Source organism: Cynocephalus volans, chromosome 1 (assembly GCF_027409185.1).
Source record: "Cynocephalus volans isolate mCynVol1 chromosome 1, mCynVol1.pri, whole genome shotgun sequence".
NCBI classification, from domain to species: Eukaryota; Metazoa; Chordata; class Mammalia; order Dermoptera; family Cynocephalidae; genus Cynocephalus; species Cynocephalus volans.
Window position 1 is genome coordinate 119683621 of NC_084460.1, and position 71750 is coordinate 119755370.

At 46.6% G+C, this 71750-nt stretch overlaps 2 protein-coding genes across 2 annotated transcripts; one reads left to right on the forward strand and one right to left on the reverse strand.

The window, feature by feature from the left end:
• The first annotated feature begins 6320 nt into the window (after positions 1-6320).
• Positions 6321-32942, forward strand: MUC4 (mucin 4, cell surface associated). The gene is given in 26 exon segments (XM_063108323.1): positions 6321-7020; positions 8074-9594; positions 10804-10869; positions 11205-11357; positions 12695-12828; positions 13560-13724; positions 14496-14651; positions 15663-15793; positions 17877-17965; positions 19808-19987; positions 20152-20277; positions 21062-21181; positions 21534-21742; positions 22254-22344; positions 22766-22933; positions 23400-23501; positions 23834-24064; positions 25160-25297; positions 26566-26747; positions 27858-28017; positions 28962-29141; positions 29570-29643; positions 30766-30830; positions 30901-31136; positions 31951-32113; positions 32762-32942. Coding segments are annotated over 26 exon segments (5721 nt in total).
• A 10512-nt stretch (positions 32943-43454) lies between these two features.
• On the reverse strand, positions 43455-53437 carry MUC20 (mucin 20, cell surface associated). Its single transcript, XM_063108447.1, has 5 exons — positions 53362-53437; positions 50014-50072; positions 48762-49953; positions 45757-45848; positions 43455-43523 (listed from the first exon to the last, which is right to left on the reverse strand). Exons 1-5 carry the CDS (start codon positions 53435-53437, stop codon positions 43455-43457), a joined length of 1488 nt encoding a protein of 495 aa, XP_062964517.1.
• Between the last annotated feature and the right edge of the window lie 18313 nt (positions 53438-71750).

The following is a 71750-nucleotide window of genomic DNA, read 5'->3' on the forward strand; positions in this document are numbered from 1 at the left end:
ATAGTTTATATTCAGATTTTCTATTTTTCCTCAATTCATTTTTGTGAAGTTATGTTTTTAAGAAAATTGTCCAATTCCTCTAAGTTTTCACGTTTTCTGGCATCATCAGAGCATTGTCTCTCATAAATTTTTTTTTCTGAAGTTATGTCCCCTTTTTTCCTTCCTTCCTTCCTTCCTCCCTCCCTTCCTTCCTTCCCCTTGCTTCATTGATTCTATTTTTAATTAATTCTGTATTAAGTTCTATTCTATTGTTACTGTATCCTTCATTCTGCTTTCTTTTTCTTTTTTCTTCCTGCTCTTTCTAGTCCTTTTTCACTGGAGGTTCCAGCTTTATGCAGGGGAAACTCTGTTCACAGTGTCCTGATCTAATATTTTGTTTCCTTTCCCCTTTCACCCCTTAAAATCCAGAGCTTTAGATCTCAGAAATCAGCACATTCCCTGAGGGCATTGACTTACCATCTTAGTTTTCAAATTCTTCACTCCTGAGTGTTTCTGTTTCTTTCTTCTGATCTCAGCTCTACATTAGAAAACGTTTATTATACATTATCTGGCATTTGCAGGGTTTGTAGTTACAGGCTTATTTCTTCTGCCCTATTGCTGAAATGGAGCTGTATCACTTTTATAAACAAATGAAAATGTTTACTTAAAAAAATTGGACTGTGCTATTATGAAACTTTTGCTGACAATATTGATTCCAGCAGAGGTGATGGTGGCTCTGAAAAGACATTAATTGCTGAAATCAAGTTCAAAAAGTTTGGCACATGAATAGCTTTTGTCTGTTGACTGGAACCCTAATGATAGACCAATTGCTCTTGATTATGTGCTTAGGAAATTGAACTAAGGTTAACAATAATTATATAGAGAGTATTTTTAAGTTTAAACCTTATTTGGAGAAACCAAGTTTTACAGTTTTATCTAGGAGAGAGCAGGCTTAGAGTTCGGAGTCCTACAAACAAATCTACTTATTCTGAAAAAAAGAAGATTCTTTTCAAAGTCGAAGCAGAGACATTTGGACTAGGTCAGGGCCCAAGGACCTCCTAGCACAGCTCTGCAGTTCAGTCCGTGCCTGTGTCCACATCAGCCTAGAGGTGTATCACCAGTAAGTAGTTACTATTAATAGAGTACAGAAGCTTGCCAGTAAGCCACTACTTTTTTAATAAGTTAGAGCTGACTCAGAATTATTCACACTTATTTGAAAGTCTAAACTGCTCTCTTTAAAAAGGAGAGAAAGTGGTGGAATTACAGCTAACTCCAGGAATTGTACTTGAACCTAAATTCTTCCCCGAGAGTTCTCAGTGAACTTCATCCCTCCCACTAGCTGTGAGTACTGAGATTTTTTTTTAAAAGTTTAGAGAACGGGCCCGAGCCCGTGGCGCACCCGGGAGAGTGCGGCGCTGGGAGCGCAGCGACGCTCCCGCCGCGGGTTCGGATCCTATTTAGGAATGGCCGGTGCACTCACTGGCTGAGTGCCGGTCACGAAAAAGACAAAAAAAAAAAAGAAAGTTTAGAGAATAGCTAGAGAGCTAATGAAAACCAAAAAGAGTAAGTTTCTAAGAAAAAAAAGACTAGGTTTCTTGGTTTCTTGTTGCTTTAGAAGACTCAGAGACTTTTAAGATAAAGTTCAGGAATATGGTTTGTAACTAGCATAGGTGCAGTCAAGAATTTTGAACAAAATAGGTCGGTACTTAAAAACCTAAATAGATTGGTATTTCTGCCTGGGAAATAAATTGCAAAACAAAAACAAAAAAAAGCCAGTCATGAGCAATTAAATTAGCATCAAGTTAGGATGTGACCAGGGCTAGAGTATGTGCATTTACTTCTTAAGTTTCTGATAGATTGGGACAAGTGAGAAAATGGAAGAAAAAACAAGTAAAAATTTTATTTCCTTTAAAAAAAAATGCTATAATTCTGGTTGAAACAGTTAACACAGCTTATAGCAAGGGTATTGTCTCCTTCCCACCATGGAGTATAAAACATTTGCCATTCTAGCCTGACCTTGCTTCTTTTTCACAAGGAAGGCAGTGTGAGTCAGAAAAGTCTTGCTTGCAATATTCCTGGGATTTTTTTAAAAAACAATTTGAAGGAGCCCTGACCAGTCGCCTTCCTCTGTGGAAACACTGCACCTTCACCTCTTATTCTTTATCATAGAACTTTTCCTTTAAGCTTCCCTCCAGGAGCAGGTTTTATTGACTAGGCCTAATGCCAAGGCTCATTAGCCTGCTGCTGACTGGCACCCTGGGTGTGCAGTGTGGTGGAGCTGCATGTTTTCTTTCTGTACTGGTACTGTTTATTCTCCATAGTGAGGGAAATTGCTTCACCTGTTTGCACCTCTCAGGGCTGTTGTAAGGGAAGGAATATTTGGCAATGTTAGCAAGAAAGACTGGCCACTTCACATCACATCAAATATATTAACATTCAATTTTATTTCTAAAGTCCTTGAAAAAAATCAATGATATCTTTTCATTTGAAAAGGACATTCACATTACAGGATTTTTTTAAAAACGAGTTGATGTAATTGACACAGGGCCTCTTTGAGGCCCTGATTGTGTACGTCAGTGCCCTCAACCACCTGGAGCGGAATAGCCACTGAATAGTAACCTTATTAAGGCTCTGAGTGTTGTGGATTTGGCTAATCACAAAAAAATCTCCTTCTTTTGATTAATAACTTTAAAACTGCCTATTTCACCATGGAGAAAACAGCTCTGTTCAAAGAAAGAACACTGTCTTAGCCTTGATGTTCTATTTCTTAGGAGAATACCACTTCTGAAAAAAAGGAAAAGTGTTTTCAGCAAAGAACTAAACACTGCAAATTTGCTAAAACTGGGTTTATTGTTGTATCTCAATAACTGTATGGGAAAAAATTCCAGCATCAACATAACAGTTGAGTCAAAAAGAAGTTAGCTCTGTGGGTTTTTACTAAACATTTTACTTTTTAGATACTAAAGATAATTTTTGTGGAAAAATACCAATATAAGTTGCCCAATCTAATGTAAGATATAAAATGAAATCAGATTGTTATCAATGAACTTCTACTCTTGTGCCTTTCTCTTTATTAATGTGCCTAGACTTTTGTTAAGGCCATCTAGCAAAAGGGCCACATTATGACTTTCATGGCTCCTGGGCACTTTTGCTGTGTTGGACCCCTTTCTCTGTAAAATTAAAAAAAAAATTAAAACATATTTTATTGCTATGTTGGTCTAAAGCTTAATGCAATCGAGGCTGGATTCATTTTTTTGTTTTTCACTGGGTCAGTATGGGGAATCGAACCTTTGATCTTAGTGTTGTCAGCAACGTGCTCTAACCAAGTTAGCTAAGCAGCCAGCCCTGGATTCATTGATTATTAATGCTGACATTTTTCTTTTTATTGTAAAAGAAATTAATACGAGAACATTTTTGTGGGCCCCTCAAAGTACCCTGGGCCCCAAGCTAGTGGCCTCTGGGCCTCACCGCTTCATCGGCCCTGCTGGCAATATGGTGGTGGCACCTTGAGAAGCGGTTCCCGAAGGTTGGTCCTGAGCTCAGCCACGATCCTCCCCACGTGATTCTGAAAAAAGAACAGAATTCACTCTTACTCCCAGTTTTTTTTTTTAAAAGTGAAGCAGGAATGAAAAGTTAGGGATTATAAGTAGAGGGAGCCAGTAGTGGCAGGGATGCACCTGCAAGGACCGTTGACAGAGAAATCAAAATGAAGTCAAAATTATTATAAATCAGAGTACAAGGCAGGGAGCGCTCCTATCCCCTCCAAACCTCACATTATTCCAGAGAAGAGGAAGTGTCACTTAAACTTGAGTCCTCGTAAATTCTCTTTATTACCGTGTGCTCTCTCAGTTACTTTGTACTGAATAAACAAAGCTGTTTAAGCAAATGCCAGTCACACTGGTGTTCAGGCAGGTAGGGCATTCACGTGTGCAAGTCCACAGCATTTTCCCTCTCCCTGTTCTCCAAAGAAGGTCTTGCTGGGCCAGAGAGGTTCTTGGGCTTTTCAGATGGGTAATAGAAATGAGGGAGGAAAAGAGGATCACAAGGTTATCTCTGGGGTGTGAGGTTTTGTGGGATGGGCTGAGGAAGTGAGTTGAGAAGAAAACCTGACACAGCTAAGACACAGATTAAGGAGAAGAAAAGGGAGCTATGATAAAGAAAGAGGGCGACTTGGCTACTTGGCAGTGTTTGAAAAATATGTCTAGAGGACATGGAGTAATTTGAAAATTTTTGATAACATGATTTGTATGTGTATCTTAATGAAACACGGCTGTGACACGGAAGCACATAGATATTCGCTTTTAAGCTTTACATGCAGAGAGGAGGAGTGCACTTGATCTAGAATTCCATTCATATCCTTCCAAAATAATCTCTGATGGAGGCAAAATGTGGGCACATGTTATTTCTTACAGTATTATTTATCAGTAAATGCTTGCCTGTGTTGGCAGAATTCTTAGCTGTGGCTAAATGAATAAAGCCTTACAGCCCTAATTCTGTAGGTTAATGACATGCGGTGCAACATGAGCAAAGTAGTTGGGTCTTACAACCTTCAATTTCACTGAGTTAAACACTCAAATCTCATGACATCCCTGTATCTTATATTTGAAGGCAATGAGACAACCAAAGCAAATACGACCTCTGTAGGTTCTGGCACTGCCTCCTCAACAAATACCGTGCAGGTCTCCACCCACTCAGTGGGCATCTCAAGCACAGCCACTCCCGAGCATCCTACAACTGTTCAAACAACATCTTCTACCAACGACACCAAAATATCAAACCCTGTAAGTTCCACAGACTCCCCCAGCAGTGCCGTCGGCTCCACACTAACCACAGCAGAAGAATCTACCTCCCACGCATTGCTCACGACCACTGCTGCGACCTCTTCAGAAACCAGTCCTTCCCAACCAATGACGACCGACGCCCTCACTCACAAGCCTACCTCTGCAGCGTCCCCATCCAGCAATGCTGAACCAGCAACACTCCCGCTGTCTACACCCACCAGCTCTGTCACCACCCAGGGAAACCCAGGAGACGTCTCAGAAACTGTCAGTAGCACCACCACCTTTGACGTCTCTGCAACAGCAGGCCGAGCAACACAGTCCATGCCACTCTCTACCAGCACCTCCCCTCAAGAATCATCGGCTGATTCCCACACAGATGACACTCAAACCACACAGACCACCCAAGTATCCCCGACCACGAGCTCAGTCTCCCCCATGGCTGACACAATCAAGACAGTCACAACTGCAACTTCTTTATTCATACCGAGTCGTCACTCATCCTCAGAAAGTGTTCCTCAGCATGCATCCTCCACAGGTGAGGTGACAACCTTCACCCCAGCACCCTCCAGGGACAGTCACACAACCCAGGCTACAACCACAGAAGTGTGGGCAACACCAACCAACCCGGACACTTTACTGAGGACCTCAGGAGCCACAGAACTTTTCATAACAAGCACCATGCCTCAGGCCACCTCCAAAGCCTCAACATCGGGGGGCCCAGGAGGACAATCGACGTGGCCTCCTGCCAGCACCTCACCTGCCACAGCACCAGCCATTTCCCAAACCCGTCAGTCTCAAGGCACAGAAACCACTGGAGACCTGCACACCACCAAACTTGGCTCCTCAGTATCAGACACCACCCCAGCAGGCACAGCCACCAGCATCTCACCCAGAGCAAGTGGCAGAACAACTTCAGCAAGTGCTTCTCCAGAAACCTCCACCTTGGGTAAGATCACAAGCTTCTCACCAACTTTCTCCACTAACAGCCACACAACTCAGTCAACAACTGAATTGTTGTCCACTGCAGCCAGTCCTGACACTACTCCAGAAACTACGGGAAGAGTGTCTGTTACTGTCTCTAGCACCTTTTCTCCCACCATCTCTGATGAGACTACAGGGAGACCTCCAGGACTGTCAACCCAATCTTCTTCCAGCACCTCTCCTCGGGAAGTGTCAGCCATTTCCCTCATGGCTCAGACCCAAAGTACAGCAACCACCAGAGGACCTGAAACCATCAGTGTGGTCTCCCAGGCAACTGACACCTTGGCAACAGTCCCAGCCCCACCATCTTCATTCACACCACAGGGACACACATCTACACAAACAAAAGCCCACACTCTGTCACCTTCGGCTACCAGCACAAACCTTATTTCTACTCCAGTCAGTGACATCCATGGAAGCCAGACAACAATGGCAACCTTGTCACTTGGGACAAGTGACGGGCCAGCTACAGTTGGTTCCACCATCTTGAGTGAGATAGACTCTCACTCTCCTTCCACAACTTTGTTCACAAGTGGAGAAGCTCTGACAACAAGTGGAAGCTCAGTCATTCATGAGAGCATGACCACAGTGGACATGACCTCTGTAGGTTCTGGCAATGACCCCTTTACAAATACCGTGCAGGTCCTCATCTCCTCAGTGGGCATCTCAAGCACAGCCGCTCCTGAGCATCCTACAACTGTTCAAACAACATCTTCTACCAATGACACCAAAATATCAAACCCTGCAAGTTCCACAGACTCCCCCAGCAGTGCCGTCGGCTCCACACTAACCACAGCAGAAGAATCTACCTCCCACGCATTGCTCACGACCACTGCTGCGACCTCTTCAGAAACCAGTCCTTCCCAACCAATGACGACCGACGCCTTCACTCACAAGCCTACCTCTGCAGCGTCCCCATCCAGCAATGCTGAACCAGCAACACTCCCGCTGTCTACACCCACCAGCTCTGTCACCACCCAGGGAAACCCAGGAGACGTCTCAGAAACTGTCAGTAGCACCACCACCTTTGACGTCTCTGCAACAGCAGGCCGAGCAACACAGTCCATGCCACTCTCTACCAGCACCTCCCCTCAAGAATCATCGGCTGATTCCCACACAGATGACACTCAAACCACACAGACCACCCAAGTATCCCCGACCATGAGCTCAGTCTCCCCCATGGCTGACACAATCAAGACAGTCACAACTGCAACTTCTTTATTCATACCAAGACGTCACTCATCCTCAGTAAGTGTTCCTCAGCATGCATCCTCCACAGGTGAGGTGACAACCTTCACCCCAGCACCCTCCAGGGACAGTCACACAACCCAGGCTACAACCACAGAAGTGTGGGCAACACCAACCAGCCCAGACACCTTGCTGAGGACCTCAGGAGCCACAGAACTTTTCATAACAAGCACCATGCCTCAGGCCACCTCCAAAGCCTCAACATCGGGGAGCCCAGGAGGACAATCGACGTGGCCTCCTGCCAGCACCTCACCTGCCACAACACCAGCCATTTCCCAAACCCGTCAGTCTCAAGGCACAGAAACCACTGGAGACCTGCACACCACCAAACTTGGCTCCTCAGTATCAGACACCACCCCAGCAGGCACAGCCACCAGCATCTCACCCAGAGCAAGTGGCAGAACAACTTCAGCAAGTGCTTCTCCAGAAACATCCACCTTGGGTAAGATCACAAGCTTCTCACCAACTTTCTCCACTAACAGCCACACAACTCAGTCAACAACTGAATTGTTGTCCACTGCAGCCAGTCCTGACACTACTCCAGAAACTACGGGAAGAGTGTCTGTTACTGTCTCTAGCACCTTTTCTCCCACCATCTCTGATGAGACTACAGGGAGACCTCCAGGACTGTCAACCCAATCTTCTTCCAGCACCTCTCCTCGGGAAGTGTCAGCCATTTCCCACACAGCTCAGACCCAAAGTACAGCAACCACCAGAGGACCTGAAACCATCAGTGTGGTCTCCCAGGCGACTGACACCTTGGCAACTGTTCCATCCCCACCTCCTTCATTCACACCACAGGAACACACATCTACACAAACAAAAGCCCACACTCTGTCACCTTTGGCCACCAGCACAACCTTTATTTGTACTCCAGTCAGTGACATCCACGGGACCCGGACAACAATGGTAACCTTGTCACCTGGGACAAGTGACAGGCCAGCTACTGTTAGTTCCACCATCTTGAGTGAGATAGACTCTCGCTCTCTTTCCACAACTTTGTTCACAAGTGGAGAAGCTCTGACAACAAGTGGAAGCTCAGTCATTCATGAGAGCATGACCACAGTGGACATGACCTCTGTAGGTTCTGGCAATGACCCCTTTACAAATACCATGCAGGTCCTCATCTCCTCAGTGGGCATCTCAAGCACAGCCGCTCCTGAGCATCCTACAACTGTTCAAACAACATCTTCTACCAACGACACCAAAATATCAAACCCTGTAAGTTCCACAGACTCCCCCAGCAGTGCCGTCGGCTCCACACTAACCACAGCAGAAGAATCTACCTCCCACGCATTGCTCACGACCACTGCTGCGACCTCTTCAGAAACCAGTCCTTCCCAACCAATGACGACCGACGCCCTCACTCACAAGCCTACCTCTGCAGCGTCCCCATCCAGCAATGCTGAACCAGCAACACTCCCGCTGTCTACACCCACCAGCTCTGTCACCACCCAGGGAAACCCAGGAGATGTCTCAGAAACTGTCAGTAGCACCACCACCTTTGACGTCTCTGCAACAGCAGGCCGAGCAACACAGTCCATGCCACTCTCTACCAGCACCTCCCCTCAAGAATCATCGGCTGATTCCCACACAGATGACACACAAACCACACAGACCACCCAAGTATCCCCGACCACGAGCTCAGTCTCCCCCATGGCTGACACAATCAAGACAGTCACAACTGCAACTTCTTTATTCATACCGAGTCGTCACTCATCCTCAGAAAGTGTTCCTCAGCATGCATCCTCCACAGGTGAGGTGACAACCTTCACCCCAGCACCCTCCAGGGACAGTCACACAACCCAGGCTACAACCACAGAAGTGTGGGCAACACCAACCAACCCGGACACTTTACTGAGGACCTCAGGAGCCACAGAACTTTTCATAACAAGCACCATGCCTCAGGCCACCTCCAAAGCCTCAACATCGGGGGGCCCAGGAGGACAATCGACGTGGCCTCCTGCCAGCACCTCACCTGCCACAACACCAGCCATTTCCCAAACCCGTCAGTCTCAAGGCACAGAAACCACTGGAGACCTGCACACCACCAAACTTGGCTCCTCGGTGTCAGACACCACCCCAGCAGGCACAGCCACCAGCATCTCACCCAGAGCAAGTGGCAGAACAACTTCAGCAAGTGCTTCTCCAGAAACATCCACCTCGGGTAAGATCACAAGCTTCTCACCAACTTTCTCCACTAACAGCCACACAACTCAGTCAACAACTGAATTGTTGTCCACTGCAGCCAGTCCTGACACTACTCCAGAAACTACGGGAAGAGTGTCTGTTACTGTCTCTAGCACCTTTTCTCCCACCATCTCTGATGAGACTACAGGGAGACCTCCAGGACTGTCAACCCAATCTTCTTCCAGCACCTCTCCTCGGGAAGTGTCAGCCATTTCCCACACAGCTCAGACCCAAAGTACAGCAACCACCAGAGGACCTGAAACCATCAGTGTGGTCTCCCAGGCGACTGACACCTTGGCAACTGTTCCATCCCCACCTCCTTCATTCACACCACAGGAACACACATCTACACAAACAAAAGCCCACACTCTGTCACCTTCGGCTACCAGCATAAACCTTATTTCTACTCCAGTCAGTGACATCCATGGAAGCCAGACAACAATGGCAACCTTGTCACTTGGGACAAGTGACGGGCCAACTACAGTTGGTTCCACCATCTTGAGTGAGATAGACTCTCGCTCTCCTTCCACAACTTTGTTCACAAGTGGAGAAGCTCTGACAACAAGTGGAAGCTCAGTCATTCATGAGAGCATGACCACAGTGGACATGACCTCTGTAGGTTCTGGCACTGCCTCCTCAACAAATACCGTGCAGGTCTCCACCCCCTCAGTGGGCATCTCAAGCACAGCCACTCCCGAGCATCCTACAACTGTTCAAACAACATCTTCTACCAACGACACCAAAATATCAAACCCTGTAAGTTCCACAGACTCCCCCAGCAGTGCCGTCAGCTCCACACTAACCACAGCAGAAGAATCTACCTCCCACGCATTGCTCACGACCACTGCTGCGACCTCTTCAGAAACCAGTCCTTCCCAACCAATGACGACCGACGCCCTCACTCACAAGCCTACCTCTGCAGCGTCCCCATCCAGCAATGCTGAACCAGCAACACTCCCGCTGTCTACACCCACCAGCTCTGTCACCACCCAGGGAAACCCAGGAGACGTCTCAGAAACTGTCAGTAGCACCACCACCTTTGACGTCTCTGCAACAGCAGGCCGAGCAACACAGTCCATGCCACTCTCTACCAGCACCTCCCCTCAAGAATCATCGGCTGATTCCCACACAGATGACACACAAACCACACAGACCACCCAAGTATCCCCGACCACGAGCTCAGTCTCCCCCATGGCTGACACAATCAAGACAGTCACAACTGCAACTTCTTTATTCATACCGAGTCGTCACTCATCCTCAGAAAGTGTTCCTCAGCATGCATCCTCCACAGGTGAGGTGACAACCTTCACCCCAGCACCCTCCAGGGACAGTCACACAACCCAGGCTACAACCACAGAAGTGTGGGCAACACCAACCAGCCCGGACACCTTGCTGAGGACCTCAGGAGCCACAGAACTTTTCATAACAGGCACCATGCCTCAGGCCACCTCCAAAGCCTCAACATCGGGGGTCCCAGGGGGACAATCGATGTGGCCTCCTGCCAGCACCTCACCTGCCACAGCACCAGCCATTTCCCAAAACCACCAATCTCAAGGCACAGTGACCACTGGAGACCTGCACAGCACCAAACTGGGCTCCTCGGTGTCAGACACCACCCCAGCAGGCACAGACACCAGCATCTCACCATCCACAGCAACCTCAGGCTCCACTGTGAAGACTGAGACATCAGGTACGTGGGGATCTAGCATCTCCATTTCTTACAGTGGTACCATTGGCTTAATTCTGCGTACAGGAGTACTTGGGAGTGTTTTATGAATTAGCATTATCATGCTAAGGCTGAGGTAGGTCTACCAGAAGATGACGTGGGTGGGCTGTGGTGTGTCACAGAATCACCATTCCTTCGGCCCAGCAGAAACCTCTTACGGATGGATTGTTTTGGTTATGAAGCAGTGGACAGACAAGGTCTCTAGCTATGACTTCCCATTCCTGATTTCTTTGAATCTCCTTATTCCGTTCTTCTCTGACTTCAAGATCCACTCCTGTCTTTTCTCCCCACGTGTCCAGGAATGATCACAGCCTCACTGAGGACAGACAGCATGAGAAGCACAGCAACATCACTGTCCTCAACAACCTCCCAGACTCTTGTAACCTCCACTCCCAGCGCATCCACAGGTACCTGCTCAACAACTCCCTTCATTTCTATAAATCCTGATAAATGTGAGTGATGCTGTCTATTAGGACCTCTTCACTCATGATTGAGCTAGATGTGAAGGTTGTAGGTGTGGTAGCTGGGTTGAATCTTCCAATGAGGGCCCTTGTGGATAGCTGGGGAACCAGTTCTCTGGGTATCTCCACTGTGCCATCTGGGCCATGGGAAATCCAGCTGCTCCCCATGTCCCCTTTAGAGGGGTGATGTAACTGAATGCTCAGTTTCAGTCTCTGCTCTTTTGAGTCAGAAGATCCTTTCAGGGGACAGTGAGACAGCACCAGAGTTGGGTGCAGAGGGATGGCTTTGTGCATGGCACTGGGCTAGGAGCTGGAAGTAGAGAAATGATCGAGGTGCTGCTCAGCAGGGGACAGACAGATCAACTGTCCTGGTAGGTGCAGTTAGAAGAAGCCCAAGGTGTTAGGCACACACAATGGAAAGCCCCTAAGGGATGTGAAGGTGGGTTCAAGGTGAGCAGAAGGCTTCCTGACGAGAGTGAATGGGAGCCAGGGGAGCGGGAGCACCCCGGGCAGGGAAGAGGGTCTGAAGAGCTGGAACACAGGTATGGAGGTGAAAAGCAGTCCCAGTGTGGCATGGGGAAGAGCTCCCCAAAGCATTTGAGGTTGCTGGAAGTAAGGTGAAGAGTGGTGAGGAGCGAAGCTGGTGTGGGAGGAATCCTACAGGTAAGGGGAACATGGGAGGACATAGGTTTGCGTTTTATGGATGGGACCACGGTGGCTGGTGTAGATGAATTTGCAGGTGTGAGTGAGGAAGTCAGGAGAATGGCGTAGAGAGCAAGACCAAGTGAGGGTGCCAGTGAGTCCATGGCTACCAGGATGTAGAGGAAGGGACCCATTTGAGAAATATTTAGGACAAGGTTTCTCAAACTGGAGCACATGGATTTCTAGTGGGTCCTAGGACAAATTCTAGAGGGTCCTCAAGTTTATCTGGAGAAATACCATCTTAGGAAACAAGTCTCTTTCTATGAAAAGGTCTTTCAATTACTAATCTTCACTGCATTGGCATTTTGCCTTTCAACCCTTAAAAGAATTACCATAACAGTTTCAGAAGAGTTTCTTGATATTCTGACAGCAGGACCTGTTTTCTTCCAAACTGGGGAAGGACGAGAGTATCAGCTGAGGGTGTAAAATGGGGGAGACGTGTTAAATGGGATGGAGAGGGAAGGAGAGAAGTCTTCGATGGCCCTCAGATCAGGCCAGCTGGGGTCTTTCGGGAAACAGAGGACAAAGGCGAGCAGCAGCTTGCGGGGAGCTCGCTGGGGACCCCTGTCAGCCCTAAGCAAGGTCAAGGCGCATGAGGACTTCCTAATCTTCTTTGTCCTGCCCAGGAGTTTCCCTCTTCCCCTACGGGCCAAGCAGTGGAGACCTAGAGTTTGTCAGGAGGACCGTGGACTTTACCTCGCAACTCTTCAAGCCCCAGATTGGCTTCCCCCTCGGCTCCTCTCTCCGGGATTCCCTCTACGTAAGTCGCCAGCTGTAGCCCAAGCAGGAGGACGCATGGCCCCGTTCTGCCAGGGCCCCGCGTCTGTCTCCAGCCTGAAGATGGCCCCGTGACCAAGAAGAAGGGAGAATGGAAGCGACTTTGTTAGGCACCTGCTTTACGCTCACCGTCTTCTTCAATGTCAGGGCTGTAGCTGAGGCAAACAGGCAGCAAGGCAAGGCCTCCCCACCATGTGGACAGCAGGGTCCTCACCCAGGAAGAAGAGATCAGGGCCCAGTCAGCTCACCGCTGTTTTGGCAGGGCCTTTTATGAGTGAGAAGTCATAGGTGGGAAACTTGGAGGGTTTATGCCGGTTCCATTTTCTGTGATTATTTCCTGGTTCTCTGGCCCATGTCTCCTGGAAGTAGAGCAGCAAGGGCAGGTCTGGCCCCTGTTGCCCTCAGGGATGGGGCTCGGGACATGCCATGAGAGGGTAACACAGTGACAGGAGTGAGGCCGTGAATCCCTTTAGCCCCAGCTGATGTGTCACAAGCTTCAGGATGGGCCGAGGGGATTTACTAAGAGGGCCTGTTCTGTGAGGGGCTGGCTACAGCCGGGGATCTACCATTCAAGCTGGACAAAAACTACCATTTTAGGATGTTCTACCCAGACAGGCCCTGGGGGGCCACACTTCTGAGGAGCTGGACCGAGGCTGGGACATCTCCTCCGTACCTCCCTCCCTCAATGCTAACCATGACAATCTTTGTGCTCAGTTTACAGATAATGGCCAGATCATTTTCCCTGAGTCAGACTACCAGATTTTCTCCTACCCTAACCCACCCCAAGGAGGCTTCACAGGCCAGGACACTGTGGCCCTGGTGGCTCCATTCTGGGATGATGCTGATTTCTCCAGCCGAAGGGGAACCATATTTTACCAGGTGGGCCTTTCAAAGCCTGGCAGTCAGGATCCCCCAGCAGCCACAAGGAGAGACAAAGGCCCATGGAGAGAGCATTGCAAATGTTGCTGATGTCTATGCCTGGGCTCATGTGGCCAGGGGATAGGCTTAATGATGGGGTTGGAGAGGAAGCAGATAAGTAATTTAAACATACTCAGGAATGCCTCAGCCAACCATGAGAAGACCTCCAGGTGACAGGGATAGGGGTTAGCAATTCAGCATTTGGTTTAAAAAAATAAGGCTGTGGGGGGACTAACAAGTGTGGGTCAAGCAGCGCCCCTCCTGTGCTCCTTGGTTGGGTTAATAATTCCAACCAGTGGCAACATGTAATGCAAGTTACTGCAGCAAATGTGTATTGTGCCCCTGCCGTAGACAAGGCACTGTAGAGGCTCCAAACATGGAGAGACACGTGCCTGTCCTCAAGGAGCTGCCAGTTGGACAGGTAAAAATGGGCACCAGTGGTTACACTATATGAGCCAGTTTGATCTAAGAGATGCATGAATTCAAATTCAGAGGACTCTGATTTCTGGGCCAGGGCCCTCCATTCCACATACCCCAGGCTCACCTGCAGCCCAAATTTAAATTGATCTTAAGGTCAGAAGAGCTAATTGTAAAAATGCAGGCCTGGGACAGGAAGGATGGGCAATTTGGGCGGACCAAATTGAGCAGGATCCTCAAGCAAAAAGTGGGGATCCCTTAAGGGTGTTGAGTGGGACCCTCAGTTCCTTGTTCTTATCTGCTTTCCTTTCCTAGGAATATGAGACACTCTATGATGAATACAGCCCTCTAGTCCAGAAGGTGGAGTCTTGGATTGAAAAGTTCACAAACACCTGGAGCTACAAAGCCAGGTGGACCCTAAAAGTCACATGGGTCAATGCCCCTGCCTATCCTGCTCAGTGGACCTTTGGGGTGAGTGGATCCACAGATAACTCCCTGTGTGCCATCTGGGAGTCAGACATCCTAGAATCCTAGGCAGGGGCTACCCTTCTAAAATCCTCTGACTCAAGGGAAGATTGCTGCCACCACTACCGTCTGCTGAGCTCTCACCACATGCCAGGTCTACTGCAGTCCTTTGCTCATGTGACCTCACAGCAGCCCAGCAAACCAGGTGTTATTAGATTGAAACACAGGGAATCGTTTTTGTAAGTCGAAATGTCTGGCTACTGGCAATTTCATATGGTTCAACCTGATAATTATCCACAATTTAGAGATGAAGAAGACAATGGTTAGAGAGGTTAAGCTGCTTGCTCAAGGTCACCCACCTAGCAAATGACAAAGTCAGGCTCTGGCTTGTGCCCACCATGCCCTCCAATGGAAATGGAGCCCATCACGCAATCTCCTTAGTCTTCCTCCAAGGACTCCCAGCTCTTATGGTCACAAAGGTCTTCCTCGTGTCAGGCCTAAAGTCACTGGTTTTTTCATTCACTCAACAAAAGTTCTACTTTGGACAAGGCATGCGCCTTCAGAGAACCCTCAGTCTCACCTGCTGCAGGTCCCCCATATATTCACGTTGAGGGGACGTCTGGACAATGTCCTTAAATATCCCCAAGGGAGCTAATTAAGCCTCTCCCAGCTCTCTGGTGTCCTGGCTAATCTCTCAGGTTCCTGTAGCTTTCTGTTATGAACCCTCTGTTAACTGGATTGTAATCAGAGCCCTTTATCTCCCTTCCTGGAAAAAAGTCATAGAGAAGGCAAACCCACCATGGTAAGTGCTTTGACACCCAGGATGAAAGCTGTCCTAACCCATTCCAAATGTGTTTTCACATTTTCAGCCCATGCCTTTTGCTCTGGTTTGACCAGGAACAAGTGATATGTGTGTGTGTCAGGGCAGGGGTGTGGTGGGACAGGCAGGGAGACATCAGAGAGGAGACCCCAGATCTCTCACAGGCATCCCTGTGTTTGCCTCCCACCCACCCCCAGACCAACACCTACCAGGCCATCCTCTCCACGGATGGGAGCAAGTCCTTCACCCTGTTTCTCTACCAGAGTGGTGGCATGCAGTGGGATGTGACACAGCACCCAGGCAACTCGGTCCTCATGGGCTTCTCCAGGTAGGACAGGAGGGTGTCGGCACCAAGCAGATGACGGGAAGGGGTGCCAAGGAGGGGCTCACTGCACACATGCTCCAGTCCTCAGGATGAGGCATGAATCCTCCTAGCTCACCTTCTGGCTCACGCTGACTCCAGCTCCCACTGAGCATGCATCTTGCTGTTTCAAATTAAGAGATTTCCCCACTTTGTCCTGCCTTTCTTGTTCCTATCCCAATCCCTGTGCATTGTTAAAATCCCCAGAGCTTTGATTTCCCTGATTTCCACTGACATGAGCTGGCCTCTCTTGACTTCTCCAATATCATAATAATAACAGCCAAGTAATTCATATACATTATTAAGTAATTCATATACATTATTTCATTTGATTATCATAACAACCCCATGAGGTAGGTAGTATTTATTATCCCTATTCTACAGATAAGAAAACTAAGATAAAAATAGATAAATAATTTGCCTTGTCAACCTAAGAGAGAGAAGCTCTCTAAAAGAAAATGATATTTATTTGGGAACAGGCACTGCAATGGGAATATGTGTGCCATAGTAAACTATGTGCATATTTGAGGAGGTAAAAGAAGGTTTTTAAAGTAAAAATGAGGAGGAATACATAATTTTTTTGAATCAATTACCTTTGGCTACAAGGATCAATAATAAGTGTGCATAGGTCAAGGTTGGCAGTTGCTGTGCAGATGTCCTTGCACAATTTTTTTCTGTGTAAGGTTGTGCTTTTGTGCAAGGTTGTGGTTTTTGCAGTCTTTTGTGATAGTTCTTGCTGTCAGGCATTCATGCATGAGAACCCTCACTTCATGGCTTCATTCATCAGGGTTTTAACACAAGTGATATCATTTTAATTCTGAAAACTTTCACAGCTTAAAGTCACAGAGCTAGGAAGTGGCAAGTTGGGGATTTGAATGTAGACATGTGAGGCTGGAATTTGCCTTCCTGACTTCCTGAGAGTTACCCACTTACCCAGAGCACCCAACAGTTCATATGGAGCCAGTGTTGAAGAGGAAGAGGAGGGACGGGGCTGTGGATGGTTAAAATGTGGGTTCCTGTGTGTGGAGGTTACTCAGTTTCTGACACAATGGTTCTCATGTATTTCCGTATGCTGGTATGTGGCTATCAGTTGTGGAGGCTGCATGTAACTTATCACTTGTGATTGCTGCAAATGGTTTTCTCTTACATTAGAGTATGCCTAAGTTGCCCCTATAATTACATTGCTTTCACTTGCTTTTTGATGTACTGTGAAGGAAAAAGGAGTGGAATTACCCAACCAGCTAGGAATTTCACATTGTTCTGAGTACACCCAAGGGAGGTGTCATGCATGTGTGTGTCATCTAGCCTGTGTCAGAGAGGAGAAAAGATCAGGTGTCACTGCTGTGTGGCATGCACTAGAGTGAGGCTGCAGGCTTTCCTCCTTCCTGGAGCCACACTCGAACCCACCCCTGAGGATGGTGGTGTTGGTGGTAGGGGTGCAGCACCCGTTGTACGGAGTCCTCACTCAGTCCTGAGGGATTTATAAACCTCACTGCATTTATCCTCACAATACTGGGGGGTAGATGCTACTGTAATCCCTTTTACATGGAAGTAAACACTAAGAATCAAACAAGTTAAGTAACTTGTCCATGGTCACCAAACTAGTATGTGCTGGACTCAGCAGTTGAATCCATGACTGCCTAACTCCAGAGACCGGCTCTTAACCATCGCAATACACTGTCTCCCACGTCCTGTCCCTCTCCAATTCCTAGTTTAAGGGAAACAAGCAGCCTGAACTCTGTTTTCCACCCCTGCCTCATGACCATGTGGACCTGCCAGTTTCTTGCAGTTAGCAATCAGGTGTGGGACAAGTTAGAGCCTCTCCAGCCCTGCCCATCCATCTCCTCCCCTCTCCTGCTAGATAGTGGGACTCAGTGATTCAGGCTGGCTGACCAACTGACCAACTAACTGAGTAACTGGCTGACCAGCTGCTGACTGGTTACTAGCTGGACTGAGAATGCTGGCTGACAGACTAGCTGAATGAATGACTTTCAACTCGGGGGAGACAGCCTGTGTGAGACAGGCCTGAGAGTCTTTCCTTTGCCTTCAGTGGAGATGGGTATTACAAAAACAGCCCACTGACATTCCGGCCAGAGTGGGAGAAGTATCGTCCGGACCGATTCCTGGATTCCAACTCAGGTAAAAATTGCCACCTTGTCACACTTGAGCTGGTCTCAAGTCCTCTTTTGTCATCCACTTGGTATGCCAGGGCAGTCCTAGAGGGCAGCTCCCTAGCATCTCCACCAGTCCAAAGGCTGTATAGTCTGACCTCCTATGGGTGTAATCGGGACCTGGCACTGCCCAGGGAGAGCTAGTGCCTTCTGCACTTCTTGTCTCCTCCTGGGGATGAGCCAAACCTAGGAAATCTCTCAGTGGGGCCCCAGATCCAGTGAGGACAGGGGTATTGTGGGAGGCTGGGGTATGAATGGACCAAGTGTGCTCTCCAAGAGCTGGATTGAGATCCCAGATGAGATCCCTTAAGGGAATCTACCAAGAGGAGTTCCAGAGGTCTGACATTCATTCAGTCATCATTCATTGAGCACATGCTGTGTGCTGGGCACTGCACTAACAGCCAGAAAAATGAAAAAAAAGGAAGAGCAACTATGTTTGCTCTCAAAGAGGTTTCACTTTGGTAAAAAAGAGGAGACAAACTATGACGCTTCCTCCATGACTCAATGTAACATCTGGAGGTCCCAAAGGGAAAGAGATTATAGTTTCCAAAATGTGAAAGAACAAAAGTTGGTTTAGCATTAGTAATCAGCCATGTAAATTGTGAAGTGTAAACCCAGTTCTATTTATTCTGCGGCAAAAAGTTTTGGTAATGAGAAACATAAGCTAGGTCAAATCACAATGCCAAGTTGTGGAGAGAGCTACCGTGTCACATGAGGGCCCTTCCATCAGGTGCATCTGCTTGTGACCTAGGGGCACATCAGGATAGTGTATGCATGTGTGTGCACATGTGTGTTCATGCCTGTGCATTCAGGTATGTGTGTGTATGTATGCGTGTCTGTGTGTGCACATGTGTGTGTGTGTGTGTGTGTGTGTGTGTGTGTGTGTTGGGGAAGATTATTTGTGTGTGTTTGTGTGTTGGGGAAGATTATTTGTGTGTGTTTGTGTGTTGGGGAAGGCCATTGTGGAGTAGATACATGAACAGATAATCTTAAACAATGATTATTCTCAAAATCTTAATAAATTGTGGTTATCTTGATAATTTCTTCATCTGTGTGGGTATAGGGTCAAAATCTCATACACTTTATCCTGTTATGTCTTATGGGCTCTGGAGCCCCCTTCTCACCTTTCTGCGCAGCTGGGGTGGACAGTATGTAACTTACAGTGAATTAAAGATCTATTCCCAAACCTCTGTCAGGGTTTCTTCTCCCAGCTACTTCTCCCATTCCAGAGATGGCATCTGGGCACAGAGGAGGCTTCCTGTGCCTCGTGGAATTGGAGCAAGCCCCTACTTTGCGTGCCAACTTCTCTGTGTCTCCCCAGCTGGCCTCTGGGTATCGGCCTCTGCCCTGCTGCTTTGGCCACTGAAGTGTCTGTGCTAGGGAAGGGGGAGGGTGCAGGATGAAGGCCAAGTGTTTTAGGGGGTGACTGTGTGGATGGTGGTCCCTGACTGAGAGAGAAGGTACATAAGGAAGAACTGATCTGGGGGCATTGGAAGGTGCTGGAGCTTAGAGTGATAGGAAGGGGTGGTCAAGCCAGTGTTAGTCTCTGAGTTGGGTACAGGTGAGGCCTCCCTGCCCAGCACTTGTCCCCGGTTTTTGCCCTAAAATTCAAGATCTGACGGCTTTGGAGCTCACGTCAAAGAGGCCAAGAGTCACTGCCAGTCTAAATTGGATCTCATCCCTGGAAGAACTGTCCAGAGAGGCAGGGAGTAGAATGGGGTGCATTTATGAATTTTGGTTGACCCTAAAGCTAAAACACAGCCCATGACTCCAGGCCCTGGGATGACCCCTTCTTCCCTTGCTCCCCCAGGCCTCCAGGGTTTGCAGGTCTACAGGCTACACAGGGTAGAAAGGCCCAACTACCGTCTCAAGTGCCTGCAGTGGTTGAAAAGTCAGCCTCAGTGGCCCAGCTGGGGCTGGAACCAGATCTCCTGCCCTTGCTCCTGGCAGCAGGGACGATGGGACTTACGATTCCAGCCTGTCAGCATAGGTGACATCTTCCTGGCCCCTACAAGCCTACCCACAATCCCCTCTGATCACACCTGACCTAACCTTTCCAAGCCCCTCCCCAGAAACATCCCCCACCCCCGCCCATCCCCGCCCCCATCTCAGGCATCCCACAGCCTGGGTCTGAGCTGTCTGGACTTGTTGCAGGCTGGTGGAGCCAGGGCAGCAGGCAGCTGTGCAGCTTCTCCTCCTGGCGAGGAGGCGTGTGCTGCAGCTACGGGCTCTGGGGAGAGCTTCTCGAAGGCTGGAGAGTGTGGAGTCCTTGGCCGTTTGGTACGTGTGTCCACAGAGATCTCAACCCCACCTTCTCTGGAGCCTGCTGCTCTTCCCAGCCAAGTGGTGGGACCCTTGGAATGAAGCCTCTTGTCTCCATTCCTTCCCAGCTCTTCCCCATCTCTGGCCCTCCATTTCCTGATCTGGTAAAGTTAGGAAGCATCCAACATCCCCGCCAGCTGATATTCCAGGGCTTATGACTGACTGAGTGCCTCTTGCCCCACCTCTGCTTGGCCCCGGAGGCCCAGCCCACAGTGGGGACGTATTTCCAGGCAAGGAGAGAAGGCCTATCTGATCCCATCCCTCTGGACCCAGTTAGCAGGCTGTTTGCGGGAAGAGAGAGTAAGCTCCCCACAGAGACCCTCCGAGGGGCTAGAAAGCACAGGAGTGGGGGTGGGGCAGGGCAGCCTGCATCTTGCCACCCTCCCCTCTGTACCATCACAGTCACCATAGTCCCCAGTCCTCGGCCATGCCCTGCCCCTTCGCTGCACTTTGAGAACGGTGGGACTCTGCACCCCACCCTTCAAGAAAGGAAGTTTGTTTGCTCCTACCATGTGTCTGACCCCACCTGGGGGCTTTGCTGCACAGTGGCCCTAATGTGCCATGAGGGAGACAGTGGCTGGTCCATCACTGAAGGTCATTGAGCAGGGTGGGATTTGAACTGACGAGTTCCGGGTTTGGAAGCCATTCCCTTGCCACTGACACCACCCTGCCCTCCCGGGGACCTTCCAGCTCAGTTCTCCAGGTCCTCTGTCTCTGCTCAACATGCTGCTCTTCTCCACAGACTGGAAACTGGAGCCGCAGAACTGGTGCTGCCGCTGGAACGACAAGCCCTTCTTCTGTGCCCTGTACCAGCAAAGGCGGCCCCGCATCGGCTGTGGTGGATACAGGCCCCCACGGCCTGGTGAGGCTCAGGGCCACTGAGGTGGAGCATGTGGAGGGGGCAGCCTCCTGGGACATGGAGCCTGGACCAGGAGAGAACCAGCTTCCTGGGGCAGAGCTGTGGCCACATGGGAAGATGGAGATGATTCCAGTGTAGGGCTGATGGCAAATGGAGGGGCTTTGTACATGGCCTTTGGGGAGGGGTGAGAATGGGAAGGGGGCAGAAAAGTGCAAGAGGACTTGTAGGGAGGAGTCTGTACTCCAAGAACATCTCCCCAGGCTTGAGTCCTCCTGGGCAAATGCCCTGCCTGGTGGGCAGTGGGAAACCTCAGACCCTACCCTGGTTTGCTAATGTGGTATCTCCTTTTTTCCAGCCTGGATGTTTGGGGACCCCCACATCACCACCTTGGATGGTGCCAATTACACCTTCAATGGGCTGGGGGACTTCCTGCTGGTCCAGGCCAAGGACGGAAACTCCTCCTTCCTGCTGCAGGGCCGCACTGCCCACACTGGCTCAGCCCAGGCCACCAACTTCATTGCCTTTGCTGCTCAGTACAACTCCAGCAGACTGGACCCCATCACAGTGAGTGAGGGGGCACCCAGGACCTCCCTACCTATGCCCCTTACCCCCCCAGAAAGCCCCACAGGTATCTTCACCTGGAAGTTGAGGTCCAGGAAGAGGAAGAGAACAAAGAAAGGGAAGGGGACAGGAGTGGGGAGGACACATCCTGCCAGCGTGGTGGTCCAGAGCAAACCCTAGACACCGCAGGATTAGGGTCCTGGCTCCACCATTCACCAGCTGTTTGACTTTGAAGAAAGACTTCACTTCCAGTGTCTTGGTTTTTGTATAGTAAATGAGGATAATAATATTATCACATTTAGGTAATGTTACCTGAATGAGATAATCCAAGAAATGTGCTCACACAGACCTGGCCCGTGCTGAGCTCTCCAGATATTAGCTAGCATAACCTCACTGTTATCTTCCTCTTCCTCCAGGGCTCAGGCTCCAACCCTGTGTTGCTCTCTGGAGCTTCCTTGCTAGGCCTCTGCCCCACCTGCAGATTGGGTTTAGGCCTCCTCCAATTCCCTTCTAGGTTCAATGGCTCCTTGAGCCCAGTGACACAATCCATGTTCTGCTCAATAACCAGACTGTGATATTTGAGACTAACCGTGAAGACACAGAAGGTAGGCTGGGGACAGCCATCAGCCACGCCCTCTCCTGCTTACCACGTTGGGGTTCGTCGGGGTGCCCGACACCCTGGGGGCAGCATGTGGAGCATGGAAGCAGTGGCACTGGGCAGAGCTACCCCTGCGGTCCCTTCAGCAGCAGTGCTTGCGCAGCTTCTCCACCCGGGAGCAGGGCGTTGGACTTTCCCTCCTCTCTTCTCTACTTTCCAGTGCTGAGTCCTCTCCTTTTACAGCGCCTGTCTTCAGTCCCCAGGAAGGAGGAGGCGGTGTAGTCCTTGAAGGTGGTCTGTGTGTCTGGTTTGGGGCCTCTAGACGAGGCACCCCCAGGACATCCCAGAGCTGCCCTCCAAGTCTCCTCCTCTGCATCGTGAGCCTCCAGGGTGCCAAGGCTGGCTTCTTTTGTCTCCCAATGTTCTAGGCCAGGAGATATTCAACACCACCGGAGTCATACTGACCCGCAACGGCTCCCTGGTCTCAGCCAGCTTCGATGGGACGGTGACCATCTCAGTGATTGCTCTCTCCAACATCCTGCAGGTCTCCTCCAGCCTCCCAGAGGAATACCAAAACCACACAGAAGGCCTCCTGGGTAAAAAGCCCAGGAGCTCAGACCCCAGACGGGTCGTGGACATCCCGGCTGAGTTTCCCTTTCTCAGCCCCCTGGGTACAGAACCCTTAGGGCACAGAGCGAGCCAGGGAGGCAGGAGGGGCTTCTTCAGCCACCGTTAGGCTTTCTGCCTGTCCTCCTCATGCCGCTCCCTGGAGTGTCGGGGATGGCTCTGGGGCAGACAGGGTGCAGCCGCCCTTTCCCCTCCCTCCAGCCCCACGTCTTTCCTTCCTTTCTCCTAGCCTCCCACGTGCCTCCCTACACCCCCGTTCTCTCCTCCGTTTTCTTCTCTTCCCTCCCTAAAGCAGAGTGGTGGGGTATGAGGTCGTGGTCCTCCTTTGTCCTCCTGGAGGCCCTTCGTACATCTCGAGTGTGGCCTGTCGGACGCTCCCCCAGGGAAGGAGAGAGCCACATCCCAGGGTGGCTGACCTCCTACTCTGTCCCTCAGGGGTCTGGAATGACAATCCCGAAGACGACTTTAAGATGCCAAATGGCTCCACCATTTCCCGAAAGAGCTCTGAGGAGACGCTTTTTCATTATGGAATGACCTGTGAGTCTGGGCCTCCAAGTCCTTGGGGCAGACGGGACAGGCCGGGATGAGGGACCTTTTTAAGGGCGGGGTGGGAAGGCAAGGAGAGACTCTGAGGGTTCTGATGCCACCCCAGATTTGTCCCCTCCACCCCCGTCCCACCTGCATCTCTCTACCTGGAAGAAAGGATGGGGGACGGGGACTTCCAGACTCAGAAGCCAGAAGCCATTCTGTCCCTGCATGCCCTCCTCCCCTGTCACATCAAGCAAGGGTAAGGGGTAGACACAGAGGAAAATTGCTGGACTTCACCCCGGTATCCTGGCATCACCACCATCACGCCCTATGTGTTGTAGGGAAGATCAATGGAACAGGCCTCCTTGGCAAGAGGAATGACCATGTGCCTTCCAACTTCACCCCCGTCTTCCTTTCCCAACTGCTGAAAAACAACTCGGATGCAGATTTGGTCTCTGACTGTAAAGGAGATACACAATGTGTCTATGACACCCTGGCCACACGCAACTCAAGCACCGGACTTCACACTAGGATGCTCTTTAGAAGATACCAGCAGATGAATGCCACCCTCAGTAAGTGGCGTGAGGCTCAGCGAGGCATTTCCAGAGTTAGGGAGCAGATAAGGAGCCGCCCTTCAGTGACAGTTCTTCAAATGATGCATTTTTATTCATTTAACAGATTCTTCTGCTCTTGTTACTCCCCTGCTCAAAGCCCCCCGATGGCTCCCCAGCTCACGCAGTCCTTACAGTGGCCTTCAAGGCACCTCTCAGTCAGCCCCATTGCCTCTCAGAACTCTTCTTCTAGCACTGCTCACCCCATTCCCTCCACCCAGCCCCCTGGCTTCTTTGTGTTCTTTAAACATGTGGCTCTCTCTGAACTCTGAGATCAGACAGCCCTTCCCCCAGACAGACACAGGCTTGCTTCCTCACCAAGTTCAAATCTTTATTCCAGTGTCACCTTCCCAGTGGGGCCTCTCTTGGCTACCCTATGTAAAATTTCACATCCTCCCACACTTCCTATTCACTGTTCCCGCTTCATCTTTTCTCCTTGGCATGTATAACTACCTAACATATTATATAATTTTCATAGGTATCTTTTTTTATTATTTGTGCATTGCTGTATTCTTCCTACCTAAAACAGTGCCAGCCATAAGTAGGCACTCAATAAATATTTGTTAAATGGCTGACTGAATGAATGAATGAATGAACGATGAAACAGAAATAGCCGGGCTCCAAGAAACAGGGACAAGTGAAAAGGTTTTACTCCCTTTCTATCTCTGGACAAATGCAATGTACATCTAGATATTACCCTCGGGGTTTTCAGCCCTTTTCCAAAGGTAAAACTCTGTGATGATCTGAACAGCCCTGTTCTCTGATTCCCTTCATGCCATGACCAGCATAACATTCTATTCAGGAAAGAAGTTGAAATGAACTTTGTTTGAGGAGGAGGAAAAGAAAGAGAGGCTAAAGATTTGGCCAGCTGGGCAGTACAACCCCAATCTGCTCTGCATAGGTCTGAGAGCAGGCACACAGAATAATCCCTGCTTCCAGAGGTGAGGCACAGTCCTGGAAATGCCTTGTGCAAGTCAGAGCAGAGAAAGAGCGAGGAGGCTGAGAGGAGGCAAAAGAGTTCTGCCTCATAGCCCAAATCCCTTCTTTGTGTTTCAGATGAGTACCCACCCTCTATCAATGGCAGTCATGTGGTTAAAGCCTACAAGGGGCAGACCACGCTGATTCATTACACCAGCAATTTTGAGAACGTCACATTCACTCTCAGAAACAACTGTACTGACTTTAAGCTCTTTGGTAAGACTATTTGGCTGGAGCCGGGTGGGGGTGAGGTGGGTCGGGGATGAGGTTAGAGTCAAATTATGGATAATTTTGCATCTCTATACCCTGCACAACTTCCCATCACTTTTTCATTTGAATATCAAGGACCAGCATTTCTTAGTAATGATACCTATAATTCAGTTAGGTGCCCCCCAGTGACTAGTAGTGTTTGGCTTATGGCAATTTGGCCAGACAGCTAGACTGACTCTGGGCATATACAATTGATTTAAAGATCATTTAATCTCAATGTAATATTATGCAATCATCTTTAACCATCATTACGCATTCACCAAATTATTAGAATAATTAGGTACAACAATTTAAAAATATTAATTCACATTTTCATATCTGTTAAAAGAAGGATGTAATGTGGAAAAAATTTAAAGAATTACAAATACCTTTGGTAACTTTCTTACTATTTCTGTTTGTTAACCATGTTTACCTAGCTTTGTCTCCCCTTGTCTGATTTTCCGTGCTGGAACCAAGCAAAGCTTTGTCTTTCCCTCTCAGCAATGTTGTTGGGGGTGGGGGGGCAGGCCTGCATCCATGACTTGGGTCAAAAGGTCAATGCACAGGGATGCAGCTTTCCTCTGTTGACAGCACTAATTATGCTGGTGACTGTTATTTACTAAACCAAAGCCCGCAAGGCCCTTACTCTGAGTTCTGGTCATCTCTCTACCTCAGTGTATTTGTGCATCATCTCTTATGTGCATAAGAAGGGATTCTTGGTCTGCAGCCCTTTTCTCCATGTGGCATCCTCCCGGTGCAAGACAATGGCATTGGGAGATTTTCTTCTCCACCGGGAAGTGGGGTCTCTCTGGAAGTGATGGTCTGCAAGTTACTCCTACCTGTTCCCTACTGTCAGCTTCTTTCAACCTGCTGTTTTAAGTGAGAGGAGTGAGTGAGAAGTCAAGGCAAGGATGAAGCCAGTATGGCCTGCAGGGTAGCCTGGGGAAGTGTCAGGAGAATGACAGCAGAGTGGCTCTCTGGGGTCTCTTCAGAGAGAAACTGCCTTCCCCTCTGTGGAGTTCCACCCTACAACCAGTAAGCAAGGCTGGTGCTACCTCCTTCTAGTGTGGACCAGGATCATCCCAGGATACCACCCTTGCTCAAAGGAAATGCCTGAGGAGATCTGGGGTGGGGGAAAGCCCAGCATCAACAATCAGGGTGTTAGATGCCAGGACGTGTCAGACCACAGAGCAGTCTCCCAGCTCTGAATGATTTATCTCATCTTCCCTGGGCAGAGAATGGGACATTGCTATGGACACCAAAGTCACTGGAACCATTCACTCTGGAGATTCTAGCAAGAAATGCCAGGGTTGGCTTGTCATCTGTGCTCCAGCCCAAGACTGTGGTCTGCACTTGCAGTGCAGAGAGCCAGTGTTTATACAACCTGACCAGCTGGGTGGGCAATTCCTCCCTTGAGGTGAGTCTTGGGAGGAAGGTGGGAGGGAGGTTTCCATGTGAGGGGGAAGGAAGCGGGAATTGAAGGGATGCTGTAATTCAGCCTCTCCTGGGCAATGTGTATGTTGAGAGATGGGTGGAGCTGTGTTGGGTGAATTGAGCAGGTACCAATCTTGGCCACAAATCCACATGTATAAGAAATAGAACTTTCTTTATTGCTTATAGCTCAAGTGAGTTTTTATCTCCCACGTCCCATGGAAGAAACTCCCACCTCAGCCTTTCTTACAGCTCCCCAGTGGTCCCAGTACCACAGTTCCAGGGTAAAAGCCAGCACAGGGTAGGAAGGTGTCCACGTGGTCCCTGGGCATGGGTCTACACAGGCTTCCACCATGGCTCCGCTGCCCTCCCCTTCAGGCCCGGGGAGATGCTGTGCTGCCTCTGTGCCGTGCTCAGACACAGGAAACCTCTCCTGAGGCCGCTGAAGGCCCCATCTGCTAGAAGCACCATATACTCATTTCTTCCTCGGGTCCCAACATCATGGTGTCAGGAAGAGAGGTGCAGGTTCCCTCTATCTTGAAACCCCCAAATCCCTTTGTTTTCTCTTTTATTCTCTTCCTCCGGCTAAAGAAGCATTTCTTTTTCAGTTTGGAGAAACTCCTTCTTCATTCAATTTTCTAGCCAAGATACTTGGCCTAAATCCATGAATCTTGCCCCCATCTGCTTTTTATTTTCTTTCCTTTCTGCCTCCCTCCCTCCTTTCCTTTCTTCCTCTCTCCCTCTCTTCCTTCCTTCTTTCCCTCCTGCCTTCCTTCCTTCACTGTCTTACTCTAGAAAGTATTTCAGGAGATATGGCATGAGAGGGAACAGGCTGAGATCTTGGTGCAGGGCCAGGCAGGGGCGTCAGGGTAAAGAATGGTCCAGGGCAGCCGAATGGGCAGGATGACTGTGTGCCTTCAGGCAGGGACTCGCAAGCCCAGGGCCTGGTCAAGAAGGTGCTAAGTAGATGCTGATGAAACTAAGACAAAGACTCAGGTTCCATGGGCTCTCAGACCAGAGGGGTCAGTACAGAAACACTCAGAAGTTCTTAATGGTTCAGCCTCTTGGCTACCCAGTGATCGGCAACCTGTTCCAGGTGGCCGACTGCAAGTGTGATGGGGACACTTTCGGCCGCTACTGTGAACGTTCCAAGGATGGCTGTGAGGAGGACTGCTTCCCAAATGTGACCTGCATTCCTCGGAAAGGCTGCGAGGCCTGCCCCCTGAATATGACTGGGGATGGTCGTCACTGTGCAGGTAAGCTGAGAAGAGGACCCTGGCTGGAGGTTCTGGGAACAGGTGACACCTCAAGGGCCTAAGATAGCCAAAGGCAAAGCATTTCTCTCCCTTTTCCAGCAAGTCTTTAGAATGCTCAATATAGGTAGGTATGGCAAGTAGGGCTTGGAAAGGGGGTAGGACTAGAGGAGAAGATGTCGTACAGGTATAGGAGAGGGGATAGAGCAGCCCTGAGGCACTGATGGGGAAAACTCAGGGCAAAAGACTGAAGATGCTCTGAAGAAGGGAAGAGACTTCCAGCAACAGCCAGGGGACCAGAGGCAAGCTGGGGCTCTCAGGCGCCTCAGTGGTCTTCAGCAACACAAGGCCCAGGATCTCTGCATCTCACAAGTCAGGATATTTGGAGGAACTGCCATGGGGATCTGGCAGCAGAGGTGCCTTATTTTTCTTTGAATCTTCTGCCAGCCATCTGTTCCTCCACATCTGAGCCACTAGAGTCATGATGAGGGAGATCACAGTTGGGCCTCCACCAAGCCTCCTAAGGCATCCAAATAAATGAGTAGAACCAGAACCTTATAAAGGCAGAAAAGGAGATGGAAGGGAGAGAGAGAGAGGGAGAAAAGCAGGTTTCCTCTGCCAGCCTTCTAGGTCCTTCCCTGATACAGAGCGTCTGATAAACATCCCACTCCCTTTGCAGAAGTGGAAGAAAACCTACCTGGCAGAGGAAAAAAGGGAAAAAAGGTTGCCCTGCAGAGAAATGCCTAGAAAAGGGGAGGATAGTTTGGGGTTCTGAGTGGCCCACAAGCAGAACGCAGGTGGAGTAGGCACTGAGGGAAAGAAACCAAGCCTGTTCTGCGAGCAGGTCTCTATGAGCTGGGGACTTCCTCCGTTCTCCACCCCGTCCCCCCACCTGCAGCTGCCCCACTGCCCCAGCATGATGTTGCTGACCTCTTCTCCCTCTGCAGCTCTGGAGAACTCTTACCGCTGTCAGAACCAGTCCTGCCCTGTGAACTACTGCTACAACCAAGGCCACTGCTACATCTCCCGGCCTCCAGGCTGCCAGCCCACATGCACCTGTCCCCCAGCCTTCACTGACACCCGCTGCTTCCTTGCTGGAAACAATTTCACTCCAACCATCTGTCAAGGTACAACCAGATGCCCCTGCCACCCCCACCTCCACACTTCTCTCACCTTTGGGGAAGTGGTGAAACTCTGGGGTTCAGGGCTAAGTTCCTCAAACTGCCAGAACAGAACTCCAAAATTTCTCAAGTGGTGGTAAATTGGAGGCTGTGGGAGCTGTGAGGGCAGCTATCACAGCATGAACCCCCGGCCTGTGCAGTATGCTGAGGAGAGACTAAACCAGAGGCCTCGCAGCTCAGTGAGGTGAGAGTCAGGGAATAACACAATGACCAGGACAGAACGGGCACTAGGGTGAGCTTCGCTAGTCCCAGTTTCTCCAGTGACCTCCAGTCACTGCGGAATGGAGCAGTCTCCCTGGGCTGGCCCAAAGACTTCTTGGGTAAGTCTGGGTAAACCTGTGATGTGATGATGAATTTGTTTCTCTCACCTCCAGAGCTTCCCTTAAGAATCGTCCAACTCTCGCTCAGTGAAGAAGAAAACGCCTCTGCAGCAGAGGTCAATGCCTCGGTCAGTGCTGCAGATGGGCTCTGGGTGGGAGGTGGATCCTACAGGTTCTGGTGAGGGCTGGGACAGCATTCTGTGTCCTCCGCCTCATCATCCATCTAGACTCAATTGCCAGAGGAGACCAGAGCTTCATGCCCCAGGAGAGGTCCTGGGTTAGGAAGTCAGGAAGCCCCAGGCCAGAGACCTCAGAAGGGGTTAGAATCACCACTCTCCATGAGCAGTGTCTAGGGTCGCACGTCATCTTAGCCTCTCCCTCTGATTGTCCCTCAAGACCTGCACTTCTTCAGTATTATATGGAAGAAATAAAAGAGGGCATTTCATCTGAAGGACCAGGGGCTCCCTCTTCTTGGCTCCATGCGCTGGTCCATACCTCAGTCACAGGCAGAGTAGAGTAGCACAGCTGTGGAGTAGCTAAGGCTCTAGAATCCTTATATGCAGATTCAAATCGCTGCGCTGCCACTTACTACAGCAGGTGTAACAGTTAGACACATTATGTTGTGGCTCATCTGTAAAAACAGGAATAATCTGTCCACAGTTGTATCAGGGTTTAAATGATAACATATGTATTATATGATAATATATGTAAAGCACTTAGCACGGTGTCTGAAACACAAATATTCAAAAATTATTGTTGCTATCATTACTACTACTGTAGCAGTACTTCACACTCCATATAGTAACATCTGTGGACATTTGCACCAGACTGTGGGATCCTCAAGTACAGACTGTTCCTAAGTCACCTTGACATCCCCAGCACCATGCCATCCCCTAGGTCTGGCTAAATAATTGATGTTCAGTGTACATGTGAGGAGGGAATGAAGTAGTGAGTCAGGAATCAGAGGCAAGGTGGGTGCCATTCATTTCAGTTTCTCCCCTTGTAATGTGAGGCAGAGGATGTGGGGAAAGAATGTAAAGTCTTCCACTCACCAACAAATGCTTATTAAGCAAGGACCCACTCCCATCACTGGATGAGGCTAAGGTGTGGAGATGCAGAGTTGGGGAGAAATATTCTAGGGGTCCTGGGGCTCATATTCACAGATGAAAACAGGGATGAATAAATGCATTACAGTGGGAGGGGCTCCTCTCTGGACTGCACCTCACCGTCTGTACCACCCTCTGCCCTAGGTAGCATATATACTGGGGACCCTGGACATGCGGGCCTTTCTTTGGAACAGCCAAGTGGAACAAATGTAAGTGGGACTGTCTCCGCCTGGGCCCCCTGGGTCTTCTCCCCCTACTCACTGTCCCTCTCCCACACAGCCATTTCCCAGCGCCGGCCTCAGGAAGCTCCATTCAACACTGGAAGGTCATCTCGGAGTTCCAGTACCGCCCTCGGGGCCCTGTCATCCACTTCCTGAACAACCGGCTGCTGGACGCCATGGTGGAGGCCTTCTTATTCCAGGCTCCGAGAAGGAGGGGGAGGACAAGTGAGGGGCCCAGGAACAACGTGGTCTTCTACCCCATCTCCAGGGGAGACGTGCATGATGTGATGGCTCGTGAGTCACTCTATCTTGGGGACAGTACAGGGATAATTGGGGAAGGGGGAGGCAGGTAAATAGAGGGAGGCTGTCACGAATCTTTAGCCCATACAAATCCATGGTGGAAAAGTGTTCTATGTAGGGCCACAGACAAATAAGAGGCAAGTTAATTTAGTTTTTTTGTTGTTGTTTTGTAATTTTTGAGAGGAATTTTAAATGTTTTACCCACCAGCTTTTTAGATTCACAAGCAGGAACACAAAGTTCTTACTTGCTTTGTGTTAAGCACTGTAACTAAGTACTCTGCGTACATTATGTCATTTAAATCTCACCGCAAGGTAGGTGTTATCATCATTATTTCCTTTTTTTTTTCTGGAGGCTGGCCAGTACAAGGATCCAAACCCTTGACCTTGGTGTTATAACACTGTGCTCTAACCAACTCAACTAACCAACCTCATTATTTCCTTTTAAAGATAAGGAAACAGGCTGAAAGAGTTAAGAAATTTTCCCTAAATCACACAACTAGTTAGTACTAGTGTTGGTTTTCAACTCAGGTCTAGCCAACTTCAAAGCAGATGCTGTTCAGTAATGCACTTTCCATGCCATCAAAGCTGTCTTTCCCTTAGTGAGAACATGCAGTAACTTATTTAACACGGCCCCTCCTGTTAAACATTGTTGCTGTTATCAACCGTGAACGTCCATGGACATATGTATTTGTGCACTTTTTGAATTATTTCTCAGGATAAATGCCTGAAAATGAAATTCATGATTGAAAAGGTATTAATTTAGTGTTAATCAGTTGCTTTCTGTGTCCATATGTGTCCTACTTGACAGTGAACATAAGCTCACTGGAGACTTACTTTGAATGCAATGGCTACAAGGGCTACCACCTGGTCTATGACCCCCAGAGTGGCTTCACCTGCGTGTCCCCGTGCAGCGAGGGCTACTGTCACCACGGAGGCCAGTGCCAGCACCTACCTGATGGGCCACGCTGCAGGTGCGTAGGGCAGGGGGCAAGAATCCAACGTGGTCATGACACTGCAGGGGGTCTAGGAAGCCATGGTATCTCATGGGTGAACATTAGGATGGCTCCCTTTGAAATTAGAGAGAACGGGGACAAGAGACAAAGGGACAATGGGGAAAAAAGAGTTGTGAGTGCCCACTCTGTGTGGAGAGTAAAGATGCCATGTTACTTCTGACACTCAAAAGAGCCACCGAGTGGGTACTGTGATCATTTCGAAGATGAGAACACTGCAGCTTAGAGATGACAAGGGACGTGCCCAAGGTAGCCAGTAAGTGAAGTAGTAGGGTGTGGTTTCCAAAGGCAAACTCTTCCACCTGCTGTTGCCTCTTGAGTGACAGCCTGCTGTCCCCATGTGGGAGAGGAAGCTGCTGTCTTGTGTGACGGCCAGCGCTGCGCCTCCGTTAGCGTTCTCCGTCAGGGGAGGCCTCGACACTGGCCGAGGGGCTCTGGTGAGGAGAGGCGGTGCGGCTGCAGCGCCACCCCGGGTCCCCTCACCTCTGCGCCCGCCTCCGCCCCCGCTCGCTTCAGCACGGCGTCGGGGCTGCCCCCGGCTTCTCGTCCTGGTGGGTGGGCGCAGCCTGTCCTGGAGAACCTCCTGACCGCGCCCCTCTCTGTTCCCAGCTGTGTGTCCTTCTCCATCTACACGCCCTGGGGCGAGCACTGTGAGCACCTGAGCGTGAAACTCGGCCCGTTCTTTGGGATCCTCTTTGGGGCCCTGGGCGCCCTCTTGCTGCTGGGGGTCGTGGTGTCTGTGGTCCTGCGCTTCTGGCGCCGCTCCGGGACCAGGTGCCTCCTGGACTAGGATAACGGAGGCCTCGTCCCAAAGGGGCAGCTGTGGCCTAGGGCCCCTCAGGCCCCTTCCTCACCGCACACTTCAGGCGCCCTGCTTTGGAGAGACTGGAAAAGGGAAGATGACTGAAGGAAATTCGGGATTCTTCAAGGAGGATGAATAACGGGGGTAAAGACGAGGGTACCCCTCGTCAGCAGTACACCTGTACACAGGCGCACAGGAAGAGGCCACAAAGACCACCTACACAAATGGATGAGTTCTCACACACAAATGCCCACAGGAGGACGCGGGCCTAGGCACACGTGCACACACACTCACACAGCCATACACGCCAGAGTTGACAATGGGGTGATGACTCTAAGTTAAAAACCAAAATGTTTTTGCATACAAAACTCTGGTCTACTTCTAATTAAAGCCTATTTAAATAAAGTCCCTCTGACTTTTTGTGTCTCCAAACCATGAATTCCATTCCTGATTTTCTTCTGGTGGCTAAAGGACTAGGCACAGGGTCTTCTCCCAACCATCAGAAGGCACGGGGTATGGAGGAGCGGGGATGGGCTGGATCCAGTTCTACTTCAGCTTCCAGTTATTGCATGCTGGGAACCCTCAATTCCTGCAGCCCAGACTTGGGTCCTTGCTTCTGCCTCCACATCACCTCCCTCCACCCCAATACAAGCCAAAGCCTCACCCTCAGAGGAAGGCAGAGATTCCCCCGTACAGAGTATCCCAGACTCTCCCTGCCAAGACCCCTCCCTGACTTGCTGATCTCTGTCCATCAGTTTCACAAAAATGGCAAAAGGATACATAAACATACCTTTTCCTGTCTAGTTACTGCTCCCATTGCCCGTGTTCCCCGGAAAAGGGATTAAACCATATCAGTGCCCTTTCCAGGGACCAACTCAGGAAGTATGCCACCCACCTCATCCTTACACCCAGGGTACCCAATTCTTAATACCCTTTTTCTGTCCTTTCCTGGTCCCCAGTTGGAGTTTTCTGATGTTCTCCATCCCACAGTAACTCAGCCCTACCCTGTTTCCACTTGTTCCCAGCAACCTGATCAGCTTCCATGTCGTCCTTCTCTCTAAGCAGGCAGGACTTTTACACCTATCTGGTGTAATAACTCCAACAACAACAATTGGTCTACAACTCCTGTGTCTAGGGCACCTCGATTCCAACTGTAGGCAGAAACTAAGTAGCTGCCTCTTGATGCTAAATCCCAAATCCCTGAAGAGAGAATCTGATTGGTCTAACTTATGTCAGGTGTCCATCTCTGGTCCAATCAAATGTGGCCATAGGGCCAGAAAGGAGGTCACATGATACAAACTAGGCCCTCGGGCTCACTCTTGTTGGGGGGGTAAGTGGTATTGGAGAAAATTCCCAGAGAAATATAATTTTTGATCTGAGCAAAGACTCTGAACTGCTTACATAGAGAATGAGTTCTCCTAGCAGGTGAAACCTCTCCCCTACATACAAGGCTGTAGCTTTAACCGCATGGGGGCTGAAGTATAATCAAGTCTCCATAACCACAGTCACAGCATTCATTTATCAAGTACTAAGCACACAGCCTAGATGGGTTCTCTGGTGAATTCTACTAAACATTTAAGGAAGAAATTTTATCAGTTCACTACAATTTTTATCAGAAGGCAAAAGCAAAGTGAATACTTCCTAACTGATTCATCAGCATCACTAAATGAGACTAAGGCATTACAAAAAAAGAAAACTATAGACCAATATCTCTCATGAACATAGAGGCAAAAATTCTCAACAAAAGATTAGCAAATTCAATCCAACAATGTATAAGAATTATACACCATGACCAAGTGGAATTTTTCCCAGGTATGCAAGGCTGGTTCAACATTCAAAACTCAGTTATATAAACCATCACATCAACAGGATAAAGAAGAAAAATCACATAATAATATTAATAGATGCAGAAAAAGCATTTGACAAAATCCAATACCCATTCACAATAAAAATTCTAAGTAAACTAGGAATAGAGGGGAACTTCCTCAACTTGATAAAGAACAGGTACAAACGTATAGCTAACATCATACTTAATGGTAAGAAACAAGATTTTTTGCTAAGATCAGGAGCAAGGCAAGGATGTCCCCTCTCACCACTGCTTTTCAACATCATACTGGAAGTCCTAGCTAATGCACTAAGACAAAAAAGGGAAATAAAAGGTATAGAGTTTGAAAAAAAAAAACTGTCTTTATTCACAGATGATACGATAATCTATCTAGAAAAAATTTTAAAAAACAACAACAAAAAACTTCTGGAACTAATAAGCGCTATAGCAAGGTTTCAGGATATAAGGTTAATGTAAAAAAGTCAATTGCTTTCCTATGTGTCAGCAATGAGCAAGTGGAATGTGAAATTTAAGACACATTACCATTTATATTAGCATACCCCAAAACAAAATACTTAGGTCTAAATCTAACAAAATATGCACAAGATCTATATGAGGAAAATTACACAACTCTGCTGAAAATTATCAAAGAAGAGCTAAATAAATGGAAAGATATTCCATGTTTGTGAATAGGTAGACTCAATATTGTCAGGATGTCAGTTTTGCCAACTTGATCTATAGATTGAACACAACCCCGATCAAAATCCCAGCAAGTTATTTGTAGGTACTGACAAATTGATTCTGAAATATACAGGGAGAGGAAAAAAAAAAAAAATAGCCAACTCAAAATTGAAGGGGAATAATAAAGTCAGAGGACTGACAACACCTGACTTCAAAACTTACTATGAAGCTATAGTAAGCAAGACAATTGGCAAAAGAATAGACAAATAGATCAACGGAACAAACCAGAGAGCCCAGAAATGGACCCACATAAATGTAGTCAACTGAACTTTGACAAAGGAGGAGAGGCAACACAATGGAGCAAAGATATTCAACAAAAGGTGCTGGAACAACTAGACATTCACATGCCAAAAACATGAATTTAGACACAGCCTAACACCCTTCCTAAAAATGAACTCAAAATGGATCCAAAACCCAAATATAAAATGCAAAACTACAAAACTTGTAGAAGATAACATAGGAGAAAACTTTGATGACCTTGGATATGGTGATGACATTTCAGGTGCAATTTCAAAGGCATGATCCATGAGGAAAATAATTGAAAAGCTGGATTTCATTAAAATTAAAAACTTCTGCTCTGTGAAAGACAATGTCAAGAGAATGAGAAAACAAATTACAGACTGGGAGAAAATATTTGCAAAAGTCACATCTGATAAAGGACTGTTATCCAAGATATACAAAGAACTCTTAAAACTCAACAGTAAGGGCCAGCCCGTGGCTCACTTGGGAGAGCGTGGTGCTGACAACACCAAGTCAAGGGTTAAGATCCCCTTACCGGTCATCTTTTTTAAAAAAACCTCAGCAGTAAGAAAATGAAAAACCCTATTTAAGAAATGGGCAAAGACATGAACAGACATATTACCAAAGAAGATATTCAGATGGCAAGTAAGCATATGAAAAGATGTTAAACATCAGGTCATTAGGTAACTGCAAAAAATGAGGCACCACTATACACTTGCTAGAATGACCAAAATCCAGAACACTTATATTTCCAAATGCTGGTAAGGATTTGGAGCAACATGAACTCTCATTCATTGCTGGTGGGAATGCAAAATGATACAGACCCTTTAGAAGACAGTTCGGCACTTTCTTACAAAACTAAACATGCGCTTACCATATAAGCCAGCAATTGCGCTCCTTGGTATTTACCCAAATGAATTGCAAACTTATGTCTACACAAAAACCTGCACATATATGTTTATAGCAATTTTATTCATAATTGCCAAAACTTGGAAGCAACCAAGATATCTTTCAGTAGATAAATGGATAAACTATGGTACATCCAGACAATAAACTATTATTCAGCATTAAGAAGAAATGATCTATCAAGCCATGAAAAGATGTGGAGGAATCTTAAATACATTTTACTAAGTGAAAGAAGACAACCTGAAAAGGCTACGTACCTCATGATTCCAGCAACAGTAGTCCTCCCCTTATCTCAGGGTATACTTTCCAATACACCCGGTGGCTACCTGAAACCATGGATAATACTGAGCCCTATATATATTATGTTTTTTCCTATACTTACAATAAAGTGTAATTTATAAATTAGGCAGAGTAAGAGATTAACAACAACTAATAATACAATAGAACAATTATAACAATATACTGTAATAAAAGTTATGCAATGTGATCTCTCCCCCTCTTCTCTCCCAAAATATCTTATTGTTCAGACTGTGGTTGACTGCAGGTAACTGAAACCTTGGAAAGTGAAACCACAGATAAGGGGGAACTACTGTATATGACATTCTGGAAAAGGCAAAATTATGGAGACAGTAAAAAGATTAGTGGCTGCCAGGAGGATGGGGGGAGGCAGGGACAAATAGCTAGAATAGAGGACTTTTAGGGCAATGATGCTACATACTATTCTGTATGATACCATAATGGCAGACACTATGGGTATACAGTCGAACTAGGCATCTGTAGTTAACAATAATTTACTGCATGTTATCAAATGGCTAGAAGAGAGATCACATGTCCTCATCACAAAGAAATGATTAAGTTTTGTAATGATGAATATGCTAATTATCCTGATTTGATCATCACACATTGTGTACTTTTCTTGATAGTCAACTCTGTTTACACAAATATGTATAATCAATACATTTCAATTAAAAAAACTATAATGGCAGATAGATATCATTATATATTTGTTGTATGTATAATGTCCAACACCAAGAGAGGACCCTGAGGTAAACTATGGATTTTGGGTGACAATGATGTGTTAATGTGGGTTCATTGTGCAGGATGTTGATAGCAGGTGGGCTGTGGGGTGGTGGTGCAGGAGGCATATGGGAACATAAAGTTTACTAATTAAAAATAATTTAAAAATTAAAATATATAAATTAAAAAAAAGAATCAAGCACTCATGGCACTGGGGAGAGGAAGCTTGGGGCTCACTGTCCAGCAGTTACAAGAAAGGGAATGTAAAACAAGGTGGGAGGAGCAATGTAAGTGTGTGGAACTGGTAAGACTGCCCTTGCCTGACCATTGAAATCCCAGGACTAAGTTATGTGATGAGGACTTTGCAATGTGACTCAAGATCGGGGAGGTCATAAGGTCCAAAAGTTACATCTCATCAGAAACCCATGAGGACTCTTGGCAAGAGACTGGCTCATATGATTGCTGTAGATGCTGTGTGTCATCAAATGTGGAGAAGGAAACAAAGCAAGGTGGCAAATGGGGAGCAAGGCCACCACAAGCCTGAAGTCCCTCCTCCCTTCGTCCTTCTTTGGACACTAAGCTTCCTCTCCTCCCACTAAGCAATGGAGGGAGTGGGAAGACAGAATTTATGTGTGACAGACAACCCACCAGAAGCAGTGGAGATGTGTGATGCCTAAGAGACTGTTGGGGGCTTGCTACAACTGAAGGAAATCCACAGACTGAGGAAAGAGAGGAGGTGGGGACTCTGGTGGGAGAGGGTTGTCAGATTTAGCAAAGAAAAATACAAGATGCCCAGTTAAAATTAAATTTCAGATAAACCACAAATAATTTTTTAGTATAAGGATGTTTCATGAAATATTGGGACATCCTTACATTTTAAAAAAAGTATTCATCGTTTACCTGAAATCCTAATTTAACTGGGTGTTCTGTATTTTATCTGGCAACCCTAGTCAAAACAGCTGAGGCACTGAGCAGGAGGATGAGGTGTCATGAGAAGGGAAGAAGGTGTCTTGCGGGGACACCCTTCTCTGGCTGGGCAGGGAGGTGCCTATTCATGAATGGCATCATTACATCTAGGACACAACTGCAAATTTTCATCACCTCACACCCTGGGTCTGTATGATTTGGATTCTGTCACTCTGGCACCTGGAGTTAAGAACTGACTGGCCCTTCTCTAGGGTGCCAGGCATGTGTTTTCTTAGCAGAGAGGAGAGAGCAGACTCCCATCTCCCGTTGGTGGCAGGCAGCTGAGACACCCTCAGTGGGCACTGGAGAGGCAAAGGGAGCTATCAGGGGTGATGCTTAGCCAAAGACACAAATTCCCTTGCCCATTCCTCCCTGCTCTCAAAGGAGCCTTCCAGGAACTCTCCGTGGGCCTAAGGTAAGAAGCTTTATAGTGAGGACGACAAATAATAGATAACTGGCAAGATATACCAATTTAAACATTTATTGATACTAGAGAGTGATGTGATATTCAGTCATTTAAATGTGGGGCACACCTACGGAGTTAGAAACCATTCACCGCTCTGCACAAATTGGTGGCCAATCCGCCTTTCAAAGGTTGAAGGAAGGACTGGCTGTGGCAGAGGCTTCGGACGAAGTCTCCTGTCAGAAAAGTTCCACCTCATGTTGTTCTCATTATGGCTTTGGGTTTTGTTCTTCTCAGAGCTTACGTCCACATCGATCTTTATCTTTATGAAATATGTGGCGTTTTCATCTCATATACACACACCTTTAATATCTCACATACCTTGAGAATTTTCTCCAGGTACTTCTGGTTCTCGCCAGTTTGGTGACATTACTTCCACTAAATATTGCTCATCTCCAGTAATTCACTTTCTCTCTTTCTCTTTCTCCTTCTCTCAGGCAATTGTAATTATACACTTTAATTCCCAAATGCTTCTAATTCGTGTGTCCCACATTTTACAAATTTTTTGGCTTCCAGTAATAATAGTAATCAGCATTGTATGTATGTGTCTTTATATGAATGTATGTAAGATTAAATTAACCACTGTATTAGGTGTCACCAATTTGAAGAAATACAAAGCAAGAGAAGAAAAACCATTTAAGGATTAGATTTATGTAACAGTGGTGTTGTCATTTATGCAAACTGCTGTCCACTCACGCCCAATTATAGTGCAGGTTCATAACAATTGTACCATAAAATTTACATTTTGTTTGACTTCAACATTGAATGTCATTTTCTTAACTTTCAGAGCCCAGTGACCATATTTCAGGACCATCTGCTCACATGACCCATTATCTGTCTCAGTTATTCAGCAAACACTTGAGTACCCTCATGTGTAGGGCTGTGTGCCTACAGAGATGAATATTACCTGGTGCTTCTCCTGAAGCACATATGATTTAAAACTTGTAAATAAATAAATTATAATACAGCACATTTGTGTTATAACAGAGACAGAAGTAAAGAAACTAAGAAATCAGCCCCTCTCTAGAAAACTCGCAGAAGTCATGAAGAGGTGCCACCTGAACTGGGCTTCTAAGAATGAATAGGATTTTTCCAGGTAAAGGGACTGGGGGAAGGAGGACACTCCAGGGGGAGGAATTGTGATGTGCAAAGACTCTGGATCAAAGCAGGTGTGACTGGGGAGAGTGAGAAGTTTCCTGTGGAAGGAACAGAGGATACAGAAGATGAGGCTGTAGGATCCGGAGCTGAGAAAGTTGGCTGAGGCTGTATCGCCAAGACCCTTGTACACCTCACTGGGGGGGTTACCCAGGACTTGCTTTGGTTTTGGAGAGAAAAGCTCCAGATATAGTGTGAGGGGTAGTTTGGTGTTTAAAAAAAAAAAAAAGATGGTCCATTTTAAGAAAACAAGGGAGGGAATAATATCTCATGAATTTCTTTCCATCTTAATAAATACAAGAGTACTTCAAAAAATTCATGGAAAAATGGAATTAAAAGGTAATATGAATCTTTTCATGAACTTTTTGAAGACCCCTCATATACATTTCAATAACACTTCTATAGATTGTCTAAAATAACACTATATTTAACCAAACTGCTACACTGGGATATCTTAGGCCAGTTGTTTTTGTTTTGTCTTTTTCTTTTACTGGCTGTTATAAACAGTTCTACAGATGCTTAATTATTTCCTCAAGATAAACCAGCAATGAAATTGCTGTGTTAAAGGAATGCCCATTTTTAAGGTTTTGATATTTGATAATAGTCAAATTGTCCTCCAGAAAGGTTGTACTAATTTCATTCACACTAGGAGTGTTTAAGAATGCCCTTTCCCCCACGGCTGAGCCCGTGGCGCACTCGGTAGCGTGCTGCGCTAGCAGCGCGGTGACCGGTGCACTCCCTGGCTGAGCGCCGGTCACGAAAATAAAATAAAATAAGAATGCCCTTTCCCCCAACATCCTCATTAGTACAGCTATTATAATTTTTATAAATCTTTGCCTATTTTAGACATGATAAGTAGTATCTCACTACATTAATTTACCCTCATTTGCTAGTGAAGTCCAACTTTCTTTTTCATGGGGATGGAAAAGGGAGACATTAGTATTCTTTCTTCTTGTGAATTACCTGTTCTTGCCATTTATCTATTTTTCTTCTGGAATGTTTGTCTTTTTTTTTTTTTTTAGGATCCGAACCCGTGGCCTTGGTGTTATCAGCACCGCACTCTACCAAGTGAGCCACGGGCCGGCCCAGAATGTTTGTCTTTTTATTGCTTTGTAAGAGCCTTCTGTATAGTAAGGACATTCTGTTTTTACTATATATAATGTAAATAAGTCTTTTCAGTTTGTTATTTCTGGAGGTGTCTAGCCTCCCCTACTAACTCTAATCCCTGTGGAAAGAGACATCTTTGAATCCTCCATAGCACACAACTTACAACATCTCTTCTGTTGTAGGTGCTCAGCAAATATGCCAGAATGAATGTCTGAATTATTTTTGTCCAACCTACTTTATGGAACTCATGAAGGGGGTCACTTGAAAATACACACTCCCCTTATTCAGAGCAATAACAAAGTAGTTTTGTTGTTTTCTTCATTCATTTAACAAACATTGACAGAGCACATTTTATGTACCAGGCACTGTTCCCGGTACAATAGATAACACAGTGGGCAAAATCTTTCATTCTAGTTGGGGGACATAGGTTACAAACAAGACAAATAAAATATGTGTGGTGTTAGGTTATGATCAGTGCTATGAAGAAAATCAAAGCAGAGGAGGTGAGTTTGAGTTTTTAAATAGTGTGGTGAGGGTAGACCTCACTGAGAAGGGACATGAAGGAGGTAGGGGTGGAGGAGTTAGCCAAATGGATATCTGGAGAAGACTTTTAAGGAGACTGAGCAACACACGCAAATGTCCCAAGGCAGGAGCAGGCCCGATGCATTCAAGGAACAGCAGAGAAGTCAGTGTGGCTGCAGAGCAGTGAGCAGGTTAAAGAGGTAGGCAGAGGGGTGCAGACCACACCCAGCATTAAAGGCCACTGCCGGAGCTCTGCTTTTCCTCCGAATGAAATGGGAGGGTTTGGAGCAAAGGAGCGGCATGGTCTGCCTTATGTTATAAAAAGACGACCCCAGCCGACATATTGGGACTAAACTGGGGGTGGGGGCGAAGGTGGAAACAGGGAGACGTGCAGTAATCCAGTGAGATTGTAGTTATCCGGGTGAGAGATGATGGCATCTTGGACCATCTTGGTGGTGCCAGTGCAGATGATGAGGAGGGGTCAGATCCTGGGCATAGTTTGCTGGGAGTAGAGCCAACAGAATTTCCTGATGTGAAATGTGAGAGAAAGAGAGGAACAAAGAATGGTTCCAAGGATTGGGGCTTGAGCAACTGAAGGATGCAATTGACATTCACTGAGATGGGGAAGACACAGGCAGAGCAGGTATAAGGGACAAGGTCGGGACTTCAGTTTTGGAGATGCTGAATGTGAGATAGCTCTTCGACATCCAGGTGGAAAGGTTGAGAAAGCAATTGAATATCTACATTACAATGGTTGTATATAAGAGATGGGATTTTAGACATTTTTTTCTTTTTCTTCCCCTCCTCTTCTCACTTCTTTTTTTGCTTGTTCTTTTAAATGTTTTAAATCATAAGCAAGTTTTACTTTTACAATAGAAAAAAAAAGAGCCTTGTTTAAATAATAACAACATGAGTTATGAGCTTTGGGAGGAATAATTGAGTATTGCAGACTTTCTTTTAAGTCTGCTTTTGCCCAGGACTTGAAATTCAAGTCAATTCAACATTCTCTGTGATCCTACCACAGGCCAGGGGAGACTGAAATGAACAAATATGGTCCCTGCTCTGAAGGAGCTCTTCTTTTAACAGGCCCCAGGATCAGCCTCAGTAAGTGCCATAATCAAGACCCAAACCATGAATTGGGGGAGTGTGAAGGAGGAAGGTAGCAGTGAGGATATACAAAATCCTCATATTATAAAAATGTCAAAGGCAGACAGCCAAATAGCTAACCTCTGAGCCACACTGAGTGTAATTTTAATGCAGGATGGATGCACATAGAAGGATGATCAGGTCTGTCTTTACTGAAACACAACACATGTGCCAAGGGAAGTCCAAGGGCACCTCCAGGAACAAGGGAAGCCCCCTCCCCACACACGTACTCAGGCATATGTAAGCCAGGTCCTGTCACCACATCAGGGGTAAAAGGCGTGAGCCAGCTGACCTTCATGCAAACCTTCTGGGTACATCTCAGCACAGCAACATGGCTCCCATCTGTCTGTGGAAGCCCAGGCCACTGTTCTTCTTTTGGCATAAAGGGTATGCCTGGCTTTGCTGATATTCCTTAGCGCCTCCTGACATGCAGCAAGGAGACTTGGATGGGAGGCTTATGAGCATGCAGTTCATGGCGGAGCTGGAGGGCAAAAGGAGCCAGATGATCCTTCCAGCCCATCCAGCCCATGAGCTCGTCATAGGCCAAGGACAGGAAGGGACAGTGAGAGAGCACATATGAGGAGGACAGAACACTCCTGAGCCTTGCACATGCTGAGCATGGGCTGGGGGCTCACAAATAGTATGTCATTTAAACCTCACAGCAACCTCATAAGGCAGGTATTATTTTCCTCATTTTATAAGGGATGAAAGTAATATGGAGTAACTTACCCAAGGTCACACACTTAGGAGCTAGAATTCATATCCAGATCTATCTGGCTCCAAAGCTCATTGTCTGACTCCTGAGCTCTACACGACTGGCCAGCCCCTACAAGAACTGCCACCCAACACTCTCATGGCCTGGTTCCTGCACCTCAGCTGTCTGATTTGCTCCTGATCTACCCCTGAAATAGTTTCCAGTTTGGGCACTCCGAAACACAGCCCTGGATTCCTTCCTTGACTAGGATTTCACACACGCTACTTTGCTTATCATGTGTACAGGGCATTTGTCATTTATTTGGCTGTCCTGCTTCAAACACCCATGCCATGTTTAGGGACCTCCCCATTGTGGGAGTCCTAATGAGCCTTCCTGCCACTAGGAGAACTTCAAGGATCCAGATAGGTCCTCTTCCCATCTCCTGGCAGTGGGATGTGGGCACATCTCAATGGATGTTCCTACTCAGGACTTTGACTCTGGAACAGGTGACACAAGGACAAAGAGGCAGTGAGAACACATTTTCCGTAGTGTGTGCTGACAGCATGATGTCCATTGGCTGTGGCAGCATCCAACAGTGACGGTGGTCAATAGAGTGACAGCATCCCAGCCAGAATATTCCCACTGCCCAGCCCCCAGAGCACCCTGGTCCCTTCTGCCTGTTTTTCAAGCCTACTCCTCTGTCATTCCTTAGGTAATATGCACCCAGGACCCTGCCAACAAATCCCCCTTTTACTTAGGTCAGACAGTGGTCTTGTTTTGCTTACAACAAAGGATTCTAATTTGCAATGGATTTATCCTGCTTCCATCTGCCAAGGGTAACCACCTCGCCTGTCCGTCCTGGCTGTGGGACTCTACTCTGGTGTGAGACCCCCAGCCAGCACTTCTGCCAGGTTTACCCTTACGAGGAGTGACACCAAACCTGAGCCGCTGACAAGCTGTGTGGCACCCATTGACTGTGAGAGGTGCTAGATGCAAGCTTGAGGTGTTATCAGGACACTGCCAAAGGGACAATCCACACTACACTGTGTACTGGACCCATTTTCACTGATCACATCCCCAGCAGAGCTGAGATACCTCCCATGACATCGTGTTCCATCTCCTACTTTGCAGAGTAGGGAAACCATACCTCAGAGAGGCCAGGCCAGGAAATCTGCACTAAGTTGACCCAGTCTAACTTTCCAGTGATTCACACCATCCCCAAAAGCCCTGACTCCAGAATTTCACCATTGGAAGCTCTGTCCAACAATCTGGGTTGTAGGAGAATTTCCCCAAATGTTGTATGTTTGTATCTCAATCTTTGTCCCCACCTACAGTGTACATCTATGGATTTTTCTCCCTAGTATCCTTTTTCCCTCTGAAGCCTGTCTTTCCCATTCAATGTGGTCCTGATGGGGCTTGTCAGTCATGGTGGCTGTTGCAGGCCAATGAGGCCAGTCCTTCCCTGGGTAATATGCAGATTTGGGGAGAGGGAAGTGCCTTGTGAATCTAGGGCTGTCACAACCACTTTTCTGTACATATGGAGAAAGACTCTGAAGAATGAAGGGAACAGAGCCGAGAGAGAGAAAGAAAATCCTCATGATCATATCTGAGCTGCTGGATGCAGACATAACTAAAACGTCTAGGTTTCTCAGTCAATACCTTGTCTTTTCTCTGTAAGCTACTATGACTTGGGTTTCTGCCACTTGCAACCAAGACTCCTGTCTTCCTGACTATCAATATCGTTGACCTTCTCCTCAGGGGCTGAAGGCCTGACTTTCTGAGACCTGAGGAAACTGGGGATGAGGGGAAGAATTTGTATACATTGCAAAGAAGGGGCATGATGCCAGGCAGAACCAAAGCCAGACAGGGATCCTTAGATTCTGGTCCTAATACTCTCCATAAGAAATAAGACCCCTCCCAAGGGTAGTAGTTGCTCTTCTGTATCCTGCAGGTCATCTCTGCAGTCTCTGAGAACCTCTCACTTTCCTCTACTCCGCTGGACCCAAAAGTGCCCACTCACCTGCTGCATCAGCCTCTCTGCCACTCTGGGCTCAGTGAGGTCTATTGGGGAGGCCACACTCAGCCGCAGGAGGAGGAAGCCTTCTTCCTCATCTGCAAGTTGAGATCAGTAGGAAGATGAAAATAGTCAAGTCAGTTTAGGAATCAAGACGTGCTTCATGTTACCCAGCCTCTGCCCCCCTCCACATATATGTGAGCACTCTCATGTGTAAATGTGTCTGTGTTCACATAGGATCTTACATTTACTCACTGCAAAGAGAAAAGAGGATTCTCTCTCTGGGATAACTATTGTAGTGTCCTCCCAACAAGAGTAAAAGAAATGATGGCATAAGGCACCACCCACATTTAGAGATGTCTAAAGGGTAATGTGAAGAAGAAATGGAAGTGAACCTAGAATATTCTTAAGGCCTGGAAGTCCTGGATGGGGCTGTTGAGAAAGGGCCCAGCCAGGGAGAGTCCAGAGAGAGGCTAGCTCTCTGGGGGCCATCCCCCAACCAGTTCTACCCAATTTAACTTGGTGGAGGGCTGAGGAGGTCTTCTATTCCAGCCTTCTGGTTTAGCAGCTCTGCAGAAAGTTCTGTCTTCTGTTGAGCCGTAATCTGCTTGCCTTTACCTGCCATCTTGTAGGCATTGCTTCCTATCACAATACTATTAGAATTGATCTAGCAATTGCACTTCTAGGAATTTATCCGACAGAAAATAACACATATGTGATAAATGTGCTACTTTCTGCAGCACTCTTTATCATAACAAAACACTGGAAACAACTTAAATGTCCATCCATAAAGGACTGGTTAAATAAATGGTGGTAAAATGAAATGGAACCCTAAACAGCCATAAAAAAGCATAGCTTTCTGGAGGGAGTGGAAAACAAGGAGTTGCTAATCAATGGGGATAAAACTTCAGTTACATAAGATGAATAAATTTTGGAAATCTGCTGCATGACATTGTGCCTATACATAACAATACTGTGTTGTATAATTTAAAATCTATTAAGAGGGTAGATCTCATGTTTAGTGTTCTTACCACAATACATTTTTTATTTTATTTTATTTTATTTTTTATTTTTTAAAAGATGACCAGTAAGGGGATCTTAACCCTTGACTTGGTGGTGTCAGCACCACGCTCTCCCAAGTGAGCTAACCGGCCATCCCTATATAGGGATCTGAACCCGTGGCCTTGGTGTTATCAGCACCACACTCTCCCAAGTGAGCCACAGGCCGGCCCTAACAATACATTTTTTAAAAAATGCTAAAGCAATAAAATCAGTCAAAGAGACAAAATATGAGGTCACAAATAAGAAACTAAAATATGAAGTAAATAAAACCTTTTCTTCCCCCCCAAAAGAATAGCTTTATCTCGGAGATCTGAATTCACCAAGATGTGGACTCCACCTGCATAAAAAAGGAGGATGAAAGATACATATACAAAATATGTATATTTGCTTCCATGTGCATATTTCATGTCCAGAAGATGATATACAAGAAACCATCTCATGGGTTACATGTGTGAGGAGAATTGTATAGTTGGAGGACAGCAGTGAGAGAAAGACATTTTATACCTTTTGCACTTTTTGAATTTTAAATCATGTGACTGTGTCATCTAATCAACGAATAATAAAGAAATGTATTTTAAAATAAAAGTTATTAAAAATTGAGCTTTAAAAAATAAAAGTACAATGGAAGACTATAAGTTTTGGAATCAAACAGACTTTCATTTGAATCCCACTGCCATCTTTCTAGGATAATTTAGTTACTCTCTTTAAATCTGTTTCCTCACCTGTCCAATGGGGTAATGATACCCACCACATGAGGTTATTTTGAAGGTACAATTAGAGGAGATAACATATGCAAAGTTCATAGTACACTGCCTGACACCAGAGAGAACATTCAGCTAGTGCCAACACTTACTGGCTGTGAAATATTTTTATATCACCCCTGCCTAGACTACAAAAGACATTCAATAAATTGGTTGTGATTAATATATTCATTTCACCTCTCCAGAAAGGCAGAGCAAGCTGAGGATACTCAGGGATGAGGGACAAGGACGACTGATGGGAAGTGGAGGTGGAGGCTACAGGCTGATCAGGAGCTGGGCTGACCAAGCACCTCTGACAATGGACTTCTTCCCTGAGAAGCACCTGGTGTCTCAGAGATGTAGCTTTAAACTTGCAAACTTTTGTCCTATTTATTTATTTGTTTACTGATTCTTTTACTTAAAGTCACTATCTCTGGTGCAAATAAATCCCAGCAAGTGCATCCAGCCAGTCCTACTTTCACAGGGTTCCAGCTGCTCTCCAAGCAGCAACTTAGCCCAGATGCCCACATGCTGCCCCTCTGTGCAGCTATGGCTGGACCAGAGGCTTCCAAAGCACAGGGGTCACATCTTTTAAATAAAATGTGGGGTCTTGTCTGATGCACAGTAGTTACTCAACAGTTAACTTCAGAGAAAGTTAAAGCTGGAAAGGACTTCAGTGCTCATCCAATGCAACCTCTTCCGGGCCGGCCCGTGGCTCACTCGGGAGAGTGCGGTGCTGATAACACCAAGGCCACGGGTTCGGATCCCATATACGGATGGTCGGTTCGCTCACTGGCTGAGCGTGGTGCTGACAACACCAAGTCAAGGGTTAAGATCCCCTTACCGGTCATCTTTAAAAAAAAAAAAAAAAAAAAAGACAATGCAACCTCTTCCAACTATAGTTGGAGAAACTAAGGCCTAGAGAGGGACAGGGACTTGTCTAAGGACTCTCAGGTTGTTAAGAGCAGAGCCAAGACCTCAAACCATTTTTCTAGATTTCCAGCCCCACTCTCTTTCCACAAACCACCCTAACTCTACTTATTACTGATTTTGGCAATATCCACTAGAAGATCATCAAGAGACAATGTCAAAGAGAGGGTTCAGGGTAGGACCCCAGACCCTTCCTTCTTGCTTACTCCTTAAGTGTGTAGACAGCCTGGAGATTCCAAATCCCCAATCCCCAAAGATCACACACGGGGAGCCACTAACCTGCAGTAACTTTTGTGGTCTGCCTTGTCTGAGCAGTGGTGGGTGTGGCTGCTGGAGGCTTCACTGGGGTCTTGGCTGAAGTTGTGATCTTGGCTAAGGTGATGTTTGTTTCTTGGCTGCTGTTGTCTGTAATCAGATGGACAGAAGGAAGAGGGCTCTTGCTGATGGGGAAGTCCCCGTGGGTTGCACTGTCTGTGGTAGGAGTCTCTGAAGGGGTGGATTTCTTGATGATGACTGTTTCTGAGGAGCTGTAGACTAAAGCTGAGGACCCAGCAGATGAAATTGCTTTGCCTGCTGTTGACCCAGCCTCTGTGGAGATTGTAACTGCTCTTGAGACTTCAGTGTGGCTTGGTGTCTCAACAGAGAGGGCTGAGGTTCCTTCTGAGGTGTTCATGCTAACTGTCACCAAAGCTCCATTGGGGGTAGTGGCTTTGGTGGCTGTTGTTTCTCTTTCTGTGGTGCTATTGGTGGGGAGTGGGGTCTCAACTGTGGTATCAGGTGTGGCTGGCTCTGTGGCGCTGGTTGTTGACAAGGTGCCAACAGAGGTTGTGGTCTCGAGAATGCGTGATTTTGCTTCAGTGGAGGCAGGCAAAGCTGATGTCTCAGAGATGGACAAGGCCTTCCCTCCTGTGGGGCTGTGATCTGTGACTGAGACCCCAGGGATAGTGGCAGTTGTCTCCATTTCTGTAATGCTGCAATTGGTAACCTCGATGTGGGTGATGCTGGAGACAACCAAGGCTTTGGCTGGAGTAATGACGTCAGATGCCAGGACTTGTGAGGTGGTGATGGCTGGGAGTGAGTTGTCAGAAGAGGCGCTGCTCTCTGAGGACAGGCCCTCAGTTTGTGCAGCAGTGTCAGCCAGCGTCAAGACATCAGTTGTGATCCTCCTTGCCTCTTCGGAGCTGTCATCAGTACAGAGGGTGTCAAAGATAGTTTCAGCAAATTTACTGCCTGTTACAGACTCAACTGTGGTCATCCTAGTCTCTGAGGGACAGCCACTTGGGGCTGATGTTGCCATAGGAGAGCTGATCACAACCATGAACTTGGAAGGTATTGTTTTTTTGAGAGTCTTTGTCTCTGTGGCAAGAGAAATAGTCTTGGTTTCCCTGGTATCTGCTTCTGGAATGGTGCCAGCTGGGGTTAAGATCCTCAGGGTTTGAGTTTCCAAAGTGACATGGCCAGGCGCTGAGGTCTCAGTGAGGTCATTGGTCTGGAAGGCTCCCTCTGAGCTTGTCCTGACCTCTGGAGGCACAGCAGTCACTTCTATGTTGTTTGTTGTCACCAAAAGCTCTGGTCTGCTGGTGCTGGGGCCTGTGTCGAGTAAGACCGACTTTGTGAGTCCTAAGTCCCAATGGACCGACTTCACACAAGCTCTTGCGTTTATACCCTGGGCACTACTGGGAGGAGGGTAGGAAGGAGGAGTTACTGTTACACCATTTTTCATCTATAGAAACAAGGAAGGAGGCAGTACTGGGAAACCCAGTCTCATATGGCAGCCACGAAGCTGGGGTTGCCCTGATTGGTGTCCTCTGAAGCCCTAAGGACAAGCAAGTCCTAGCATTCTAGCTGAGGCCAGCAAGAGCCAAGATTCTAGCTGATTATTGGTCTGCAGCCATTAGAAGAAACGGATGGGGCCAGCCCCACCTACAAAGGTGACCAAAGAAAGCAGAAGTCCAAGTGAGCCCACAAGTGCAGAGCAGGGACCAGGACTCTCAGGACTTTTGAAAGAATCCTCGTCACTTTTCCATGGATGCTTTTCTCATCCAACAAATGTTTCTCCATGGAAATAAAAACCCTTAAAATACATGAAAGACCTTTAGTTTTGTCTTTAGAGGGGGCTGGAAGGAATGGGGGAGAGGAACCTCCAGAGACAGTGTCTCGGGTGCTGCTGCGAAAGCAGGGGAAGCAGGCAGAGTCCTTGGGGCCCCAGCAAGAGAGGAGAGAACTTCTCACCCCTGCCCAAGCCTCTCCTGAATGTGGGCCTGACAACTACAGGGCTGGATCCTCCCCTATTCATACAACCTTGGAGGCCCTACAGAAATGTCACTGGCCCTGAGATTGTATGAATGGACAGCCAGCCTGCACTCATAGTCCAGGGGAGACTACAGCAGGATCTCTCATGGCCTGACAAAGGTGCCTCTTCTGTCTACAGAGGGAGAGGGATCTCTCTGTAAGTGAGCCATGGGACCTCTTGGGGAGGGTTGCCAGATGTAGCAAATAAAATACAGAATACCCAGTTAAATTTGAATTTGCATTTCAGATAAAATACAAATAATTTTTTAGTATGAATATATGTCATGCAATATTTTAGACATACTTACACTAAAAAAATTTATTACCTGAAATTAAAATTTAAATGATGCCCTGTTTTTATCTGGTAACCTTATTCTTGGAAGGAAGAGGATTGAAATACGAACCCCCTTTTTTGGTGTTCTGATTGTTTTAGATGGTCTTTACCAAGATCATCTGGCCCAAAAGTAGCCCAAGGACCTGACCTAAAAGAGGTCCAGGACCTCTACCCAGGGTGTCAGGCCAGGGCCCCAGGTCCTCCACTTGTCCTCCTGTGGACCTCACTGAATGATGGAGCAATAGTCAAGAGACTAGGTTGCAGCCCCAGAACTGCCACCCACTAGCTCTGGGGTCAGATAATCTGCTGCTTCAAATCCTGACTCTGCCTCCTGCTAGCTAGGTTGGCCACTAGACCTCTCCCAGCCTCTGTGTCCTCACCTGGGAAAACAGGGTCACAATACCTGCCCTGCCAATGTGTTACAGACCAAAAGAGAAGATGAATGAGAAAGCTTTTGTATTCCAAAGTCTGCAAGGGGTTAGGAAATGTTTCTTCCCCGTGATGTGCTGTCAAGACATCACTTGAGGGCCGAGCCTGTGGCGCACTCGGGAGAGTGCGGCACTGGGAGCGCAGCGACGCTCCCGCCACGGGTCCGGATCCTATATAGGACTGGCCGGTGCACTCACTGGCTGAGTGCCGGTCACGAAAAAAGACAAAAAAAAAAAAAAAGACATCACTTGAAAGCACACAACCTATTTAATGTAGGGAGAGTCTTCAGCTGTCCCCTACATGCACATCAAGTAAGTCATGGGCACATGCTCTCGTTACTCATTCAGTGCAGCCCTGCTGCACACACAAGTCACGCTTGTACAGGAACTGCTAGTTTGCCTGCCGACACACTTTCTTCTCCCCACTTCAAAGACTTAACTATTTCTCCATGCCTTTTTGGTTCCCACACAGCAGAAGCAGAGCATTTCTGCCTCGGCCCACACAGCCTAAAGCCCAAATGCTGGCGCACACTTGGAATCTAACCACTACCTCCCCTGATGGATTTTCTTGCTTTTTCAGGAGCCCCTTGGTGTCATTTCTGCTGTGAAATCCCCTCATGCTCCTCAAATTCACAGCCTCTTCATCTCCGGGGCTCTCACAACCCCCCACCCCTGTCTCTTACCAGCTCTTCTCAAATAGAGCAAAGCCCACTCCACCTCCTCTACAGCTCTAGACTGTTGCAGCTCTCCTGTACCTTTCTCAAATCAAACTGGAAATCATGTAAACTTTGGACCCTGGGTTTGAGTACCCCCTCTGCTGCTTGCTCTGCTGCTTACTAAACCCGGACCCTGGCCAAGTCTTCCAGCTCCAAGCCTACATTTTCTCTGTAAAATGGAGCTAGGGGTACCTATTTCAGGAGTCGTGAGGGTTAAATTAAATTAAATATTCAACACAAGCCTGGTAGACTCTGAGCACATATGGGAGGCAGTGCAGTCCAGAGGTTAGGCAGGTGTGGGATCAAATCCTAGCTCTGTGGATCAATCACTCAGGTCTGTTCTCCTTTAAAGGGGTGTTGGTGGGGTGGTAAGAATAGTATGTATCTCATAGGGTTATTGTGAGGATTAAAAAGATAATGCATGATAATAATGTGCCATTGCAGGTTATTCTACAAATGTCTCACTCTGGTGGGGGACATTGACAGTGGGGGAGGTTGCATGTGGCAGGCACAAGAGATTTATGAGAACTCTCTGTACTCTCCACTCAGTTTTGCTGTAAACTTAAAACTGCTCTAAAGCAGTTTTATATTAATGACAGATCAGTGTTAGTTTCCCCCTTTCATAAAAGCCCTGCCTCTTTCAGAATCTACCCTTCCCAAGAACTTTGTGACAGATGTTTCACACAAACCTGTGTTTTGAAGGAAATCCATGCTAAGAAATAAACTTGGAGGTCAGAATCTTGTCAAGCCACATTCTTCAGCTTTAGGCAGAATTATCAACAGCTGGCTTCTCTCCAACACCCCTCCCCCACCCCACCTCTCCCACTCACACTTCCACAGGCATAAAAACAAACTCACAGGAAGCGACCCTTACAAGGACATCATCGTTGTTCATTCGTATGTACTGCAGTGTCATACACGCTTAAGCTGACACACACTGCCATAAGCATACTCCTTATCAACAATAATACTTCACATATAGCCTGAGGGTTAATTATAACTAACCCAAGAGAGCCTACCTACCCTCACCCACAAAGCGCTGCTCATATTGAAACTCACACCTAGAGCCCTGCCAGGGCAGAAGCCCCTGGCCCCTTTCGTCTCCTTACCTGCAGAGCTCCCAGAGACCCCAGCCTCCCAGCAGCAGAAGAAGAGGGGCAGACCCAGGCCCCAGAGAGAACCCATCCTAGCTGGGGTGCCAGCCACAGCTCCCAGGCAGACCTGCCTGCTGCCTCTCGCTGGCACCTTTTCCTGCTTCCTCAAACCAGGGAGGAGGGCTGGGCCTCCTGCCTAGGTGTGACTGGGTGGTTTCCAGGATGCAGCCAGGTGATCACAAATACACAGGCTGAGAGCTGGCAGGTAAGGGCTGTCAGCAAGCCAGCCCTCCTGCCCCCCTTGCCTAGTGGCCTCTCCTCTCTGAATTTAATTTGAAGATATGAAATCATTTCCACTATGATATTCACCCCCACAGTTCTGCAGCTGGGAAGACCATGGGAGATGGTGTTTCACTCCCACCACTACCCCCACACCACCCTAACTCCTGTGTGTGGAGCTTGGGCTTTGAGTCAGATAGACCTGGGTTTTATTCCTAATCCTAGACTTTATTAGCTCCATAATCTAGGGCAAATTAGAGATGCTCTCTGAACCTCAACTTCCTGTTCTGTAAAATGGGCATAATGCCTACCTCACTAGGCTGTTGTAAGGATTACATGTGTCAGGATTACATGAGATAGTAAAGCTCTTACAAAGTGCTTGCTACATAGATGGTGCTCATCAAAAATATATATGTCTTAGGTGTTCAATAAACGAGAGCCCTGACACCCACTTCAATGCTCAAACATTAGAGAGAAGGGATGACCTCCTATGTGGGGCAGGATTCATTTCTAACATCCTTCCATATTCAATGTCCTGTAATTCTGCATCTGACTCAAAGCAAGAACCATGTCCCCTGGCCAGGCTGGAGGTCCTAACTTGGGGAAGGGACTAGCTGGGGGAAGGGACTAGCTGGGGGAAGGGGCTAGCTGGGAGAAGGGAAAGGGTAACTGTGCTCATCTGAGGCACAGGACCTCCTAGAGAAGGGGAAGTATAGGGATGCTTGGGGATTCAGTCATGAAAAGGAGAGTGAAGCTATAGAATATATTTCCAAATGCCCTAGAGAAGAATCTTATCCCTCAAGGAATCAAGGACATGAGCTGTTATGGCCACAGCCAAAGGCCAAACAACTTTGGGAATTTCAGGGCAAGAGCTTTATGATGAAAGCAGCTCTAGGGTGTAGGAAACATTCTGAATCAACATCATGGAATCACAAAATCTCAGGGCTGGAAGGAACTTTAAAACTGAATCAGGGCCGACCGCAAGGCGCACTCGGGAGAGTGCGGCGCTGGGAGCCCAGCGGCGCTCCTGCCGTGCAGGTTCGGATCCTACTTAGGGATGGCCGGTGCACTCACTGGCTGAGTGCTGTGCGAGTGACACCAAGCCAAGGGTTGCGATCCCCTTACCGGTCACAAAAAGGACAAAAAAAAAAATACTGAATCAGAAGTTTCAGGTTCAGGACGGCCTGGGGCTCACTTGGGAGAGTGTAGTGTTGATAACACCAAGGCCACAGGTTCGGATCCCTATATAGGGATGGCCAGTTAGCTCACTTGGGAGAGCGTGGTGCTGACACCACCAAGTCAAGGGTTAAGACCCCCTTACTGGTCATCTTTTAAAAAAAAAAGTTTCAGGTTCTGTTTCCAGTTCTGTCCTTAATGATGGTGCAGGAGCTCTGTGATCTTAGACAAGTTATTTGCCCTCTCTGTGCCTCAGTTAACAAGAGCTCCAAGGTCCTCTTGGCCCTGCAGCCTGGGGTCCTGCACTGGGTGTGTGACACTGTCTTCTGGTCACACACTTTATCCTGTATTGAAATAAAGGGCTTCGCTGCCAGGAAGGAAGAGGGGATTGTTTCAGAGCATGGGGGGGTGGGGGGAGGTGGGAGGGGGGAAGACTCTCCCAGAAAAGACTGAAGGACATCCATATAGGACACAATCCAGCATTGGGCCCCAGTTTCAACGCCACCATTAATCTGTAGGCTGAGCCCCTTCCATTCTCTACTCAACCTCAGCTCTTCACTAAAATGGGAGAACGGACTTCAACCTGGAGTTTTAAAGTACGGAAAGGAGGCTGGGGCCACAGCAGTGACCTGAATTCTGATTGACCTTGTCTAGTAGCCGTGATGCTATGTGAGGCTTCCCCCTACAGAAGATGGAGGAGAAACCCAGCAAGAGTGCAGCTCCTTTCGGCCACCTCCCTACTTCTCCCAGCCCCACCCCAGCTGGGAGAGGGGCTTCCTCATTCCAACAGCTTAATCTGCAGACAGAAGTATCCAAGGTGCCTTTTTCACCCCAATGGGGGGGGCGGGGAGTCCTGTCTTTTGTTTCCTTTTTTTTTTTTTTTTTTTTTAATGATCACCAGCCCTGCTCTGGCCTGCTTGCTGATGAGGAAATAAGGAACCTCTGGGAAGGAAGTCTAGCTGAAAGCTTCCCTGGGTTTGCTGAATTTTATCTGAGCAGTCTTCCTCTATATCTGGGAAAATTTCCAAGTCTGAGCTGATGATTATTGGCCCTAGGGGCCATAATAATCTTATCCAGAAAGTTTCTAGACCATTTTTTTCCAGCCAAACTCAGCTCTCACCCTGAATGAGCATAGGAGGCTAGTTTTATTAATTTAATAAACATATATGGAGCACGTATGCTGAACGCTGTTCTGGGCACTTGGAATACATCAATGTGTTAAACAGATCCCTGCCCTCATGGAACTAACTTCCTAGTGAAGAGAGGTGGCAAACAACAAGCATAATAAGTAAGCAAATTATATAAGGATGAATACTACAGAAAAAAGACAGGGAAGAGGAGTCATGACTGCTGGTGTGGAGGGTGGTTGTGGTGCAGGTTGAAGTGTGAAATAGCATGGTGAGATTTGAGCAATGACTTGAAGGTGGTGAGAAAGTTAGCCCAGTTGATACCTGGGGAAGAGTGGTCCAGGCAGTGGGAACTGCTAGAGAAAAGTCCAGAGGCCTAAGGCAGGAACAAGTTCAAGGAACACCAAAAAGCCAGCAAGGTTGGAGCCACATGAGGAGGACGAGCTGGGGGGCCGGGGGTATAGAATGATGGGTGGCAGGTGATAAACGGCCCTGGGCACTTGTACTTGGAGTGAGGTGGGAGCCAACCCTGGGGAGTTTTGAGCAGAGGAGTGATGGAACCAAACTTAGGCTTTAGAAGGATCATTTTGGCAGCTGTGTTGAGAACAGTGTAGAAACGGTGAGCCAGGAGGCTTTCGCCCTAGTCCAGGGGAGACGTAGGGGTGGCTATGACCATGGGGGTAGCAGAGAAGGTGGTGAGAAGTGGTCTGATTCTGGATATATTTTGAAAGTAGATCATGACTTCCTTCCAGATTGATGTGAGATGTCAAAGAAAGAGAGGTAATAACTACAGAGTTTTCAGCCTTAATAACTGGAAGGAGGGAGTTGTCATCAGCACCATCGAGGTCTGGCTCTCCCCACCGCACGCCCATGAAACTGTTGTGAGGCTGCCCCACGGAAAGGAGCCAGAACACCCAACTGAGAATTTAAAAGGGGGTTTTTATTGGCCGGCCATTGACTGTTCCTCCAAAAGAAAGTCTCGGAAGGAAGCAGCCTTGAATTGAAGTTTAGAGGGATTTTTAAAAGGTACATTTTTACATTAGTCACACGGTTAAAGTTATCATATAGTTAATCACACACTCCCTCCTAGTGTGAGGACGGAGGGGAGGCCTAGCGCAAGCTGATAACAGAAGCTGAAACAAGCCTGTTAATCCCTCAGGGGCAGCTTGGGTGGGGAACATTAAACAAAATTCAAACTTCTCTAAGTGCAGGCTAATATTTAGCTTTTAACTTCTATCAAGGCGGGGCTAAAGAGCCGCGGGGGATTTTTAAACAATAGCATTTCTTAAGCAATTCAAACACCACTTAAACTTAATTAATCTATCTTGTCACACAGCAAGCAGTTTCACAGAAGCAAGTTGAGTTGCATATGTTATGAAAGTGGGGGTCTCCCTATCTCAAAACTAGGGCATGTAGTGGGGATGAATTAGACTCTGGACAAGGGTATCGAGTAAAGCCTAGAGCACTGACCTCCTAAGGGCCTGCTAGAAGAGTTAATTTGGTGAAATGTCCGTGACATACAAAATTAGATCTGCTAGACCACTGAGCTGTATCCTAGCTCCACAAGCCACAGCAAAGTTGTTCTGGATTTGTTGGGAGGAAAACCTTTTTCCACTTCCAAGATGGGTCCAGTACTTGAGGGCGTGCAAATCAACTGAGAAAAGAAAGATTAACAGGAGGAAAACCTAAGTTTTTATTTACAAGTGCATGTGAGTTGCTGAGCAACTCACAAAATAACTAGAGATAAAGGTTTATATACCAAACAAGAAAAGGGGAGGCGTTTAGGGCCTCAGTGGGAAAGTAGGAAAGGTTCTATTGGGCTTGTTGATGCTGATGGGAATGGCCAGTGTGTCTCTGAAGACGAACGAATCGGCAAGACGCTGCCTCAGCACCTGTGTTTTAGGGAGGCTCTGCTTTAGTCAGGTAAGAGAAATTCGGGTTAGGTTTCTTTCTGCATCTTCTGTAGCTCAAATGTTTTCACTTTAAAATAATCTTTATACTGAGTGGGTCCCACAGGTTCCAAATGTTGAGTACGCATAGCTTCTGTGGATGGGACCCTGACAGGCAGAGTTACCGCAGAAGTGTCGGTGCGAATCATGGAAGTTTGCAAAACCCTGAGAGCGGCCCCTCCCCACACCGTTTATTTACTTGGGTTGTACAACAGGCAGCACCAGGGAGCCCTCTGTTCATTTGTTTATTCACTTCTTTTCTTTCTTTTTTTTTTTCTTTATTTCTTTATTTATTTTTTATTATACATACATGTGCGGTGCAACGATGATTTTCAATAATTGTGTAGAATGTGTGGTGGTTAGATCAGTATGGTATAACCTACTTACAGTGAACTATGCCAATCATAAATAGTATACAGCTTGATGAATGTTTACATATATATGCACTCGGGATATGTCCATCAGTCAGATCAAGATATAGAACATTTTCAACATGTCACCAGTTTCTCTCATGTTCCCTTCCAGTCACTATTTCCCCCAAAATGTAACCATTATTCTTATCTCTATCACCATAGATTAGTTCTATTTTTGAACTTCACATGAATAGCATCATGCATCTGTACTCTTTTGTATCTGTCTTCTTTCTCTTAACATGTCTGTGAAACTCACCCACGTTGTCACATATACTTCACTCCTTTTGTTGTTGGGTAGTATTCGATTGTATAAATATAACACAATTTATTTGTCCATTTTCCTACTGATGAACATTTGGATTATTTCCAGTTTTTCACTATTCTGAATAAAGCCGCTATGAACATTCTTGTATATGTCATGGGTATATGTATCCAGGACCATGTGGAGCAGCCTGTGACCCATGGGGAATGAGAGCTGATGACAGATTTATTCCTGGGGCAGACAGTTCTCAGACACATTTCATAAGCGTTCTTAGAAGAACCCACAGGATCAAGCACCTGTCAGCCACAGCAGGATCCCACTGGATAACGCATCTTTGTCTGGCTCTCCCTTAGTCCCTGTTTCACTTTCCCCCTTCCTAACCCCTGCTCCTTGGTATTATGTTCCTAAATAAACTACTCAGAGAAACTAAGCTAAAACAGACCCATCAGCCAATAGCTGGGCTCTGTGCCAACAGGGCTCCTATTCTATAATCAGTTACTTGGAAACCAGTGTTCAGATTAGCAAAGGCCTAGAGTGAGGCTTGGACAAGGATAATAGGTTGCACCATTCAGCTGCCACATAGGAGTGGGTGAAGGGAACTAGCAGGAGATAAGGCCAGAAACGTGCTTTGGGCTCTGTTGTAGAGGACTTTGCATGCTATGCATAGGAGTTTAGCCTTTATTCTGTAGATGATGGGAAACCAGTGATGGTTTTTGAGTGGGAAACTGGCAACACCAGAGCTCTGCTTTGGGCAGTACAATCTGGGCAGAGACCAGTTAAGGAAGAGCACAGGGCAAGAGGACCAGTTAGGAGACTGTGACCTACTGCCTTGGCCTAGGGCCTTATAGTGGGACTATAAGGGGATGGATGGGAACGGCGTTGTGAAGAACTAGACAGACTTGGATACTTGGAGAGAAAGGCCAGGGGCAGAGAGAAGTAAAAGATGAGCCTGAGGTTTTGGTCCAGGAGGCTGAGAACAGGAAATCATTCATGGAAACAGGAGGAGGAGCAGGTCTGGGAAGGAAGGTGATGGGCTCAAAGCCCCTGGCATCGCCCTCCTAGAGCTTTGAAATTCTGCACACAAGGAGACCTCCAGGAGGCCAGTCCCAGCCCACCAGAGGAAGGTCCCATACCTCTCTTTCCAGCCCTGGGAAGAAAATTTCATGGGCATACAGCCTGGGCTACAAGGCTCAGACCCCGATATTTCTGGACTTACTAGCAGTGATGTGGAACCCAGAAAGAAATATTGAGGAGCAAGGACAAATGACTTAGCTAAAGGGGTGCTAGGTTCTTATTTTCTCCTTTCAAGAAATGTTTGCTATATTCACTGTAACTGTCACAAAATAATAAACGATATCATGAGCCAAATTTATGTTTTATAATTTGCATGGCTGAAAATACCCACATTTAAATGTGTTTGCAACATAAGTTCCCCTTACTGGTCATCTTTTAAAAAAAAAAAAAAAGATGTATTTGCAACAACTGCAGGTTTCAGTTTTCCTCTGGTTAAACCAATGTGGAAGCACACAGTATGACAGCCAAGGTACAAGCACCCCTGGGCCCAGCAGTACTGGCCCCAACAGGTCCAGGTGGGGACGGGTGGCCTCTGCTCTACGGTCCTGCTGGCACGGGGTCAGGGGAGGAGTCAGGTTCTCTTCTTGATTCCCTTCACAACCATGGAGAATGGCATTTCTGGGAGGCTGGCTTGAAGAAGGTGCTGAACTTAAGTGAGCAGTAAGCAAAGGCCTGTTGCCTCTCCAGCTTATGCACGTGTTCCCAAATAACAGCACCCAAGAGCTGGCCCTTTCCTTTCTTGATCTCAGTTCATTCTCACCACAGCCCTACAAGGCAAGCTCTAGGACACAGGTAAGGAAACAGAAGCCCAGAAAGGCAAAGTTGTTGCTGAGGCCACCCAGGTAGTAAGTGGTAAAGCCAAGAACTGAAGCCAGGTCTATCTGATTCCCCCGCCCATTGCACTGTGCTGCCTTCCTTTTTGCCCAAAGCCATAATATGCTAGGAATGGGGGCAGGGGCCTCTCCTCCAGTGCTGGGCTGATAGCTCTGGACAGGTCAGGGCTGGAGCCAGGACACAAGGAAAGATGAGAATGGAGGATGATTTAGGGCAGGGGTGGGCAACTATAGTCCATGGGCCAAGTCTGATCCACTGGCTGTTTTTGTGCAGCTCACAAGCTAAGAATGTTCTCTACATTTTTTAATGGTGAGGAAAAAATCGAAAGAAGAATAACATTTTGACACATGAAAATTACATGAAGTTCAAATTTCAGTGTCCACGGGCAGAAATCCTGTCTCCTACCCCTAAAACATCACGGCAATGGAGCTCTGCCCTAGTTCAGGCTGCTTTCCCCCTTTGGTAATGGCTCCATGTCTTTGGGGCCTAGAGGCAGGAGCAGGCTGCTACTCACCCCTTCTGGGAAAACCTCCAGGGCACTCACCATGTTCTGCACCCAGTCTAGATTTCTTCTGGCAGGGCTTGGTGGGTTCTCCATTCTCAGCACCATCAGCAGCACCATCTTGGTAGTCCAAGAAGCTGAAAGAAACACAGGTTGAATGCTCCTGTCCTCATCCCTGCCTCCCCTCCCACCTCTGCTGCTGCTGCCCAACATCCCCAGCACCCCTCTACAAACTCCTGTCTGCCCTCAAAAGCCTACATGGGACCAATCAAGAGGCATCCACACTGCAAGAAAAGGTAAGTTAGTTAGGTGGAATCCAGTCACCTCCTTCTCCAACCTGACCCCACCATCAACAGCTTAATCTCTCCCTGTAGAACCTGGAAAAACGGTTCAGAGGGGAGCAGCAGGTGGCAAGCAGCATTAGGGGAACAAATCTGGGATGAACATGTAGCCACTTTTAATATGAAAGGGACAGAATGCAAGGATCTCAGGAATGTCAGGGACCTTAGGAGCTATCCAGTCTACTTTCTGGCCTTGGCCTAAAGTATAGGCAAGAGCTTGCCTCTGTCAATCACAGCTTACAGCTCTGCGGTGGGTAGACGCAAGCCTGCACGTCAATTACCAGGGTTGCAGAGAGTGCTGTGGTCTGGGCAGCAGTCTAGTACCACACGACAGAATTCATCACAGTAGCAGCTTTCCCTTTTGCAGTGGTAATCTGTTCCAAGGCAGCAAAGGGGCTGGGGTTGGGAGCAGCTGCCTAGAGAAAAGAGGACATTAAAAAGAAACAGATTTCACAAATGGTGCTATGACAACTGGATATCCACATGCAAAGGAATGAATTTGAACCTCTATGTCACACCACATACAAAAATTAACTCAAGATGGATCACAGACTTAAATGAAGAGCTAAAACTATAAAACTTCTGCAGAAAACATAGATATAAATTTTCATGACCTTGGATTAAGCAATGTTATCTCAGACAAAACATCAAAAGCACAAGCAACAAAAGAAAAAATAGATAAACTACACTTAATCAAAATAAAAAGCTTGTGCATCTAAGAATACTATCAAGAAAGTGAACAAAAACAACCCTGGGTGGGGCTGGCAGGTTAGCTCAGTTGGTTAGAGCATGGTGCTGATAACACCAAGGTTCAGAATTTCATCCCTATACTGGCCAGCCAGCAAAAATGAAACAAACAAACAAAAAACAGAATAATCCATGGAATGGGGGGAAATATATGCAAATCATGTATGTGATCAGAGAATATTATTCAGAATATATAAAGAACTCTCACATTAAAAAGATAAATAACCAAATTTTAAAATGGGCAAAGGATTTAAATAGACATTTCTCCAAAGAAGATATACAAATGGCCAAAAAGTACATGAAAGATGCTCAATATCATTAGGCATCAAGGAAATGTAAATCAAAACCACAATGAGGTAGATACTGCTTCACATCCATTAGGATGGTTAAAATAAAAAAGACAGAAATTAACAAGTGTTAGTGTGGATGTGGAGAAATTGGACCACTCATATACTGCTGGTGTAGCAACTATGAAAAACAGTTTGACAGTTCCTCAGAATGTTAAACATATTTAACATATGATCCAGCAATTCTACTTTTGGGTATGTACTTATGCCATGAAATATATTTTCACACAAAAACTTGTACATGACCATTCATAGCAGTATTATTCATAACAGCCAAAAAGTGTACACAATCCAAATGTCCATCAACTGATGAATGGATAAAATGAAAAATGGTATATCCATACAGTGAAATATTATTCAGACCTAAAAAGAAATGAAGTACGAGTACATGCTACAACGTAGATGAAGCTTGAAATCATTACGCTAAGTGAAAGAAGCCAGTCACAAAAGTCCACTTATTGTATTTATATGAAACGTTTAGAACAGGCAAATCCATAGAGACAGAAAGTAGACTAGTGGTTGCCTGGGGCTGGTGAGGTTTGAGGAACAGGGAGTGACTGCTAATGGGTACAGTTTCTTTGTGGAGTTGAGAATGTGTTCTGAAATTAGATATTGGTGATGTTTCCACAACTCTGAATATACTAAAAACCACTGAATCGTATACTTTAAAAGGGTGCATTTTACATTATGTGAATTGTATCCCTATAAAACTGTTATTGAAAAGAGAGAGAATGAGACAGAGCTGAGAGAAAGAGGGAGACAAGAAGAGAGGGGTGACAGGGAGTGACAGCAAAGAAAAGAGAGAGGCAATAGAGAAAACAACAGATGGAGAAGGCAGTGTGTGAGGAGAGAAAAGCCCAGAGAGTTAGAGAAGGGTCTCCATGGTCCCTATTCACAAAATAGTTTTGCCAACCCCCCCCTCCATTTCCTTAAGCTGCTCAACTCAATTATTATCTGTCCATTGCCTATCCACTACTAGATGAAGGGTTATATCTTTTTTAAGAGATGAGGAAAGCAAGACATTGGCAGGTAGGGATCATGGCCCGGTTACCCGGTGAGTCTGTGGCTCTGGTGGGAATGGGCCCCAGGTGTTCTCACCCCCCAGGACTCTCAGTGCTGTTCTTTTTCTATTCTACCTTGACCTTCCCAATTGCTTCCTGTTAGGTTAGCACCTGCCTGGGGTTTTGTTTAGGGACAAACTTGAGGGCCTTTCAAAGTTGACAAGATCAACAGGGAACAGGCCTCTGAGAGGATGCCAGGCTGGGTGTGGCTAATTCAATCTGTTGTGGAAATAAGGGCCAGCAGCAGTCAGTGAAAGGAAACCAGTGGCCCAGGAGGTCAGACTTCTCAAGGTGAGGGTGGGATGGACTGGGGTGGTGGCCTCTGAGTTTGGCCTGGCCTCTACCTCATGTTCAGCTCAGTAGCCTTCTGCAAATGATCAGTTTCTTTTCTCATGTTGTCCCTCTTCCCAAGTGCCTGGTCCAGCATCAGATCACCAAGATCAGAGAGGGCTGGAGTTGAAAAAGAGTCTCCAAACTAGGCTTGTAGCCCATTTGTGAGTCAGAGATCAATTCAGTGGTAGTGAGGAACATTTATTTTAATAGGATGTAATGGGATGGGATGAAATGGGATAAGATAGAACAGAATGGAATGAAATGGAAAATATCCTATACATTTTATATAATAAGAGTAAGTTGTTTGGGGTTCTTTTGAAATTTTTGTTTATTTTTATATACATGTATGCATGTACTGGGTCACAGTGTAAAATGTATTTATAATGTGGGTTGGGGCCAGAAAAGTTTGAAAGCCACTGACCTAGAGAGATGCCCTCATTTCATAGGTGAGGGAAGAGTCATTTGCCCAAAGTCGTGCTTTAGCTGGCAACAGAGCTGGGAGTAGAACCAGCAATTCTGACTTCTTCCCTGCTTTCCCACCACACCATGTTCAGGGTTCTCACTCAAAAAGCCTCTTGTGGCACATGCCTCTGATCTCTACTATTCTGTAAACACCCTGCATTCTCCTGCCTCTGAGCCTTTGCTTAAGCTGTTTCCTCTGCTTAAAAGGCCTTTCCGTTCCATAGCCACTAGAAAACATTCTTAAACTTCAAGGCCATGTTTAAGCCCAATCTCCAGAGGACTGCTACAGAACTAGCTCATTATTATGAAAATGATAAATAAAGAATCAAACATTTATCCAGCCTTTCCATACAAACCAGATAGTTGACAAGAGAAAGGTCTTCTTGATAGAAGAACTCCAGCTAATAAATGCAGAAAGAATTATAGAATTAGAAAAGCACTGCTTGGCAACCCCCTAATGAAAGAAACGGACCTAAGCAACAATGATCAGTGAAGGCTAAAACCATTAGAGAAAAGTGGACAGTGAACTTTTATGATGGACTTACTATCTGGCTGATTAAGTTGAGCACCAGTAAAAGTGGGACAACTAGACATTGTGTGTCTCCTTCAGATGCAATAGGAAGTGAACAGCCCCACCTATGGAGTATTCTTGCCAAAAGAAACCATCTGATTCTAATCTGAACTTAACTACCAGATTTCAGGAAATACAGGAGCAGAGAGACATTCACAAGGATTCAATCAGCCAAGTCCAGAGTGCAGGATATGCTACAGACAAATCACCTGGTTTGTTCAACAAATAAATGGCATGGAAAAGAATGGGGCTGACATAGATATAGATTTAGAGATACTTAAGAAATGTCTTAAATAATATAAATTAGATATAAATTTAACACAGTTAAATGTATGTGTAGACCCTGTTTGGAGCCTGATTTGAGTAAACCAACTGTAAAAAGTCATTTTTGACAAGTGGAGAAATATAAACACTGACAAATTAAATGATAGTAAGTAAGTAATTTAATTATTTTAGCTCTGATAAGGTATTGTGGTTATATTTTTTAAATATGGGGGATTAGGGGCCAAACCCGTGGCTCACTCAGGAGCGTGTGGCGCTGGGAGCGCAGCGGCACTGGGAGCACTGAGGCCGCAGGTTCAGATCCTATTTAGGGATGGCCAGTGCGCTCACTGGCTGAGCTTGGTGCGGGCGACACCAAGCCAAGGGTTACGATCTGCTTACCAGTCACAAAAAAATAAAAAATAAATTAAAAAATAAATATGGGGGATTAGAGCTTGAACAAAATATTGATAATTTTGAAGCTAGCCAACAGGTACATTGGGTTCATTATTATACTATTCTCTCTACTTTTGTGTGTGCGTGAAATTTTCCATAATAAATAGCTTTTGTTGTGAGCCAAACACACAGAGGAATCCAAGACTGGCATCAGTGTTACAGCTCTTTATTTTGTGTTGCAGTTCTTTGTTCAGTGTTATGGTGCCTCTTTTGCTTATAAGCAAGGAGAGCACTGGGGAGCAAAGACTCCTAAACCAGAGTCTCCCAGAACAAAGGAAAAGACCATCTTATATAGCCAAAATTCCTGCCCTTTTCCCACCCAAGTTCCCATTCAGGTCCCTTTATGTAAATGAGGGATGCAGTCCTGCTAATTTGGATTGGCTGATTATGGGACACAGTCCATTGGTCACTTCTGGAGCTTAATTTGCATCTGGCCCTTGGGGGATGTGAGACTGCTGTTATCTCACAGAGGGCAGGTGCAAGAAGCAAGCAAGCTAGGTCGCAGAGGCCAGTCTGCAGCTAAGGCAGTCAAGCATAGAGTTTCTAAAACAGTTTCTCAAGTGGAAAAGGCGAAAGGCTTAACAATTAGAAAATGCTTAGGGTTCCCTGCAACACTTTAAAAGTACGTTACCCTCATACCAGCCAGCCACCAAAATAAATAAATAAATAAAATCTAAAAAATAAAAAAGTAAGTTAGATCTATTCTGGGGGCCTACATTCTCCCAGCTGGGATTAATCTTTCCCCTTACTTTAAAATCTATTGATTTTAACTTGTAATATAGCATCCATCTCTGTCTCCATTATTTTTTTATTATTTTTTTTTTTAAGATGACCGGTAAGGGGATCTTAACCCTTGACTTGGTGTTGTCAGCACCACGCTCAGCCAGTGAGCGAACCGGCCATCCGTATATGGGATCCGAACCCGGGGCCTTGGTGTTATCAACACCTCACTCTACCGAGTGAGCCACGGGCCGGCCCTCTGTCTCCATTATTGTTACAGCTTTCTTTCTTAGTGTGTCTGTCTTCCCTACCAGCTCACTGAAGGCAGGAAATGCATCTCTGTGTTTATGATGCCAAATAGATTTAATTTAATTTAATTTAAAAGATCTGAACTGAGCTTGGGTTCACTCTTAAGTCCCCACAGTGTCCATGCGCTGGGAGGGAGTTACAGTTCTTAACAGTCCTGACTGGTACCTTCAGAAAAATGACAGCACTTTAAGGGAAAGGAAGTCAACCACACAGTGACCAAGCACCCATTCATTTACTCGTTCATTCATTTCATCCTATTAAGTGACTCTCTGAGCTGGGTACCATGGTGAGTTACATTCCCCTGCCCCACCCTACCCCCCAAAGAAATATACTTCAGCCCGGTTTAGTGAATAAAACGTCATCATCCTGCGTGGTAAATGCTCTGCCACAGGTAAGAGGAGAGGAGGGCCATGGGGTTTAGTGGGGGGCCGTGAGCCCATCGGGAAATGGCTTCCTGGTGAGGTGATACTGTAAGTGACTCCTTTAAGACCATCTCACTGACTTCAGACCAAGAGACTAATAGCAGTGCAAAGCTGTGGGACCAGGAACAGGTCCAAATAAGGCTGGGTGAAGGACCCAAGGCTGATAGTTTGGCATCCCTCCAGAGAAATTCTCTCTAAAAATGTTTGACAATTTTATAGGGAAGAAGGTGAGTGCTTTGGGGGAAGGGTGGGGAGGAGGTCACTGGACAGCCTCTTTCTATCCTCTCTGCTCCCTGGCAATCCTCCTCCAGCCCCAAACTTGCTAACCCCACTCAGCAAAACTGAAGCTCTGCCTGTACCCAGAAGTTCTTTTTTTTTTTAAAGATGACCAGTAAGGGGATCTTAACCTTTGACTTGTTGTTATCAGCACCACGCTCTCCCAAGTGAGCCACGGGCCAGCCCTCAGAAGTTCTTTTTATAAAGCAATTAATAACATGTCCGTTGTTACTTAAACATACTCGATGAGGCTCACACCTCCACAAGAAGTATTTCTACCAATAATATCTAGATTACTCCCAAAAGGAGTTCTGATAAATACAACTTCATTCATCCCATTGCATTTCCAGGGATATTTCAGTTGACCCGATGGATTGGTGCCTGACAGTTGTCCAGTGAGTCTGCTGTTAATCTGCATCTGGGCTTGTCCCACTCTCCTTCTCTCCTGCCTTCTCCCCTTCCCTCCAGGGCACATTCTAGAGCCCCACGCTGCCTCTACACACTAGAACCTCCACTGGACACTCCATACCTCCCCAACCCAAACAGACCCTCCCAAAGACATCTTATAGAAATGAAGGTGGACACACAGAGAAGCCACATTAAACACATAGCAGGTATTTAGTAAATGTCTGAATAAATGAATTATTTGATTAATGAATTAATGAATCCTGTCCCTCAGGAGGTGGATTATGCCAGAGACAAAAAAGATTGATTGGCTAATTGAAAAAAATGAATGAAATGATTGAATGAAAGAGACCAGAGGCCAGGCTCCCTTGGACCTCTAGCACAGATGCTAACATGGTTCCTCACCTGTCTTCTGGTTTGGGGCCACAGTGCTCAGCCACAGCAGAAGGAAAAAGACTGGCCACATGCCTGCAGGTATCAGTCAGAGATGGAAGTGTTTCAGGGACCAAGGTGTGGGTTTTTAATATCCACCCATCCCAGTAAGCTCACTGGGTATCTGTACTTCTAGGGAGGAGCCAGCTGATACCTGGACAGTCACTGGCAGAGGACAGAGGTGTGGCACAGGTGTCCCAGCTGCTTGGAAGAGCTCACCCAAGCAGAGGTAATTTTCACATCTCCTGGAAACTCCAGACTCCAGGGGAAGAATCAAAAAGCCAGAGTGACAGAGCTGGTGGGTACCTGAGATTATCTAGCCTGGCCCTCCAATATTATAGATAAGGACACTGAGGCCCAGGGAAAACAAGGCATGCTGGGTTCACACAGCTCAGTTATTCTAGAGTAAAGGCAAGAACTCCAATCTCCTGGCTCCCACTCCAATGTTCTTCCAACCAAAATGCAGTGGAGATATCAAGAGATAGCTCTGGGAGGCCTCATAAGTCAGGAAAATGAGCTGGACATCTCTATTCCTTCTCAGGGTTGAAATAAATTGTCTACACCACAGCACTGTTGGAATGTTGACAGAACAGGAGAAAGCTGAGGGGTAGATATCTGAGAGGAATACTTCCTATAAGAAAATGTGAAGAGATGACTCCAGTGGCCACTTGGGAAATGCCTAATTACTATCTGGTACTGGTTATACCCGTGACCCAACCAGGTTCCTGTTCAATCCCTTCATATGGCAGAGGGTCTGCTTTAAAAGAGATAATGAATACCTAAGACAGACTCAGTAGCTACTCACAAACTCACCCCTTTGCCTCCCACTACAGAGAATGAAAAAATTAAATCTTACTTTCCCAGTCTTCCTTCTTCCTTCACTTGCTGCCCAGTGATATAGTTCTGGCCACTGAAGCATAGATAGAAATATGCTGGAGAATTTCTAGAGTTTAGCTTTCTTATATAAGGGGCAAGCAGAAGAGGAGAGAGCTTGCTGGCATTCCCTCTTTCCCTCTTCTGTCTTTAATGGGATGTGATGCCCAGAGCTGTGGCAGCCATTCTACAATCATGAGGCAACAAGCACAAGGATTGAAAAAAACGCACCATGTTGATGCTGGCAGAGCAGATGGATGGAAAGAGCCTGAGCCTGAAGACATGACTGAACAAGTAAACCAAATTGAGCAATTGTGTACCTTGGGGCTCCTGATATGTGAGGGAAATAAACCCCATTTATTTGTCACTCTTAGTTAGAGTTTTTGTAATGTGCATCTGAAACCATATAATGATAATCTTTGGAAGTGCTCAGGCCAGACTGGAAAGCCAGCATTCAGATACCCTGTGGCAGAGACTCTGCCCTTAGTGGGAGGTTGGATGCAATGACTCACTGAGGTCCCCTGTTGCTTTGCCTCACACGGATTTGTCACCTCTCTTCCCCTGAGTGACAGAGCTGCAAAAAGGATTACTCAAAGTCCATTTCTTCCAAGCAGTGAGAGACCCTGAAGGGGTTAATTTCCCAGAACCCTCAAGAGAGAGGCATTCCTTCCTTTGGAAATTAACCACGAACTGGGGTTCTCACACTGCATTTATTCTCCAGACCAGGAAGTTACAGGAAAAGAACATAGGTGGGGTTATGGCCAGTTATAGTTTAACAATAAAGGCTTGTAACATCGGTGAAACAAGCAAAGTGACATTCCATAATGCAATTTGCAAAAGGTTAAGTCAATCCACCAACAAAGCTTGATCTTAGCAAGCACTGCTTTTCCCTACAGCAATTTCCCCAGTATTTTACATATCAATCAAGTAACTTGTCTGTCCTTGAGCCAGCAACTTTGCTGTGTTACAAAGACTTTAGCCTGAGGAAAGTTTCCTGTCTTTTGCAAGGTTAACATTTCTATATGTAATTCCAAAAGGTTAGACTAATGAAACTACAGGGCTTTGGAAAATAGGCCCTGTGAAATACACTTGCTTTATAAATGTTGGTATACTCCACAGTCCCCTCCAGCTGAGACATTCTGGGGTGCCATGACATGGGGTATAATCTTTACCTTTCTAACAGCCTCTGAATAGTTGCTAGAGGGGACACAGAAAGACTTAGGGGTTCTTAGTTCTTCTGTCACTTTGTCGCATCTCTAAAACTCATCAGTTGATTTAACAATACTATTTAAATAGTAAACAGACACAGTTCTTCCTTCAAGAAGCTTCTATCTAGTGGTGAAAGTCATGTAAATTGGTATTGCAATGCAATGTGATGATGACTATGAAAAGGAGAAACAGAGGAGGGGGACTTAACAGGGGCCTGAGAGGTGGATGTGAAAGCAGATGGGCTGGAAATACTTTCTAGGAACATATACTGCTATTCCAAGACATAGAAGATCAGTAGAACTTATCCAGGTAGAGCACTGGGTGGATGGGAGAATGTCCTGAGAAGAGGGAATGATGTGTTTAGAAGTTTTCATGCCATACATTTAATTCTCATTAAATGTAAAATTATTTTAATTACTATAAATGTAAAGTCATTTTAATTACTTGCATTATGATGGGGGATGTAAAATGGTGCAACCACTGTGTAAAACAGTATGTTTGTTCCTCAAAAGATTAAAAATAGAATTACCATGTGATCCAGCAATTCCACTTCTAGACATATACCAAAAGAATTGAAAGCAGGGACTTGAACAGATATCTGTACCCCACTGTTTATAGCAGCATTATTCACAATAGCCAAAAAGTGGAAACAATCCACTTGTCCATCAATAGTGAATAGATAAACAAAATGTAGTGTATACATACAATAGAATACTATTCAGCCTTTAAAAGGATAGAGATCTCACATGTGCTACAACATAGATGAACCTTGAAAACATTATACTAAGTGAAATAACCACAGCCAAAAGGACAAATATTGTATGATTCCACTTATATGAAGTACCTAGAGTAGTCAAATTCATAGAGACAGAAAGTAGAGCAATAGTTACCAGAGGGCAGGGAGAAGGGGTAATAGGGAGTTATTTTTAATGGTGTAGTTTCAGCTGGGATGATAAAAAAGTTTTAGGGATGGATAGTGGTGATGGTTGCACAACAGTGTGAGTGTATGTAACGCCACTGAATTATACACTTAAAAATGGCTAAAATGGTAATTTGGGGTTTTTTTTGCAGCTGGCCAGTATGGGGATCTGAACCCTTGACCTTGGTGTTATCAGCACGACACTCTAACCAAGTGAGCTAACCTGCCAGCCCAGAGCGGTAAATTTTATATTATGTATATTTTACCACAATAACAAAATATTGTATTACGAGTATTCAATATTTATTCAGCCATTCTCTTGTTGAAAGACATTTGGATTGTGATGGAGTTTGGATGTGTTGTCCCCTCCAAAACTCATGTGGAAATCTGATCCCCAGTGTGGCAGTGTTAGAAACTTATTGAGTCATGGGGGCGGATCCCTTATGAATGGATTAATGCTCTCCCTGGGGGTGGGAGGAGTAATGAGTGAGTTCCCGCTCTGTTAGTTCCCTCCAGAGCTTGTTGTTTATAGGACCTGGCACCTTCTCTCTCTCTCTTGCTTTCTCTTGCCATGTGATCTGCTTGTACCCGCTGGCTCCCTGCCACTTTCCACCATGAGTAGAAGCAGCCTGAGGCCCTTGCCA

What these genes read in the sequence shown, in the direction of transcription:
- MUC20 (XM_063108447.1), bottom strand. Translation starts at nt 53,437, where the DNA reads ATGGGTTCTCTCTGGGGCCTGGGTCTGCCCCTCTTCTTCTGCTGCTGG. An exon ending in GGTCTCTGGGAGCTCTGCAG is followed by an intron (nt 50,073 to 53,361) that starts GTAAGGAGACGA and finishes TACTCGACACAG; the next exon opens with GCCCCAGCACCAGCAGACCA. An exon ending in CAGAGAGGCTGATGCAGCAG is followed by an intron (nt 43,524 to 45,756) that starts GTGAGTGGGCAC and finishes TTTGCCCTCCAG; the next exon opens with CTCCGCCATGAACTGCATGC.